Raw genomic sequence first — 72,089 nt, 5'->3', positions numbered from 1 at the left:
GCCAGACACAACTGTGTCCTGCAACATTCACCAAGCTCTTTGGTACCCACAAGAAAGCACAGCAACATCCCTCTCACGTGGGCATGTCAGCAGTGCCTCAAATCATCTCAACAGCACTGATGCTGCACTCACTGCTGCAGGTGGGACCAGGGTTTCCAGCCCCTTCAGACCATAAAACACAGCACTTCAGTAGTACAGCAGAGGTTGGGGGGTGCAAATGGGCCAGTCTAAACAGACAAGTGTCAAAAGAAGCAAGAGCTCTACCAAGGATTCACACAGCACTAGCCAGCTAAGAGAAAGCCCCAGTAAACCGGCCTACCAAAGGTCCACTTTGCCCCAAGGCCCATCTCTGCTATCAGCAATCAGCACACAAGGACTACCTAGAAACTTCAGTCCAGCAAGCTCACTTCCTACTCCTACAGGAACCAGCCCGTTGTACTAACTGGAGGAAGGAGAACCAAAGTTAGAGAAAGAAAGCCAGGTCCCTCAACTCAGACCCCACTAGATGTCTCTCTTAGCCAAGGCACAAGGGCTCCTGAAGCATCACCAGTGAAGAGGTCTAGAAAAGCCAGGAAGGGGCAGGTCCCCATAGGGCAGCCCTGGATCCCCCCTCCCAAAGGCCAAGGGGAACGAGCCAAGAGGAACAAGTGGGGAGAGAAAGAAGGAGCGGGCAGGGAAGGGAAACAAGCGTAGGCAGCACTGGAGGGAGAACAGTTACGTAGTTCACAGCAGCCGGCCTTGCCTGCAAGGTGGCTACATGAGATATTCGGGGGGAAAACTGGTTCTGAATCAGCCTGGAAAGTCCCATCCCTCAGTTTTAAGGTCCGAGTCCAAGAGTTTGCTGACAGCCAGCAGCCCACTTGATTTTCCCCCAGTTCGACCAGCAGTTCCTGAACTATTTCTCCTCCTCAGTCTTTCAGATCACAGCCTCAGAGCTGAAACACATCAGGAGAAACAGCCCTCCACTTGACTCATGTTGGGGGAGAAAAAAAACAAAAAAACAAAACAAAAAAACAACACATTGTTAGACCTCAAATGGCAGGATTCATTTCAATGCAGTGCGTTCTTAATGGGGGCAAAGGAAAGGGACTACAGTCACCGTGGGATTTAGGCACCTTTGGCAAGGAAGAATGGGCTTATGCTTGTCCTCCTCTGCATGAGATAGCCCAGCGCTTGTAGCCCGACAGCCCTAACACACCGCAAATCCAAGCATCCAAGCAGATGAGAAAGCTACTTGCACCATCCAACGCAAGTCAGAAGCAACATAAGCCCAGACTTGGCCCCAGCTTGTACTCAAAGCTGGTAGGGGTGAAATATTGCTGAACTGGGGGTTGGGGGTTATTAACAGTCACACTGAGCAATGGAAACACAGGGGGCTCAAATAACCCAGCAGCAGCTCGGAGGTGGAGCAGAGTCAGGCTTTTCCCCAGGCACACAAAATACAAGAGAGTCTGACATTTGTGTCTCATCGCACCGGTCGTCTTAGAAACTGTGAGAAAAGTAAAGAGATCAAGGATCCCAACGCAGTCATTGGGGCAACCTCTCACCCCCCAGAAGCCAACACAAACAACGGGGTCAGGGAACGGGGAGCCGAAAGAGTTTCCTGCCGCTGGGAGCCCTCGGACTACCTCTGGGGGAAAGAGGGGCTGCATCCCGTGGAAGTGAGCCTGGACAAGGCTGCCTGGAAGTCAGCAACCCGAATGGCCAGTCCCAAGCAGGAAGGGATGACTTGCTGAAGGCAAGCAACCAGGAAAGCACGCCAGGTCTTTGGGAGGAATTTCAGCGGAGGAATTTCAGCTGATGAATCAAACAGAGGAAAACATCCCACACAATTGCTTGGAAAACTATTTCACACCGCCTAGCAGGGGTGGTCCGCCTGCTCCCACGGACAAGCAAAGCTAGGGGTCTGTGCCTGTGTCCTGAACTACATGAACCATCCTGTTCCACATCCCTTCTCTCTCGATTTCTGTGTGCTGTTCAAGGCAGTTTCACTAAGGTATGGGTCAAACGTAGAGCAGTCTTGGGCTTTTTGAGCACCCTCTTGGAGTCAAAGAGGATTTGACCCAAAGCACATGAAGCATTTTTTTCTGTCTTTTCCCTAAGGGCTTTCAGTTTTCTCCAGGAGAAAAAAAAAAAAAAAAAAAAAAAACCACACACACACACACACACACACACACACACACACACAACATTAAGTCTCGCTCTCAAAGCTGAGAGACACCAGCACACAGAGACCCTGCAGGGCACCAAACTTTTTCATATCACAGAGGGCAGGCTCTACAGAAACACGCTCTTTGCGACCCCCGCTGCCATGCGCTGGTGGTGATCGATGGGCACAGCGGCTATACCCTGCTCTGTGCCCCGGCCGCGATTCGCCCGATGACAAGCAGCACAGTGCCTGCTGCCCTCCTGCCTGGCCGGCCCCAGATCTCGTGCCAGCTCTCTTWCCGCTTGGCTGATTGCTGCTCCCCTGCCTCCAGCCCTTCTGCTTGGCTGACCCCAGGCTTTGAGGCGCACCACGAGCCCTCCCTGCTCCCCGCCTCACTCTTGGCTGGCCCTGCTACCAGCAGGTCTCCTTTGTGCTCTGAAGCACCAGCGTCCACCAGTCTTGTGTTTTTGGCAAGCCCATGCCTACTCTCCTCACCCCCCAAAATCTCATCCAGCCCCAATACACACATATCGCCATATATGACCGTGTCTCTTCTTACATCCACTCTCCCAGGTCTTTGCTCACTCCTGCAGCTGAGCATGCCAAGACTTCAAAAAGACCTCACTTCCTTCTCGTCTAGCACATGCACAGCAAACCCAGTGGGGATGGAGACCTGCCAGACAGGCTCTCAAGAGCAGGCAAAGGGCAGAGAGTACATCCTCACCAGTGGAACTTGGCCATCGCAGGGGCGAGCGGCAAACCTTGTGCGCCAGGAGCAGAGCTGAAGGGGAGACACCTCTACAGACATTTTAGGGCTTGTCTTATCTAGGAGACCACAACCTTTTGCACAAAAACATGCACCTCCCTACCAGTAAAGCATCAGTTCACACCACCATACAAGTAGGCGTGCTGTAACATTAGCCTGTCCCCACTGTTTACGAGCTTGGAGAAAGCACTTAGATAAAAAAGTAAAAGCACTTAGATTAAAAAAAGTAACCTGTGCAGGCTCCAACATCCCTCACAAACTAGTAGGCTCAGGTTCTTGCCTCCTTCCTCCAGACCATTTTAGGGCTTGCAAACAAGGAAGTGGAAGTTATCTTTGGTCTTCAAATCACCACTTGTGTTGTTGCTTCACAGTCACATCTTGCCAACAGGGAGAATCGCTTCACATGCCACTGTCTGTCTGTCGATTTGTTTCCCACATGTATTCCCCAGCTTGCTGATGGGGAGATGAGCAGAAAAAAGAAAAAACACAGCACGGCAGCCAAGATCTTAAGTGGACTGTCTCCATAACATCCTTCAACAACAGTGATCTCAATCCACCAGGCAGACTTTTTGCCTCACAATTACTCAAGCTCTTATCTTATCGTGGCTGAAGGCTCACTGTATGCCTCAGCCCCACTTGGTTTCCCTGCTCAGCAGCTTGCATATAGATTTCGTTCCTGTTTTGGGGCTCCTCAGCCTGGAAGGGCAGGTTCCCCTCCTCACCCTTCCCGGGCCCAGATCGCAGATGCATTGGGTAAACCAGCTCCCGTCTCGTGAGTGCTGCAGCATCAACCCAGCAGTGCGGGGGAGACACCTCTTCTCCCCTGCCCTTTGGGAAACATCAAGTCACACTATCTACAGATACGGCAGCAGCGGCTGAGTTCCTGGAAAGCGCCTGACTGAACACATGCATACCAGCTGTCTGGCACAGTTGGCAGACATCTYGGGAGAAACCTAGGGCTGAGATAGCAAAGCACAGGCTGAGGTGTGCTGGGTGAAGGGTTTGTCCGCATTTGGAAAGACAGACTCCAATGGAAAGGTAGAAGCAGGCAAGGTCTACAGAACACAAGCCAAAAGCCCTCCAGGTCCAGGCTGGGTTTTAGCCACCACTGAACTGACATAGCTCTTTTTTTAATCTAGCATTGAGCATCTATTAGACCTGGTCAGAAGCCAAGGTATCCACACTGCCCGATTTAGAGCCTCTCAGAGCAGTCCAGAGGACTTCTTTATGGGACACCTGGGGCAGATAACTGCCCCTCTGAACCACCAGGTTAGATATCCACAGCAGATGGGGTTACAGTCCCCCCCAAATAATATAACTAGCAGCTGTGCTCAGGAGAAACCCAGAGAAGCCCCAGTACGATATGACAGTCCGAAATGTAGTTGCACTGTTTCCCTTTCAGAAGGGCTCATGTTTTAGTCAATGAGAAGCAAATAAAGGCAGGACTGGTAAATCCACCTTGGGACCAGCCATCTGGAATGAACTCTTTGCGGCACACACAGCACTACAAGGCCTCAGCAGAGATCTTCAGCRATCCTCACGGCAGCCCAGCAAAGGGTTCAGAAAGCAAGCAGAGAGGGTGACTAGCACGAAAGGATGACATTTTGTGATGCAAGCGAGTAGATGGACAGGGTCCTACAGAGGCAAGTGTAATACCCAAGGCAGCACTGCTCTTTAGAGCAACAGCGTCCTGGCCTGGAGTTCATTGGCACAGGTAAAGCCTTTCACATCTGCTGCACTTACAGTAAGAGGGATGACAGCTTCTTTATGAATGCACAGAGCTTCCAACGAAGAACAGCATGGAGGGTTGCCTTGGAGACAGCAGTAAGCAACGTGCTGCCAGATGACTAGGTCTCATACCACAGCAGGCACTTGCCAGAAGGGTGATCTCAACAGCGTGCGCTGCATTATCAAACATTCCTGAAGGAAAGACTGAATCGGTCTAAGGATCGAGTGAATCAGGCTGCATGGAAGGTGGTTCTTTATGTTACCAATTAGTCATGTTCTTTGGCTTTGCCCCGCGGCATGGCAGAGGCGTTCATCAGAACAGAGAAACAAACCTCTTCCCCCGAGAAAGCAGCAATTCCTCCCTTTGCACACAGCRGCTAGCAGGACTGGTGTGGGGCACCAGGCCGTGAGAAAAGAGAGACTCAACAGCCATCCTCTCACTCTCCGGCAGCGATGCCAATTCAGGGTTGCTCCTCATGTCCAGCTGAGCCAGAGTAAGGAACAAGGGATGAAGGCTCCACTGCTTGTTTTGGGTAAGCATTGGAACAGCCTCCCAAGCAGACTGGCAAAAAGACAACAGCTCCCCATCACCTACCGCATTACACTACCACAGACTTCTTCACTGCTACCAAGCTTTTGCCCAACCCTAAATATTCTTGCTGTTTTCTTAACAGCAGATCCTTAGACTCGCTTCTAATTTTGTCCCTTGCATGGCCACRCTTCAGACATTTACATCCCACTTCTTGTGTTGGCTCCCATTTGACCAGATTGTATCACTGATCATAATGCTGCTTCACTCACTCATTTTCTAAATAAGCAAAGAAGTCAAGCATAGCAAAAAGACTAAAAGAAGAAAAATCCAGCGTATCCACTCATCCTTCATGGAAGATGGCTTAATTTCATCATGACCCATCTATTTAGATGATCTTTTAAGAATTACTTCAGCATTAGAGTCAAGCTACTGGTTAAAAAGCATTGGCAGCACAGACAGAATAAGCAAAGAAAGTGATCCATGGGAAAAAAAATCTTCGGCTAGTTAAGAAAAACAAGCTTCTTGACAGTGTGCTGGGCACAACAAAAACCCAAATAGAAACAGCAATTGCCACAGGTTCAGCTCACCATTTAGGTTGATATTTCAGTGGTTTATCTTCCTAGTTTTCACCAGTTACACACATGCTTACRTTCTATGGAATAAAAGCCTTCCAGAACTCTAACTCCCCAAAAGGACCACAGCTCTTGGTATCTGTGCTACCAATGCTTGTTAATCTTCAAGACAAGTTTCCTGAGCACAATAAAGCATAAGGTATTTTAAAGGGTCAAAGCAACCTTTGCCATATTAGCAAAGACCCCACAATAGTGCCAACCTCTGCTATTTCCAAAGATAACCAGGCTAGTCAAAGTCTCCGGGACACAATGTGAAGTTGCACTTGTTTGCTGATACCTCAGACACTCTAGTGTTCCTTAGTGCTTCCATGATAAACACCCGGCCTCTTTACTCAAAATAATTGCTCACCACTAATCCAAATCATCAGTCCTTTCCTGTCAGTAAAGCTCTCGACTCTGCTACAGTACTTCCTTCAATCAACACAGCTTCCAAAGAGCTGGAAACACGATGACAGAGAATGGATTAGATCGGCAAATGAGCTGCAACACCAAGGGAGGCTTTCACTGGCCTGGCTGTCCAGTATTAAAGAATACTTCCTTTCAAAGGCCATTTTTTTAAAAAACAACAACAAAACCAACAACAAAAAAAACCCAGGACATGCATTGGAATGGCATAAAAAGAGTTAAGCAGTGTTCAAAGACTTCAATGAACATTAACCCACTGTACATTTTGTGCTGGCCGCTGTTCCAACCCAGGGCTGGGCTCAAGGAGAGGAACTGATCCAGTGGAGGGCTAGGAAAACATCTCTCATGGTRAGAAACCAGCCAGGACTCCCAAGGGAAGTGATGAAAACCCTGCCGCTTGAGTCACTTAAAACTGGACAAAGTACAGGAAAATCTAGTGTAGGGAACAAGCCTTCCCCCATAGGGGGAAAASAGAGAAGCTGGATGACCTCAGATCTTTTTCATCTCCAGTTTTCTTGGTTCTAAAAATTCACTAGTTTATACAGCACAGAACAGGTAAGTCAGATAATCAGCAGTTGCTACCAAACATGCCACAAAGCGATCTGACYGGATCAGCACAGCTCAAACAGCATTTGGGCCCCGGTCTGAGCAACTGACACACAGTCCCGCAGCAAGGAGAAGCCAGGACCACATGCAGCTTGAAGCCAGGAGCAGCTTTCAGYGGGAGAAGAAACATCAACCTGTTTAGGAAAACCCCCAGCCTCTGCAGCAGCCTGGACAACACAAGACAGTGAGTGTAAGACAACCACCCTGGTGGGGATTCATCCTGACTTGTTAAATCCCCAAGCTCAAGTATCTGGGACAGAAACTATTTGACAACAAAATTACACTTTGCACAGTGGAAGTGTCATGTTAAAGTGTCTTCAGGCAAGTTCTTTTAGTTACTTGCCAAGACCAAGGCCTCAGAAATAAAAAGAATWAAAAAAAATAGCCAAGGAAACATTCCCAGTAACACTGAACAGGATATTGCTTTGTTGTTGTTAAGAACCACAYGCTTCAGAAACAGAGCACGCATTAGTAGCTGAGGGAAAGAAGTAGATTCCCCTAGGAAAAGCTCATTCCTTGAAWATCAGCATCTCACATTTTCTTTTGAGGTATCTGCTGCTAATGCGTGGAAGATACTAGACTGGATAGATCATTAGCTTCATAGCAATCCCCAGCAAGCACAAGGTAACTAATGCACACTTCATCCGTCAGAGACCTGTACTTGCCACTGTATTTCCTGGCACACTAGCAGATAAACCCAAAGAGAGAATTCAACCCTCTGAGCCTATCTCACCTCTGAAAGGCAACTGTTGCCCACGCAAGGACACTTGCCCTTGCCAGAGACTTGGCAAAGCAGCTAGGAGGTCTATTACTGTTGTAATTCTAGCAGAGAGCCAGCCTGCCTGTTGAAACAAGGTATTTGCAGGATGATGAATTCTGATCTCGAGATAATTTATAGCCTTAGTAAATAAACAGACTTATGTCTGTTTAAACAGTGTTTAAACAGTCATATACAAGCGCCCTGGGCAAGCACACTGAAGAAAAGAAAAGTTGTCTGGGCTGGGAACAGATAGCAGAGGAAAGCAAGCGAAACTAAAAACATTGCCATCAGAACTGAAAACCTTCCTGTCTCAAGACAACTCCCCCCCTCCAAAAAAACCCCCCACACCCCCCAAAAACCCTCCAAACCTCCCCCTGCCCCGACAATTTCCATTCACGCTTCTCCCCGCATTTCTGCAGCAAAACTGTAGCAATCCAAACATCTTTGATGTGACATGGCATCCCGTCACCTTTCACCACATGCCTTTTAAACTGCTTGATCCAGTCCAGTGTTCCAAGTTCACACCAAATCCACCCCACCTCTGTTGGGCCAACTTCAACTTTTACTGTTCCGGAGTTAAAACTTCTGTTTTTTTAAATAGGATAACAGGAACATRCCAGAAAACTACTAAGTGGGCAATCCATGAGGTTTGAGGCTATTCACTTGGTAATTTCTTCCCCTTCCCACCTTGCAAGACAGAGGTTTTCCTCAACTTGAATTCAAAGTATTTTCCCCCAGGTGGAAAGGTCACACAGCACAACCTGGCTACTTCTGTCTAGCTCTTTAGGATCTATGCAAGGTCCATTATCATCAGGTTTCATTATCACCATCTCTTAGCCAAATTTTACATCTCAATGGCCATGTGATCACTTGCTGATTCTSCCCATCTCCTGAGGCATTGATGAGACTAAGAAACCTGCAGGCTGGTTTAAAGGCCACATTAAGACACACCTTTGGAACCGGGGTCTTGGGGATCTGCTTTATTTGTGCTCCGTTACCAGAGGTGTTTTAGTGGGGCTGCACGTTCCACAGCACAGCTACAGCCATGGTCACTGGGGCCGAGGCAGCTGCTGGCAGAGGCAGGAAGGATCAGAGATGYCCCTCACTCCATTTTATGTGTATTCTTAGGGGGAACCTGTAATCTGCTGTTCCAATAAATAACAAGAGAAATCATTAGGAGCTGGAGACACCAAACTGGGAGAAAGCAACTCAAAAGTGCAAGAAAGGCAATAGACTGCCCGCAGACACTGAAACACTCTAATCCTCTGGATGGTGGAATTATTTTGGACAATGCRAGGGGCTGGATATTCCCTAAGAGTCATGGGATGAGAGAAAAAGGAAAATCTCAGCTGCCTATCAAGGACTGCTCCCAGGAGGGAGGCTCAAATGAATCTCTTCTTCCAGGGAAGGGACAGAACATTCTCCCCGCTACCCACTTATCACCCCACTGCAGCATGCAGGGGAATATAGGAATAGCCCYGCCATGGCCAAGAGTGGAGGAGATGAACTCATTCCCTCCCGCAYGCTCTTGTTCCTATAGATCAAACCACTCGGAATATTTATCCCACGTTTCGATCGTGCCTGTGGGCCTGCTTGGCTTGCTGCCCCGAAGACATTACAAGCAAGGAAAGGGAAACTGCTATCAAAGAGCAGCAAGATTTCTGGCATCACACAGCAGCTAGGTTGTGATCATCAAAACTCCCACCCCGAGCAGAGCTGTTACAGGCTCGGAGCCGTGTGCCCTGGCATTTGCCTCTGGGCTTGCTGGCACCTAGGTCAGGCGTGAGGGAAGCTGAGCAGAAAAGCTGTTCCAAGCATGTGTTACACCATGGCTAAAGCAAAGCACAAGTTAGAGACAACAGGAGCCACCACAGCCAGGGAAGAGGGAGAAGAAAGTCTTGTCCATACAGGATCAGAATAGCCTCAGACAACTGTGTCTCTGTGGACCACCGTAGCTGTGTCTCTCGGACAAGAAACAGCTTTTATGCCAGCCTGCCGTGTTGGACAGCCTCAGGCAATCCTCTCGGGCCCTCCATTTGCCTCTTAAAATGGGACAACACTTCAGAACTGCCTTTGCAATGAGAAAACGCACAGGACATTACTGTTGTGGGCAGATGATCTCATASAGACATGAGGAAGGCTTCATCCCAGCAAGCCTGTTTTGCAGAGATAGCGCAGCTTACCAGTGCTCACCTGAGGAAACAGCACAGAACTGGGAAGAGCTCCTAGGAACCTCAAGCGTTGGTCCCTCTCTAATTACTAGATTTCACTCAAAACAAGCACAACTCATACAGTCAAGGCTGCCAAGACTGCCCGTCCCCTCCCTCGCCCAGCAAAAACAGGTCACATATAGGTGGAAGAAGAGCTGAGCACATGCCCCATCCTGGCCCAGAAGGTTGGCAACAGAGCCCAGAAGTCTGGATTTGGAGCTGAACTATCACAAAACCCTGAGGAGCTCAAGATACACCTGTGTCCTGTCTATACATGTGCTCTGCCTATGCCTGAGCCAACTGGAAGTCCTGTTGCTGCATTAACTCATTGCCAAATTAGCACTGAAGTATCCTGCTCAACTGTGTCCACTGCTGCTACAGAGTGCCAGTTCAGACCTGGTTTGCGTCCAAATGTCTCTGAACACAGGCAAAATGAACATGCATCTACCTGCAAAATACTGTACAAAGGTATTCAAACAGAAGCAGGTCAGGTTCAGAGAGAAGTCAGAATCTCCAGRGACAGCATCGCAGTCTCCCAAAGGTTAAATTCCCAATACCCTGGAGCACCCTGCTCAAGCAGGATGAATCACGGGGACCACAGTGCAGCAAGTTACCTAAAGTCATGGGAAACACAAGGAAAGGATGAAGCCAGATTTGCAAATGCTTCATCTCATGTCTGACCCAGAAAGCCATCAGAATAGCTAGGCTGTCTAATACTAGGCTAGACACTAGTCAGTGCCACATAAAATACCCAGAGACYGCTCTAACTGATTTACTGTCTCCTCTTTCTTAGCAATTTAGAGAGGGATTTAGAATATTTCCCAAACCTTTCCACCAGATCTAGTTTCTGCTCACAAGTGTAGGTGTTACTGAGAATCACTGCTGCTGCTGGGAAGAATTGTTCAGCAAACACAAACTTCTATATGGATCCCATTCAAAGTGTATTTCCTGCATGGAAACGAAACCCCTTTATATAGGCTGGATTGGAGATTCAATGGCCAAACTGTTCCCTTCAGACCTTATTTTCTTTGGACTTTGAGTATACCCCACATGAGACATCTGGCACAAGGCTTACAGGATACAGTTTGCTTTGGCACTGGATGGGTTTTGGAGCTCACAGTGTTTAAATAGGATTTTATGAATTGAACAGTCTCTTCTGTAATGCTTCAAATTAAGGTTTCCACATACGCCTTTAATAGAGATTCACTAAGACACTTATTGCATGTTAAATAAACATCACTCAGTGAAATAGAACACCCTCATTGAGGATTAACAAACACACAACTCAGTCAGGCTGCTGCAGCTGTTAAACCTCAAGTACAACTTCGGTGTCATAATCAGACRTTTTATTAAGATAATAATTGCCCTATTAATGCTAATTAAATGACTAACGTCTTTACACTCCCGTGACGCCATTCACTGATAACCCCTGAAGCAAATGCGACAGTCAATTCCCTCTCCATCTCCAGAGGAAGCCCAGGTTATCTAACAGGAGAGTCGGGAGCTGCTCATCTCACTGTCCACTACGCTAAATAAACTTCCACAGGGAAGTGAGATTTCGTTATCTGGAGAATGAAAGGGAGGAGAAAAATGAAGATGTGTTCTGTTCCTCTCTCTTCCTGAAAAATTATGGGCAAATTAGTTAACCCACAAAACCAGACAAGGGGTGGGAGACCAAAGCTTGTTTTTTAACTAGGTAAGTGGGGCAGAGGGATAAGTACTGGCCAACATCAGCAGACACATAGCTAGCAGAGTAGAAAGGGATTACTCCCCTTAACTACAAGGCCTACATAAATGCCTATCTCATGCAAGGAAAGCTTCACTGGGACCCTCTTCTTAGGGCCCGGGAAGCCCAGTCAACCTGCGAGTCAAACGTTTTGCTCAGAGGCGCTCAGTCTGTCCAGGAGCTAGAAGCGGAGCAGAGGGTTTGCAGCCTGCAGCTCCCAGCGTGACATGGCAAGCTGAGCTCTTTYCCCCAGAGCACCCCAGGCTATTCAGACTCCCAGCTCTGCACTCAGTACCTCGGACACAGCTGTTCAGCCTCCACAGTCTGAGCCCTAGTGCAGTGCAGTAGCCAGGACCAGACTCTGTCACCCGGCTGTTCAGGCTGACCTGGCTGTTCAGGCTGACCTTCCACCATGAGATGGACCAGATGTTCCAGCATGGGCTACAAAGGGGCTCAGCAGCAGCCTCAGAGCCCAAAGCCAAAGCTGTGTTGTAACGCTTGGCTGCCTCCGCAGAGAGATTCCCCTGCCCCTCATTCCCAGATTTTGGTAATGATTATTACTTTAAAAGTGTACAATAAAGAAAGCAAAAGTGAATTCCTTGCACTCCCATCATTTTAATTGGAAGAGTATCTTCCATAAATGGCAAATGCAATTGCCCTCATCTCAAAGAGGCAGGGAGGAGCATGTTATCACTCGCCATTATTGCGGCCCAGGGATTCAACCTATTAGCACAGGCAGGCTCCCATTTGTTAGACTAGAAAACAACATATTGCCAAGGCCCATAATGGACTGCAGATTTAGATACTGATTAATTGCTAAAGCATCTCTAAAATGTACTATGTTAAAAGGGAAATTACCTCATATTTCCTTTGAGACTCTTCACCATCCTCCTACTCCAAGAATTTCTTGAGCGTGGCTTGCTGCTGTCCCTGCCACCCCCTTCCTGCATGCGACTCCAGCACAACTCACAAGAGGCCTTTTCCAGAGCTCAGCTGACTCAAAAGCAATGCCAACCAAACATGGCTCAAAACCAGACTCCTTGTTAACCTGCTCAGCTCTCACTCAAGCGTCATCTGCCAGCAGTGGGTGGGGAAGAGAACCAGATACAAACCAAAAGGTTTGCAGCAACTGGCCTCTATGGTTCAGGTCACTTCATAACTAGACACTTTGTTGTTTGGACACAGAGAGGAGGAGAAGGAAAGAGAGAACTTACTTGAACTTTTTTGATCCATAAAAGGTTTTTCAATGGGAGACATTGACTGTACCAAGTTCCTGACCCCGTGCGCTGGATACAGGGAACTGGTAGAGCCCACAGGCCCATGCAGACACCCTACACCTCCATCCAGCTCACAAACACAGGGCTGCATTAGTCAGAGATGCACCCATAAGTAAACCCATAATTGTTTTTCATTTCCTTCCCATTCTTAAAAACCAGTAATAGCATAAAAAACCCTGAAGACCCTTTAAATACACAAGGGCACAAACTTCACATGAGTATGCCAGGTAGGCATATATAGATTTGAGGTGTTTAGATCAAAGCACAGTCTCAACAGGAGAGAAATACAGAATCCTGCTCCAAGCCTGAGACTCCAGGGAAGATTTTTGAGAAGACAAGGAAGGGGAGGCCAGTATCCATGACAACCACTCATCTCTTACTATCAGACAAGAGGAAAGACTCCTGAAGACACGAGGCCCGTCATCACCACTTCCATTTCACCTCTTCAGGGAGAGCTCTCCATTAGTCATGGCACACACAGAACTTCACTGGGATGTAACACAGCTTTCCAAGGCCTCAGAAAGGCTTCCTGTTAAATTCAGAGACCCACTCATAAACACACTTCCTTTCATCCCTCATCACATCCAGGGGAAGCTGCAGTTTCTTACTCATAGGTCACAATTTTCCCTATTTCAGAATTGATAAAGATGGACCATGGCAGTTACCTTTAAGCATTTTGCTTCCAAAGGAGGAGAAAACAAATGGAAAAGCAATGTGAGAATTAACAACATAGGTGCTCGGAAACAAATGTTGAAGAAACGTACTATTTCATCGTAGACTTTCGTGCATCTAAAACAGCAGAAACAATTCTGACACTTGCAACTTAATTCTCATTGTTATTCACTGTATATGTCGGGTAAGCAGCTTTCATCTCCACTGGGCAAACGCATCACTGATTTTTATGATCTGTGCACAGTGCATAAAATCAGGAATAAAATTAAAACCATTCACATCTCAGCACTAACATGGCCACAGCACAGGCAAAAAGGCACAGAACAAAGCAGCACCTTCACCCTCCCAACCCACCTCCCAGGCATCTTAAACAGCTCGCACAGAAGTGGATTCTTCTCCTTACCTTTCACTGCCTTCATGTCAGCTGCATCTCCCCAGCACTCAGGGCACCTTTTGATTATGTTGTCTTCCCAGCATGTTCATCTGGCTACTGGCAGAGAGCTGCTCCAATAGAAGTTTGGGTACTTCAGGACAGGGATTTATGGCATCTTCTTCTCTTCCCCACCTCAGCAAGGGGAAAGGGCTTCTAGATCCCATTTCTGGGCTAGCCTGGCCAACTGGCAAAGCGGGCTCCATGCTTCGGGCTCCAGCAACTGGTCCAGTTCAAAATGGAAATCAAGGCATTGAAGAGAAGGAAAAAAGGAGGGGGGCACAGGGAAGTCACTTTCACAAGTTTCTTAGATCTTTTCCCCAACTCAGGATTGTACTAGATAAACATCTCTTTTGCAAAGTGAGGGACTTTCAAATGCTACAACACATTTACGCTTGCCTCTTCTCCCAGTAGCTTTCCCTAGTTCTCCTTTACTCTCTAGATTGTGGCCAAATGGAAACACAGTCAATACACGGCATGCCCATCCCAACAGTTCCCTCCCCAAAAAAGAAATCAAATAGCATTCATGCTTTACCATTATGCTGCATCACTCACCTTCCACCTTGGTTTCCCTGCATCTTTACAGCCACAGAGCCCTTAAAGCAGAGCAGTTTGGTCTCCTGGGTCTCACACAGAAGAGTTACAGCCAGGTTCCCCAGCATTCATCTTCTACAAACCACAATCCCTACAAAGCTCTGCTCAAATCCACTACTATTGCATTCAAACTTCCACTTTCTCTCCCTTAATCCTGCAGTATCACAGGAAAAGAGGTGGAAGCTCACAGGGCAGAAAGCAGAGCCAGCCAGCTGCCTACCTCTGAGTTGCAGCATTTAAGCCCAGCCAGGTGCACACACTTAGTGTAACAGGCAGATTTGGGTGGAGCTGCAYCTGGCCCCAAACCCAGCCAGGCCAGACCCTCACCTGCCTTGCCCCCACTGCAGACATTCACACGCCAGTGTCCGCCCAATCTAGCCAGCTCGCTGCCTGAGCACCTTCCTCCAGGCCAAATAAAACTGCCSTGCAGGCCAGAGCTGCCGAACTGGGAGTCACATTAGCTGCGTTTGGCTCCTGGCTCTGTTCAAGCCATGCTGTTTCTCTGTGCTAAAGCTACAATGCCGGGATCAGCTGTCTGTTCTGTGGGGGTCTTTGGGTGGCTGTGAAGCAAGATGCACGCCCTTCCCACGCTAACCCAAAAGCTGACGCAGCCCCTGGCGAACTCATGCCTTCCCACCACACAGCTCTGTCTCAGGGCAGTGGTAGCCCATTCAGAAGGGAAGAAAAGGCCAACAAGAAAACAGCACGAGCCCCCATTCTCCTAGATTTTCATCTCCCTTGAGCACCTGCTTTTCTGGCCTGTGCTTATTGCAAGTCGCCCTGCGCAATCCACACCRTCCAGAGAGAAACTCTGTGCCATAAAGCGAGCCAGGACTGTTTCAGATGTCAGTGCCTACATCTGCTGTGTTGATTTTGAGGGAACAAATGTGCCTAGTGAAGCAGAGAGGTTAACATAACCCTGTCACTGCTCAACACTACAAAAAGCATTAAGGTTCAAGGAGTGAGTACAGAGATCCATGGTGAGCACACAGAAACCTTATTTGGAAATGTACTCATTTAAATATACAAAAGAGTAAGAATGAAAACAAAATGGACAGAATTTCAAAACTGAAATCAAATGAGCTCTGCAGAACAAGCTTTTAATTAAACCATATTAAAGGCCTCTTTTCAGATAAAGGACATGGGTTTAAAGCTTTCCTCTTCTTAAAAAGGTTTCGTTAAGGAATTCTGCTCAGAGGGGAGACAAAAGTTCTTGGGGGATTGAGTTCTGAGTTGGGGATGACAGGTACCCCACCTCTGATAAGACCAACACAAAGGAAGAGCAAAAAGACAGTAGCAAAGAAATATGGTTTCTAAGTGAGACTTGCGAAGAAGAAGGCGGGTAGTGAGTCACAATCTCACTTCATCAGATGTTGTCTGGGCTGATTCTGGTCTTGGACCTCATCTGGCTGATCCGGTTAAACCTCTTTCTTTTATCATCACTTGGAGTAACAGCAATCGGGTGAGAGCTCTGGGCAACTTTTGCATTTTGGATAGACTCAAAGGAAGACAACTGGTCTGCCTTAACCCAGGCACAGGGGTCTTGTAGGAGCAGATGCACATGTGTAGGTTGGGAAATGGGAAGGGGAGGAGGGAGAAGATATGGCAGGGACAGGAAAGTGGAAAGGCAATTAGGAATTACAGACTTTGTGGTGTATTTCTAGCCCATGACTGTAAGCTTCTCTTCATCTACTGCAGAAACACTTTATACCCAGCTTTGCCAGCTGCTTTGCAGTTCACAGGAGAGAACGCACTACATGAATACAGGGTCTTACTATCACCAAGAAACCTTTCACTTGTTGAAAATAAAAATGCAGAAAATAAAACTTTAAAAGATTACACAAACCAAAAATCAATCAGAAAAAGCTCTATTGGATTAAATAAGGGAATGAATTCCCCTGATTACCACAAGATGCTCCCCAAGTCTGACAGTATCTCCTGGAGCAGATGGGTTCAAATAATGTTTCCTCAGCCTCCAGTCTATGTAGGCAGATTCCAGCACCAGCCTCTGAAGTTAAGAAGTATCTAATGAGCATCCACAATAAGTAGCTGTCCTGGCTTCTGGTCTCTGCATTTTTCTCATGTTCCAGGCCAAGTTGCAAACATTTTGTTGGTATTATTCACATCAGAAAGTGCTTGTTAAAAAAAAAAAGACAAAAATCTGGATCCATGAAAGCAATTACTAGAAAGAAGAGACTGGAGCCCTTGAAGTTCATCTGTAGACAGAGTAAATGCAAAGCTTTTTCAAACAGCAACAGCAAACTCTGTCTGCTTTATTGGGAAGCCCCTGCAGGTTTTATTTAGGGATGTGGAGTTACACACAGACAGGCACACATGCATGTGCGTACCCTGAACAGGTTTCTCTCACTGATTTTCCTAGTGATTAGCTGTATTTGAAATACTGCATGGTTATGTAGGTTCTTGGAGTGACATCTTTGCTGACCAACAGTCAAGTCTGCTGCTGCTGCAGAAAAGAAACAGATCAAATTGTGCTAAGCTTTCCTCTGCTGTGCCTCCCATATTGCTTTGGGCTACAGTTAATTGAGGGGCACACAACAAAAGTCTTGCAGGCTCTTTTGATCTTTGCCCTTTGTGGTGCAATGACAAGCAAAGTGAAAAACCGGGCCCTGCCAGAACAGATGCAGCTTGGGGAGAGAAGGTGGAAAACGATGCTTTGGTCACACTTCTAATAAGGGTCTTTGTAGGAAACTGGTCTACACTCACCATTAGAAAAAATAATGTAAAGGAGCTATTTCTTTCTTTTAAACCAGTGCAGTTAAAGTGGTGCAAAGCCACCACTATTCAAACTAGTTTGTAAACCTGGAGGCCTCTAAAGCCACAGGGAGCCTTGAAACAGAATTTCCGCCCTCATTCCCAGAAGTAGCTCCTGTGGGCAGCAGGGGGAGTGACGGTGATCACAGCCTCTCAGTACTTGGGCTCTTTCTGGCTCAAGCACCTGTGGATCGGAACCGAGGGGCAGCCATACTCCTCCATACAAGGAAGAGAAATACTCTTTGTTTACAAATGAGTACAAAACGGGATTAAGTGACTGACCCAAGATCACAGTGATTTTGTGGCAGACCCAGGAACAAATGTCCTGAATTTTGCCATCCTTTCCTTCCCCTCTACCATAGGTGTTACGTAGTTGCTAGACAAAGTGTCTGAGGGGGGATCATTACTACAGCTTGTAAAGAACAACTTCACGAGAATTTCTCTTTCACCTCCTTCTTCCCTCTCCTTACTCCCTTGCCCAAAGGAAGCTCTGTTTTTCTTATTCTCTGTCCTCAGAAAACCCCCTTGAAGCTCAGAAGGCAACTGTTTTAATTAGACAATGATTGCTTTAAGCAGAAAAAAATGCACTGGAATGAGGGCACTCTGAGAAAAACTGCCTTAGCCTGTGGTAGCCACCTGACCTCTTATCAGAGAGATGCTGCGCATGGCCCTCACAGGGCTCCAGGAGGACAGAGATCAGATTGTTTTTTGGAAAAGCTGGGAATTAGGAAATGTTACTTGAAACCTTGCCAGCTAATCCTTCAAAGTGCCAGGGACCAGTCCCCAGAGCACTACAGTGACAGCAGGTATCTTCCCTGCTTGTTTGGAGTTCAGTTTCAGAATCCAAGATCTTGTCCTCCTCACGGCCCCCCTCTCTGCCCCCACTCTCCATCCTCATTTCTGAACGAGCTCCAAGGTTGATTTCCTGCGTGTTTGAATAGGACCAGCTTGACACAGCCTGCCTTGGGATGAAATCACCAACTTGGCTTGCCTTCTGTCTGAAAAACAAATCCTTCTGCAGGGCTTTCATCTAGAAAAAGGACAAGGATTCTGAAACACAAGCAGGCCTCTGCCAAGTTCCTGTGAACTGGTGCCTGAGTAAAGCTTATGTTTGCTGTGCATTTAGCTTACTCTTAATAAAGATAACCTAGCAAAGATTTTATGCTAAAAAATAATAAGCAAATCCCTAAGAGCTCAAAATAAGGAAGTAGAAATACAGGTAAGTGAGACAAAGAGTGCTTATCAGAACTAGCTTTTTCCAAAGAGAAATGGGAAACCATGCATGTGGAAATCTCACACGCCATGCACACAAAGGCCAGGATAAGCTCAGAGGAAGGAAAACTAGGACATTAGCCTCAAACTGAGGAGGTTCTAAAATATTTCCTTCTTTCCCCTTGACTTCTTTCATGACCAACTCTTCAAAGATATTTAGGTACCTGATGGGAATTAGCTCTTTTGGGATCTCTGGCCTTTAGCTTTCCCTTTGCTCTGCAGAAAATGGCAACAATGATGTTAATTTACGGGGACCTGAGAACTCTGTAAGCATGGTATGTGAACAGTTATCTTGCAAAGGCCATATGCTTAATGGATACAAGGCATGAATGTCTCTGCCCTTCCCCAGCCCCTCTAGTTTYCTTCCCCAGAGCTGGCTGTACAGTCTCTCAGCTCCCAGGAAAAGGGCTGGAGATGGGCAATGCTCTTCCTTCTCCCCAGCAAAGTGGAGCAGAAGAGTGCAGGCAGGGTCAGTAGGAGCTTTGAACTCAGTGAGGGGAGTTTGTTACGTTAGGGTTTCTGCACTCTAGCAGGCTTGGAAGATGAAGGACTCAGTTCCTCCAGCATAGCCTACCTTGATGGAGGCATGTGAAGGCCGTCTGGAACAGGTCCCAACACTATGATGAAATGAAATGGCTGAAGAGCGGCTGATTGATGAGGTGGGGAAAAAGAAGAGGCACAAACTGAGTGAGGGAGAGAGACAGACGTTTCCCACAAACTCCACTGATACCTTAATGATATAGCAATATCCTTTTGGATTCCTGGCTATGCTCTACACATTTSTGGCTGTCATGTGAGGGTCACAGGAGAAACTGGTCTTAAAAAACACCCAAAATTCAACAACAGCCTATCTCTCCATGGAATTACTAAGCAGAGGCAAAGTGAATTGCCTGCTTACTCTGTGGCCTGTGCTCAGCATAAAGGGGTGACAATACGCCTGCCACAGCACAACTCATTCTTAGGGAGTCTCTCAACCAAGCGCATCAGCCCAACCCTCCTTAGCTTAGGTGAGGCCGAAGCACAAAACAAGGCACTATGACAGTAGCAGGTTGTGAAGGTGTTCGCTTGGCACATGCAAACAGCTACAGGCAAGGCTGGGTTAAGTATCCAGCCTGCAGGAGCTTGCACTAATTCTTGCTAACAATTCTCCTCACTGCAGAGATGGGGTCTGAGAGCCACCATATGGTTATCATTGATACCGGAGAAGCATGTGGCCAGGACATGTGTAATTCACATTTTCCTCTGGACCACACTCAGCCTGCACTTGTTTATTGTGGGGGAGGGACTGGAAAAATCACTGACTCACCATCAGGAACAAAACATTTAAGACCTTGAATTGAAAACGACTCTTTTTAACCAAGCTTTTCTGTTGGTGCAGAGGAAAGGGAACAAGTATGGAGTGGGAAAGTTTGGGGGTTGCATGGTGTTTTCCCTCAGTGATAGAAGTGGGAATGATATACTGAAGGGACAGTACTTTCTGGCCCTGCTCTGTCCAATGCCAGGTTTCCTACTCTGGCCTTGCTGTAGTCTACGCCTGGCTGAACCCACACAGAAAAAAAAAAACAAAAAAAAGCCAAAGTATCTCTGTTTCTCAAGTCACATCTGTTTCAGGTATCACCGCACTTAGAGGTGTCTCCATCTGAGATGAAACTAAGATGGGAACCCTGTATCTGAAACTACCCACCCGTAAGCTAGGATATAACGATGGCAAAAGATCAAAACTGTGTTCTGCAACTGACACATACTGTGCTAAAATGCAGTGTGCTGGGAGAGGAAAGYTTAACATGCAATTCAGTGTGTTTCAGGTACAATACCCAGCTCTGATAAACATATGCTGGCAACTTTGCAAGTCATTGTGCTGCTTTGTGCCTCAGCTTACCTATACTAATGGGTCAAAGCTTGCAGTGCTTCTGTAGTTCTTACAGAGCTTTATGATCTGCAAGAGAAAAAAAATGCCTCTGAAAAAATGAAAGACATAAATTGGTCGTGGGCAGAARGTCCTCAAAATTGGGCAATGCTACCCTCTGCCCCATTCCACGGCTGAATTCAACAGCTGTATTTGAGTCTGCTTCAGTGATGCTGGCTGAAATGCATTAATCTACTCGCAAAGCTCCCGCCAATCTAAAGAGGCTCTGCTGGGCCTGAGATCTGAGCCAAGCTTAAGCCTGGGTTCTGTTGTATCCAGTTCCATTTGCCGCGATGTGTATTGCCAAGCTAGTCTGAGCACGGGAAAGGCTTTCAGTTCTAATTCTCAGCTCTGCTTTCTCACCTCTCTCCATGCTTGCTCTCTCATTCTGCTGCCGGAAAACACATGAACAATGGAGATTAGCCAGAGCTCAAAGGCCTTTCAAGTGTTTTCCAAAGAGCACGAAAACCTCTGCTTCTAGTCCTTGCTGACGTCACACGAAGCTAATTCTCCCCCCACCCCACACACTCTCCCGGAYATCTGAGAACAGTGAGTGCTTCATATAACTGAAGGGGGTTCCTGTCCTCAAACCTAACAAACAATAAGATGAGTGAACATCTGGAAGGAACAGATGCTTCTCATATCCCTGGACAGTGTATTTCAATGTGTACTTTATGCCACCCAGAGCTGTCTACCCATGAAAAAAAGGGAATACGAGTTGCTTGGCAGAGCGGTGCCCATCRGTCATGAGTCAGAGAGCTGTTGGTTCTTTAATACATAAACGTGCAGTTGATGTCTCATTGCAAAGAACAGTTCCAGGCTGTACAGTGTTATTCATCTGATGATCTCAAAATGCACAGCAAAGATAGGGAGGTATTGTCCCCAAATTTGGAGAGAATAAATCCAGGGATAATTAAGAGTAAGCAACTGGTTGAAGATTGTGCAGAGAAGCATATACAAAATCTGTGGGTTAGGCCCAATTGCCCCACGGCCCTACTCCTTAGAAAATATTATCTCTCAACTCACAGCAGGGTTCACGTGAAGAATGACTTGCTGGTTCAGCCTGTGAACTATGATGCATGTTCGCGTGTAAATAACAAGGACTAAACTCAAGACCATCAACTGCAAAACAGATCTCTGGGTTTGCAGCTGAAACCACTAGTGGGGCCRGAGCCTCTCTTCTCCTCTTGCAGACCAAGAACAGACACCTGTCCTTTAGCCACAACATCTGAGTGCCCTGCTCAGATATTAAATTTTCTCGGTCTAGCACCCAAGGAAGCAGGAGATACTCACTTTATTTTCCAGAGACAGAGCAGTAGCACAGACTAGCYGAGGCCGCTAAGCCAAGGTTCCACAGGAAGGACGCTTTGAGGACTGATCCCGTGCTATTCGCAGCCCAGCCCTGTGTGTCTGTTCTGTCAAGTGCCAGATAAACTTTAGTCAGACTCTTCATGGTTTAACCTTTAGAGATGGACGAGCGAGATCATACCTGCCAGGTGAGAAGGGGGGAGACCTGTGAGAAAGTCCCAACTACTGACAACAAGGAAGGGAGACGAGAACATTGTAGGAGCTGCAGTTCTGGTCTGTACTCAGCTAAGCTAAGCCCCAGAACTCCAAACTCRTCAAAGTTTATAGTTCAAATCCACAAGGTATTAATCTAGTTCAGTCATTTCCAACACAGTCACTAAGCTGCCAAGCAGCAGCATGGGGAGTTACACAAAAATAATCCTAGCCTGAGCTTCTTGTGGCATCATAAATTGCCTGTGTCGTCAGTCAGCAGAAACCTGAGATGGAATTCTTTCCTTTGCAGTTAATTATTTCCAAGCCTTCGCAGCCTTACAGAACTGGTGAAAGGTGCCGAATTGACAGCCCTGCAGAAATAGGCTTTCCATTTGTCCACAGAGGCAGGCAGAAGTGAGCTAGCAGCAAGAACTTCAGCCTGCTCTGCCAACGTGCTGCAAAGCTTCTGCTCAAGTTGGACTACTCTTCTTTGCTACCAGTCCATGCTAAGCAGCTGAGCTTGCATGCCCCTGAAACACCAGTGCCTCCAACCTATGTCGCTTATTCACAGGGCCAAACCCCATGCGAATTTTACCGCATGTGTCTGACAGCCATCTAAGGGTGAAGCAGCCTCCTCCAGACCCGTTGCTGACGTTTATCATGGCCAGGTGCAAATCTTCTTGCGCTGGCCTAGAGCCATGAGACCAGCATGTTTTTAAGAATTTCACCCTCCTACCAGACACTGTTTTTCAATATTTTGCATTAAATCTTCTGCTGTATTTGATTAGCCTGCAGCAGCTGTTTTCCACTCTCACAACAAATCATAAATCTATAGGCTTATGTGTGAGAGACTGTCTGTGCCTGAGAACGCTTGTGTCTGAGAAACCGTGTGGCTGCACAGCTGTGTATGAGTCCRTACCTGAATGTATTCTTGAGCGAGTGAGAAAGAGCAAATCGGTAAACCCTCATATATAGCCAGTCTGAATTTACGTCTGAGGCCCTATTAGTATGCAGGGTGGCTTATACAGGTTTGTGTATGCATGCATCTAAGAACTCCCACTTGGATACGCAGACAAATTAGTATAATTCTTTGCTTTAGTGTCCATGCAGAGCACAGGAGAATCAATAAATGCTTCATAATTGCACCTAAGTGAGTTCAAGCATATTCTTCTGTGAAGGAAGGTGAGTTTGTGCACAAGCGTGTACAGTGCACAAGTATGTGAATGTCTGAGCACAGGTAAGGAAATGTTTTGAAGCCCTGGTGATGCACCCATTCCCGGGCACAAAAACAGGAGTCTTTGTGCAATCAAGTTTGTGATTGTGTTGCTTGTTGTGAAGCCAAGATCCCCTGTCCCATAGCCAATTCAGATAAGGAGAGCAAATGGCTGAAAGAGAAGGGAGGGAAAACTGCTACATATATTAAAAAAAGCGTTATTCAAAGACTATAAAAGGCAAAAGTTTGGATGAAGGCGAAGAGAGAGGTTTGCCAAGTTGCTACAAAAAAAAAAAGGCAAAAAAAAAAAAAAGAAGAAGAAGAAGGAGCAAGCTGCTGCCAGGTCTTGGCACGTGTACTTTTACTTGTATAAATCAGTCACTCTAGGCCTATGGTAGTTCTTGCTGACAAGCTGTCAAGCTCCTTGGCTGGGGGAATAGGGCATGTGCTTTACATGCACTTACAGAATAGTAAACTGTTATTAAAAGTAGAAGAAAAAAACCCAGTCTGATTTACTTCTGTTTTTGCTTGCTCGGCTGTATTATCACAGAACATATCCACTCGTGCATGGAGTAGTCTGAGTGCATGGAAAACTACAGGCTAACCTCCCTGTGGAAGCACTTGACCTCTTAAGGGGATAAGCAGAAACAAAACATCTTCAAGAACAGAGAGCATTAAATGAAGAAATAGGCTCGAGACACAGAAATGCTGTGCGGATCTCAAACAGCCCAAAGCACTGAGGGATGTGGTTCACCCCTGCTTTGAACTGGACAGACACCTGTGAATGTCTGAGCCTGATTCGGGGAATGGGCAAACCGCCTCTAGGCAGGCTTAGATCAGGGTTGGGACTGGGCTCATCACTACGTAAAAGCCAGACATATTAGCTGGGCCCAGAGCAGACAAACTGCCTGAGCTCAGTCAGCAGCCAGCAGTGCTGAGCTGCCTGGGGGTGCGGAGAAGGGAGGAGACGCCTGCTGTGCGAGATGACAAGGGAAACAGGGAGGCATGGGCTTTGTGCGCTGGCCACTGAGACCACTGGTATGAACGGGCTTTAGACGGGCAAGAGATAGGAAGGATGGATGTTCAGCTTAGGAGAGGAAAGGGAATTAAAAGCAGAAAAGCCAAAAAAGGATTTACGGAGATGTCGTATGAATAGACAATTGTCTGAGGAAAACCTGACCAGACTAGTTCTCTCCATATTGACTTTGCAGTTAAGCACATCCTCATTGCTACCTTCCCACATTACAGAGCATTCATCCTACTTTATCACTCAATGAGCTGCACAAATGCACACACATATACCATACAGGCACGCACCAGTCTGGACTGTCCGCTAGTGCTATCCCTCCAAAATACCACGTTGACAGGGAGCAGTTCCTGGGACTCATCCTCGCCACCATCCAGAAGCTGTCAGCCTTCCCAAGACAGATGCCTGTTTTTCCAGACTGTCCCACATAACACACTAACTCATTTTGGGCAGTAATACAGCCTTTACAGCMTAAGTCCCCACACCAATTTTGTTAGAAAATATATTTGTTAGGCTATTCAAACTTACAGGAATAGAAAGTAAAACGCAAGAAAAATATGAAACTTTACGTTGCATCTTGTAGCAATACTTTCAAAACTAGCTTAGCTTGGAAAACAGATTTTGACCATGCTGACCCAAGATCCACAACATGCATGGAGCATCATTAGTGGAAGAGACTGACTCTTTCTGTATGTCTTGCACCCTATTCCTAAACTTACAAGATGTGGCAAGTTTGCAGGGCCTCACCCCTGCTACTGAGAACCTCTGCTAACTCTTCTGCAACCTCTTCTGAAAAAGAAGATCAGTCCCCAGGGCCAATTCATCCTCAATAGCATATTTATACCATTCTCCCTCTGAGTTTTATTGCTTATTTGTTGTAGTCAAATTTGGAGAAAAACGCTTATGAGTTGATGAAAACAGAATTATTTAAAAAATAACTTTTTGCAAACTGAACAACCCCCCCCCCAACAACCCCTGCAGCCTAAATCTCAATCCAGATTGAGATCTCATTTGAGCATGCAAGAAGACAAAATGCCAGTAATAATCCTACCACTCATTCACAGAGAGTACAAGTTCTTCAGAATATAGACGGATATGACAGAAAAAAAAAAATGAGATGTTTGTGTGGATTTGCAAAGCAAGCCTGTAGCCAAATCAAGCACCCAAGRTTTCCAAATCCCAGCTCCTGGCCCTAGCTGATGGACTCGCTGCCTTGCTAGTAAGACTTCAACGCATGGCCAGAACAAAGCACAGGGTACTTTAAAAGGGGTTGTGCTGCTGAGGTGTCAGGCAGACCGTGGGGAGAAGGTCAGACTTGTGTAAGACTTGTATGCCAAAGTAGGTCACTGATCCAACCCATCCATTTAGGGTTATATGCCTTACCGATGACTTCAGCGTCTAACTAACTGTCTTGACAACACCAGCGGGGAAGCGTTGCTGCCAGAACATTAATGGACCCAGGGCAAAACCCAGCCCCGAGCTGGAAGCCAGTATAACACTCAGGCACCCTAATCATGTTCCTAACAATGCTTAAGCAGGATCTGAAGTGCATATAAGCAAACAGAATCATTAGCAAGCATGCTGGTAACAACAGTTGTGTCTCAGTGTGGTCTTTGCAGTTAATACAGCAGTCTTCATCCAAAGAGTTCAACACTTTCGAAATGTTAGTGAGAATCATTGCCCATCTTGTACAGATGGGAACACTAAGGCACAGAAAATGCCTATATGGCAAACCTAGGGACAGAATCTTGCCCAAATGGTGAGTTATACAACAGAGAACTGTCACTGAAAGCTGCTACAAAAAATATAGGCTCTTACCATTTGAACAGTAACAGCAGACACMCGAGCACAACTGAACCAAAAATCAAGTACTGACACCTCAGTTGCTAAGTACATAGTTACCTCAAGTAGTTTACTTTGGTCTTCTTTAAAAGGTGTGGTTGTGAACAATTCCTGAGGCATGGGGGATTAAAGGAAGGGGGAGTAAGAGGTTAATTGGATGCTATTTGGAGAGAGATTCAGGCTGGCTGAGTTTTTTCAGTCAGCAGCACATAGTGGAACATGTCACTTGTAATTGAGCTAATGAAACACCTCTGGAGATAAAAAACCCAAGCTAAATTCAGACTTGGCTTAGAGAAGTTCATTCACTACAAGGTTACGCAGAGATGCAACTGCTTTGTTTAAGCACAGTGAGCTGGAAAGCTAGAAGCCGAACTGGTTTTACTTTGAAAAATCTGTTTTTTCTCACTCAAGGCTGTTGGACCCTGGGGTAATTAAGCAGATTGTTTTGTTAAGAACACTCTTACAGGATAGGAATTTAAACTCTGCCAATATGGTAATGCAATTTACTAAGTCCAGCCTCTCTCCTGCTCTAATGRTATTATTATATTTGTTTTTTAAAAATAGCAGAGAGAGGGCAAGCAGTATACTTCATCGTTCTGGCAATGGAACTACATATGGCTTAGCTGAAAGAGGGCTGCAAATACCTGGCCCGCTTGATGCATTTTATGGTGGGCTGCCATCTTCCATCTCGGTTTTCACAAGAGGAGTGAAAAGACTGTTTTCTAGTCTTCAAAACTGTGACAAACCCCGTCTGCCCCAAATCMAACCTACCAAACATGACTAGAATGCAAGTAAGGGAGTTCTGGCTTCCCAGGTCTGCCCAATGGCTGAGCCAGAGTTCTGCAGACAGCTGCATCCTCTTTGGGAAAAATGTTAATGATTTGAAATTACCTTGCCTCCCAAGTCAGAAAAAAAACCTGTAATACCAAGGTATTTCATGGAGAGAAAAAATCGGAGGCATTTTCAGGAAAAAATTTCAAAGACAGAAGTACTTTGTCAAAAGACGTCTGACTTTTCAAAATGAACTACTAAGTCAGAATGAATGTTAYTTTTTAAAATAAAAAATTGTGATGAAAATTAGTTTCCAATTTCGGGATTTTCATAGTCTTTCCTTGTGGATAATTACAATAGCCAAGTAATTCTCTTTCCAAGACACTTACAGAAAAACTTGAATCGACTTGTTTTCCCCCACTTCTGCTCCCAGGAATTTAAGAATGGAGTTAAGTTTTAATGAGAGAAGAGGATGTACTTGACGCTCCAGATTAAAAAAAAAAAAAGCCACAGCAATGAATTTTATGCAGTTGTAAAAACAATGTTAAATGCATGAGGACTTCAGGCTTAAAGCGCACTAAAATGCTTCTATGACAATCTCACAACGCAAGAAATCCCTGAAATGATCTGGCTGTGCCCTGTGTAGGAGAAAACCCTACTAGCATACAGCTCTACATAAAACACTAAGTTACTGCATGACGAGATGGAGTATAACCTACACCTATAGTTCCTGCATAGAYTGGGATGGCAAGGAAGTCCTGGAGGTTGTATTTTTTTCATATCCTGGTAAGAGTGATGTTTGTTCAGCAGGAATTGCCTTTTTCTCTTTGGTTCTTCCTGACGTGGTTTGATTCTTCCTTCTCTGGCTTTAGGAAAGAAGAGGGACAAATAGCTGCTTGGACTACTAGCAAATACCTAGAAATGGAATGCCCCAAGTTAAGGAAGGGGCCAAAATAGCCAAGGTGCTGGAGGAGAGGAAAATACACACTGGTATGTCAAGCAAGTTGCATTTTGTGCTGTTAGGTTCTTTGTCTCTCGCACCATCCGACTCGGAGTCTCTTTGTTAAAAAGCCAACAAAAAAAAAGGCTTTTTCAGAACATGGGTACTGGAAACCCACTTGGAGATGCGGAATTCAAGCTGGAGGCTTTCTGGCACCACCACTAGGAATAAAGATGAAAACAGATCTTGTGCAGTTACAGCTCTGCAGCTGATTCAGTGAATTTGCGTGCACGGCAGCTGATGGGGGAAAAGGCACCCTTGCCGCCGGAGTCCAGCTAACARTTCTGCTGCCAGTTCCTGGAAGAATGCAGTCCAGCTCCTTCCCCCAAAGGTGCGTTGCTTCCAGAGTGCTGAGACAAAAAGGGGCAAAAACAGTAGCAAAAAACCTACTTAAGACACCACAGATAGGGCAAAGGATGATCTCCATGAAACAGCCTTACTGTACTGAGGGTTCTATAGACGCRCTTTTGATCCAAGCCCTACTTTAAAGGAAATCTGTCCTGGATTATAAACCATACATATTCAAGGAGCCCAGAGCTTGCTATTTCCCATTAAGTGCTATTAATTGCTCTGGTTATCATGTTAGGCAGTTTGACCTAACCTACTGATTTCCCCCTACTCCCACTGCAGAACATCCATCACTTTTTAAAGGGTTACATAAAGCTACAGGGAAATGTTCTGGTTTGTGTTAACTTGATTGCTATAGACTTTAATAAAGCACCCATCACCATTGCCTAGCCACGCTATAGATCAAACTCCTATAATTCTTTTCATGTCTCCAGAGGGGAAGGCTAAGCAAAACATAAGATTTAACCTCCCAGTGCTTTATTTCTGGCCTGGAAAGATGTCAAAGGCCGCATGAGCTTTCACTTTTTCCTTGCTCCCTTACAATCCACAGCAACAGATGAAAGGAAGGTGGAAGGAAAGGGAAGCAAAGACAGTGAGACGGCAGCATAAAGGACACTCTTCACATCACCTAACAGCWCACCAAGGCTCATGTGCAACACTGAGTTACTGGAGCAAGAAGGACAAGGACTGGCTTTCAGTGTAATCAAGTGGCATTTGGAAACCCAACCGCTAAGGCAGGTTGCTTTGAGATCAGCTTTCTTCAACAAGGCTATTGGGGATGAAGCCGTTTGTCCAGCGTCAACTTGTAGCAGTCCTGGTAGGGAATCCAGCACAGAGACTCACCAGAGCTGACCAAACATGGAAGCATAGTGAGAGTGCTATATTCTGCAGGTTTCTTTGGCAATTTGCTCACTGAACCTGTTGTGTACAGGGTAATGAATCCACTGAATGACTCACTAGTACACACATAAGTGGGATGTGTGGCACACAGCAAACCCATTTTGTGTTGGAGCCTCCAAAACCTGTTTCTTCTTCTTCCAGYGGTAGCAACAAGCTGGAGTCTCCTCTGCCTCCTACCATTCAGGGTAGGAAAAGGCAAGGAAGGGCAAAGAAACAGCAGCTTTATTTCCTGTCCCCCAACTCTTCATGGATGTGTTATTCCCTGAATCAACCCTGGCACTGTTTTATACGTTTACCCCACCRTGGCAAATTACTTCCAGGAGGTTAGCTGATGTCCACAAAAACCCTTTAATGGTACTGAMCAGTAATTGCATCCTGCCTCTATCAGACGGATCACAGAATACTAGAGTCAGATACAGCTCCTGTACRATATAATCAGGACTTGGGCTTTGCCTTGTACAGCCAGCTGGACTAAGAGCTTCCTAGGGTTTTCTTTGTATGAATTCACACACTACCMAATGGGTATTCACTCTAAGGACAAATTCCTCTCTGAGATACCAGATGCTGACCCTGCAAGGCATGGCAGCCACGGTGCCCTGAGTTCCACTCAAAAACACTGCAATGCCTGCTAGATGGTGAATGAAAGAAATAATGTGTGTACATTGTATATACATGTGTATACATGTATAATAATAACGTATATATACATGTATATTATACATGTGTAATAATACATGAGTAAATACATGTGAATACATAATCAGTACTGTGACACCGGAATCACAACACCCAATCATACAATGTGTTAAGTAGTTTTAAAAAAGATTTTCAAAAGTAGAAGAAATTCAAATAAACCAAAAAAAAGATTGAATTGCCTGTCAGATTAAAAAAAAGGGACTGTAAGTCTTAGAAGATAAACAAAATTCTGCCTCCAACACAAATGGAATTTTTAAGACCARTTCACCTTCTCTGCTCTTCAAGTACATTTTTCATCCTGGGCTTGTGTTCGCATTTGAAAAAGAAGCTGGCCTGAGTGTATTTTTATAATTTATTTAAATAATAACAAGTCACCCCAAAGCCACTTCTTTTTGTTTGGCTCTTTCTTCCTCTGTATTAATTTCAATGCAATCAACGAGGCGGTTGCATAACTGTTATTTATAATTGCTGTCACGTCAACCCTGAAACCGATCACTGTAATGCTGAAGTTATATAAAAGGTTTTGTTATTTTTCTCGTTGAAATTGTGGGAAGATGAAGTCCAGCCCCAGAGAGATGTTTTGGTTTTCTAAGCTCTGTTGTCTGTTATGCTGTGTTTTGGTGTCTTTTCTTTCCTGGTTTATTTTAAAGTGCATGGGTCTGTTTATGCACATAAACTCTCCAAAAACAGCTCTGTGCACCCCATTAATACACAAGCTATAAAACACACTGTGCTGAGTCATGGATGCAACTGGCAGAAGTAAGAAGTAAAAGTGGATAGTAAAGAAGTAAAATGGATAAGCTCTTAAAGAGCAATTTAAACACACTTCTGGAAAGGCAGACTATGTGCTTAAGTGCTTAGGTGGACTAGGAATGTCATTTACCTTGCTCTTCTGAAGCCAGTGGACTGTGACCCTTCAGTGATATAGTACCAAACCCTGAGGGATAACTTCTCCTTCTGTGTGTCAAAATGTTTTTCACTYATGCACACAAATACGATCCTGGAATTGAGTCATCTCTGCCATCCCTTAAACACATCCTGGTTTCCTTGCTTCTCTCCCAACATTTCTGTTTATTCCCTTYTGACTCAGACAGGTACTTACCTGGGAGACTTCTCCCCTGACTGCAAGGAATTAAAATCATCCACATTTACCTTTAGTTTTTTGTCTTTCTAAATGCCAGGAGCATCCTCACAGCTATCTTGTGTCCAAGGTAGCTTGAAAGCTATTCTGCACTGCAGAAAAAAATGCKTTAAACCAACAAATAATTAAGGACTGTGTTTTCTTTTCATGTAAYGAATACTGCCCATACTTATTCAGCACTACTTCATACTTGACAGTACTCTGTAGTTGACTTTGTTTTTTCTTAGAAATGGTCTGGCAAATGTCAGAGTCCTATGTGAAGAAAGGCTAAAGAGAAAAATATGCTGAAGTACCATCGACACTTCTTTTCTCTCAAAAAAGAACCTCTTGAGGGTACGAAATACGTCTGCTTCCTTATGACGAACATCTTGTTCGCAAGCCCTTCCTCTCTATGGAAGAGAGGCTTGTTTAGAAAGGGTCACAGGAAGCCGTGCCTCTGCTTTTCACTCCAAACTCAAGAGAAGTAAGACTCTTGCTGGAGTCTTAGGTGAGTAACCTGTTTCATCCTGATGAGAATTAGCCCAGAAAAGCAACAGCAGCTGTCTCTATAAGGAAGCAGCAAGGAAAGAGTCAGTCAATCAATGTTTTGTATGCTCATTGTTCAAAATTCCTTCTGAATGAGCACATACAGATCGGGTGTGCGTGTGTGCACGTGCATGTGCAGAGGAACAAGCAGTACCTTGTGAGGAAAAACTGTTATCTTCTAAATGATGGAGGTATTACCAAATACAGGACCTAAGAATCTAGCTTTATGCAGGAATATGAAAGACTGGGAAGGCAGTGTAGCCAGATGCAGTGGATGTATTCTCAAAGATATTCCCACACAGATCCAATCAGAACTATAAGAAAACGCAGTTGTAACCAAAACAGGGGGGTGTAAGAGTCAGCGATACTAGCACAGCCATACAAATGAAGACACAGCCAGGCAAAGCACACCTCTTACACCGAGGTCATTAACTTCACATTTCTGATGGAAGAATTCAAATTTCCTCAGTCAGAGGTACTGGTTCAAGTGAGATGCACAATAGATGCCTCATAAGTTGCTCTCTAATCTCTACCAGGAGACCTTGTGACCGAGACAAAAAGCTGATTAAAAGCAGTTAACTCAAGTCTTTAGTGTGGTTTCAGACACAAGGTTTTCACTCTGGGAGTCAGTGGCCTATTTCTAAGGGATTTGTGACAGGCAACTAAGAAAAGCAGGCCTACTATCAGTAAGTGTAGACCTATTACACAAGTGTCTCCTCTGAGAAAAAAGCGTTAAAGGATCTAAAAATCAGAACAACTGAAAACCCTGGGTCTTAGAAGAGCTCTGCACTATAACTGAAGCTCTAACACGTGCACACTTACCACTGCTCTGCTTGCTCATGGCCTCACAGCAATCTGTGCTCTGAGAAAGATGATGACAGAGTCATGCTCAGTGCTCTGGAGATGCAGCATACACAAGCAGTTTSTGAAAAGCGTTTTATACACGATCCAAGCCAGGTTTCTCTTAGCAGATTCATTTTCACTGGGATATCACATGAGTAGGAATGGTGCAGTAAGCCCTGGGAGAACTCTGTTCCCTGCTCTACTATATTCTTGGTAGCTATGAGCTCAATCTCATCTCAGCCGATCTCCTCTGTGCAAAAGAAATGGTACTTCATTACTGTCAGGAATAAAATGCTCCAGTGCTATAAGGAAGCCACAGAAAAACTTTTGATCGTGTACACTCACTTTGTTAAGGACCTTTGAAAGACGTTTCATACTAAATAACATATGGATGTGTTTTGCAGAAATCCACTCTGGTCACAGGCTTGAATCTTGATATCCATTGAAGGTATGCATTTTAACAGTCTTGCCTTAGCTTTATGACAGTGTATGTTCATATACAATCACGCAGGCTTTAGATTTGTAATGGTCTGCTAAACATCACTGCATACTCCTAATTTCAGTCTGTGTCTTCAAAAAAGCTAAATTCCTGCTTTTGGGAGAGACCAATAAAAAGAGTCAAAGCCTCCACATCTCAAACTTTAATTCTCTCCAAAGCTTTCACCAGATACATTCCCTCTTCCAATTACGCTTTGATAAAATACTTCTGTCCCTAGGCAAGGTCCTCAAGAAAGTGAGAACCTGGAATCTTTAAACTCTTAACCACCTCCCTCCAAGGTTCATTGTGGCTGCTAATGCTGCACAGTGGAATGCCTTTCCACTTATTTTTCATTCCCGTGTCAGACGTTAAACACAATTTGACTGCTAGTGTATTAATCATGTCAGTCTGTTTGTTATTCATATAGGTTACTGGGCAGAGTTATAATCATTTCAGCCAAGCAATTACAAAACTTCCATTTTCCTACCTGTGCCCTAGCTATGTGTTGATCCAGCCAGCATTCCAGCTTGGGCAGACAGGTGGATCTGTAGGAGGCAAATTAATTTAATTGCAAGGGTTGCCAGAAACCAGCAGAGGTGTATTTTAAGTCCCATGACTCTAGGCTGTTTCATGACTATTTTGAAGCTCACAGCTGCGATCATGATGACTCTGTCTATTGTCCTTTTTAAACATCTTCTGCTTTGACTAATTTGATTAGGCTTGTTCTTGGCTGGCTTTTCATCAATAAAACCCCGTTCAAAAGATGGCCCCACTGCTTTTGCAGAATACAGCCTAAAAGAGAACATTAACAAAAGGAAATGTAATATACAATGGAAAATTAAACAGCAACGTGTACTTTATTCTTAATACTCTTTACTCATGTAGCCTCTTCAATCATTTATTAATACTTATTCTGCTTTAAACCACCTTCCTTCCAGAAACAGCTTCAGCAACAGGGAGTTCTCATCATATCCAACTATTTTGAGCCTAATTATAAGCAAAAGCTGTAAGAGAACATAGCTCTGCTAACAGAGCTTACACGAGGTCAAATCCAGTCTTTTGTACTGTAAGACAAACTGTGGAGTAGTTAAATAATGACACAAAGCACAGATATACTCCATAAAACATTAATATTTTAATGAAAAATCTTAGCTTCATGTTTCTATCCAAAGACACTCAAAACTAGTTTTTCTCCCCCCTTAATTTTGACCTATAACGGGACCAGTTTGGAGATTTTTTTTTGTATTTTAGAACATTTTTTTTTAAAGATTAAACAACCAGGCTAGCAAAAAGGTACCCAATACATACTTTTCTTATATCAAACAAGCTAGTATTTCAATACAATGTAACTATACAGAATATATACATTACACATATGATCACAAAGCAAACACTACAGGCTCAGAACAGATTTGAAAAAACATGATATTCACATTGATTACAATAACTCTAAAAATGATTGTAACGTTGAAACGGCACTTAGTTTACAAAAAAAGTCACAAAAATATATATAGCCACCAAGAACTATGGTTCCTGAAAAATACTAATAGCCAGATAGTATTATATAAAATGTGAAGTGTATTTAAACATCGTATACATTAAAAAACAAAACCAAAACCAAAAAACAATTCTGTTAAGTCAATAAACATGCCAAGTAATCTAGCTGTGGCCAGCATCAACAAGAGAAGCTGTACTGTGGATGAGATGACGACTGGATATACGGCTGGTGACCGGAGACTGGCACAGTTAAGGGGGTTTCACTGTTACTAAAATGCACAAAGAAGCCCAACAATAATTTAATTCACATTTTTGCTCCAGCTTTACTCTTTCCCTCTTCAGGGTTTCACCATAGGGCAGTGCCTAGAGTGAAGGCACTGCAGGAACAGGGCAAGGAAGCTGTCCAAGAACTTTGTGTAGCCAGGTCTATTAAGTCAGAATATCAAAAGCATGCATCAGCTAAACGAATGGTTAAACAAAATCACTCCTCTGGGGACTTCAGCAACCCTCAGGAAGACTGTAGGTACAGTTGCCACACAGGCTGGCAGCACCAGGAACTGATTCAGTTCTTTGTTTAGTGCAACCAGATTTGCAGGTGAGACCTGTGGGACACTGAATTACTGCGATAGCACACATTGAGTTAACAAAAACCCAGAGCAATAAGTACTGTTGCATTAAAAAAATTCACATTTCTTTTATGGTACATTTCCTCAAATACTTTGAACCAACTCTAGGTACTAGGGACCTCTGATGTGGCTGAGGCACAGTCTGGCCTTGAACCCTCTTATCTGTCATCCCAATGCTATGGAATTCATTATGTCCAAAATTGGAGATGAGAACCCTCCAAAACTGGGTTTCACCTTGTAAGCAAAACTCGAACTTAATCGATCTGAATGAAAATTAGCTATTTTCCATATTCTGATGGTGTGGAAGTTGCAATGGATCTAGGAACAACAGGTGCTCCTACATCCGCATTTTCTCCATCCCTGCAGGGTGCACAAAGCTCCCATTCTATTTGCATATAAAATGCTTCATGGTTCGTCTTAGAGAGAGACTGGCAATAGTCTCAGTGCTCTTACATCCTGGGGCTGGAGGGGAAAGCCAGCAACCAAGAAGCGACTGAAGCCCTCATATAAAAACTTTAAACCATAGCTTAAAAACAATAAAATTTCATCCCGTAAGGGACATATAGGGATCATAGTTTTATAAAATATATTTTACTGCATTGGCAGCTATTACTTTTTAAAAAAGTTTAAATTCACACCTTTTAGACTCAAGATACATGTGAACCCCGAACCATTTTCAAAAACCTAGTCTACTAATCTCTCAGTATGAGAGACTTGACCATAGTATCTGCGAGCCTGACAACTGAACTCAAACTGTAGTAAGACAGACAAACCACCAGGAACACAACCTTTGTTAATGTGGTGTAAGAAAAGTGACACGGAGTCCTCACGGGGAGCTTAAGTTGCTGACTGTGAAGGCATCCCGATGGATTTTAAGGGGAGCTGGGCTAAGTGTCTGCATCAAAATACAAAGCAAAACAAACCCTTACAGCTTGGCCAAATCCCGCACGTAGCTAAAGACATCGCTTCTTTTCCTTCCACTCTCTGTGGAGAACTAGAAGGCTTTTCAATTTTTTCCCCTTTCCCCAAACACTATCCCATGTACAGCCAGAGAAAAACCTTTCCCCTGCTTTCCCACTGTTCCCGTCCGAGATGCTGTTCTCTGCAATACGCGAGGGGTACAGACCAAGCACAGACTCCGAGAATACGGGTCCCCAGCACAGGGCAGAACCTTGCCAGTTCTGTGATAGTGAAGGCACTCTACTTGCAAAATAAATGGAGGAGGAAAGGATTTTCCACTAAGTGCAAAGAACAGTGCCACACAGGAGAAGGATTTGCAAAAGGAAAATGCACTCAAACCACTTTGTGAATGAATTGGAGACTACTCATCACTGCAGAAACTGCTGCAATGGGTCCTACATGTGGCTATTTGGAAGAAATTCTGAACAACTTRGAAGGGCCATGCAGATGATTAAGGGACTGAGCATCTGTCATATGGAGAGAAGCTGAGAGCTGGGATTGTTTAGCCTGGAAAAGGGAAGGCTCACGGGGGGATCTTATCAATGTGTATAAATACCTCATGGGGGAGTGCAAAAAAGATGGAGTCTCAATGGGCACAAACTGAAACACAAGAAATTCCATTTAAACGTAAGAAAAAATTTTTTATAGAAAGGGTGGTCAAACACTGGGACAGGGTGCCCAGAGAGGTTGTGGAGTCTCCATCTTTGGAGAGGTCCAAAACCAACCGGACAATGCCCTGAGCAACCTGCTCTAGTTGAACCTGCTCTGAGCAGGAGGATTGGATTTAGATGATCTCCAGAGRTCCCTTCCAACCTCAGCTATTCTGTGATTCTGTGACCCTGTGATCCTTGTCAAGTGGAAACAGAAATGCATACCAAAAAACCTTTTTGGGGGAAAAGAAAAATGCACTGCAGGGACCAAAATCCTCTAATAATCTGTTGAGAGAAATCTATGCTTTAGGTTTAATCCCAAGCGTAGTTTAAGGCAAGTTTCATTTAGCTTAGTTAGATAACTATCTCACTCAATTTGGAATCCAAATACTAGCAACAGAGCTTGTTTTAAGATGTTCTAATATTTTACATCTCTCCTGTGAAGAACATTAGCATTCCAAAGCACTGAACACTTCCAAAAAGTTAGGGAGGAGAAACAAAATGATACTTGAATTTAATTTGCATTCACTTCTATGGAGAAAATACACATTAACAAGAAACAAACAACATTACAAACAGGAAAATTACCAAAAAAAAACAACCCTAAAACGAAAAAAAACACAAAACCTGCGAGTAAGAACTCTATTGTTCCTGCAGCTGAACCAGATTGAAAAGTGAGAAAAATTAAGATGTTACACAGAGATTAAGGGGTTGAAAAGATAATGCGTAACACATTGCAAACAACAACGAAACTCATGACTCGCCTGGTACCAAGGTGTTAACAGTTAATGATATTCATTTCTTTTCAAGGAAGAACAGATGAGAGCTACAAGGTCCTTGTAACTAGTTTTTAATTTCTCTTTGGTATTCAGAGAGCAGTCTACCTTCTGACACAAATTTTGAAGTCTTCTAAAAACCCAATATCCAGATATGTCTATTCTGTATTTGCATATCTCATGACAAGGAAACTGTTTAGCAAAATATCTAATGGGAGAAAATTACCAGATTCTAACAAAAGAATATGTCTGTCTATATCTGACTTTTGAATGTTATATCTGTACATTCTGGGACTGTGTCTTTTGTATAAGTACTTTTTACTACAAGATTCAGAAAGGATTCTAATATACCTGGAAACATGTATAACACCTGGATCGAAAAAGAAAATCATATATTTGAGTTCAGTGTCATAGCCCTATAATTCAGGATAAAACTCAGCAAAGGCATTTGCTTGTCTCACTGACTTCTCAGTTACAGAAATCAGAAGTGGAAGAGAACTGGTCTCTAAATTCTGCCCATCAACAGACACTGAACTAATTCACAGTACAACATCCCCAAAAAAGAATTTCTCCTCCAAGCCCTTTTAAGAAGACTTAACAAATGTAGACATACGAGACTGAATTGTAGCAGAGAACTTCTTTGCAGCATGTTTCTAAAACACCCTTTGGATCTGGCAGAGAAACTTCACTCTGGTAACTTGCAAAGGACTGAAATCCCAACCATTTTCATTCTATTTAACTAAAATGTGTGTTTTTTACCTAAAACACAGTGGAGAAAAACTGTTAAATACTTAAAAGCCACTGACACCCTTTAAACTCTTTCCAAAGAGCAATAAGCTTTCTTCCTTACAGAAGTCTGCTATTAGTAGAAACGCCTCAGATCTACAGAGTATCAGAGCTGCTTCAGCTAACCAAATACAAATTGATCTTGCAATATAATACGACTTTTGTGTCGTCTCTTTCTTCAGAAGCATCCTTCCTCTATTGGTTTCATTTCCTCCGCACATTTGTGTAAAACAAATCTGGAYAGAAAACAACAATTCAAAAAACAGATTCAAAACTAAGGGAGTATATCATGCCTTTGGAATACTAAGATCAAGTAATACCTACTCTCTCAGCATGTCGTACGTAGGCGATAGCCATTTGGCATCAAACACTGAGTTAACTTGATCAGCAATAAAACCCCACAAACCTCCTCATGTAATTCCTAATTTAGTTTTCAAAGCAGTACTATAGCCCAAACAGCCTCGACAAAACAAGAATCACTGCTCTGAAAATCCCACAACCTAAATTTGCAGCTTTTTCTAAATATGGAAAAATGAAATTGCAAATCTTTCAATTTATTGCTTACTTGAGCTGTGTATGTAGCCAGAGTAATGGCCTTTAATAAACTGAGTTGGCAAGGAGTTAAAATGTTTTGAAACAGGAACAATTTATCATTGCTATATAGGCTTTTTGTAAACAACCCCTTGTTGGGTTAGAAAGTTGGCCTCTAAAGAGAATAAATTGTGTGTTTTGTCCAAAACAGACTAATAAAAATCTCAGAAACTATACATGCATATGTAAAAACAAAAAAGTGTGCAATAATACACAAAAGAGCTCATTTTTCCCCCATCTGTAAACTCCCTCTAGCTAGCTTTGAGAGATTAGTAAAAATACAGTATACATGATAGGGGGAAGTGACCAGAACTGCAAACAATCTGGCCAAGGTTTAAGAATTTCAGCTTGAGAAAACCTTAATTTTTATATGTGGTTTCCCTTTTACAGAAAGATACAGTCGTGAGATATTTGTCAGGCTTGCATGGATATGCAAAGTATATATACTTTTCTGTCATCCTCAGTTCATTATGCACCAATAGATTTTTCTCGACCATATTATTTCCATGCCTAACCTTAAATAGGCAAATCTGGACAGGCTATTTGATCAAACAGTTTCTAAAAGGACTGGAATACAAGAAGTAGGAATACCTGGCATGACATCACTTGGTTTGTCAAAACTGATTCATCTGAGATGAAAAGGGACAATGTGTTTTTAAAAAGTGTGTGACTGTTAGTTTCAAAAATGCTTACCATTTCCAAGAAAAGGGTTACAGTAAGCGCTTTGAAAATCAGCAGGCACAGAGATAGGAAGTGTCATTTTATAAGCAGAAGATTAAAGCAATCCACTCAGAACTAGTCAAAACTGTTCGATAATGGTTTCCAATGCATCCTTTTGTTTGTCATTTTAAAAAGGTTTCCTCTGATTTCTTTCCCTTAACCAGAGGGTCTGCAGAAGCGAGAGAAACTTAATGAGCTGTTCTAACTGTGGAAGAAGGAATAGTTAAAGTGATCTGAATCAGTTGGTTCTTCTTTAGAAGTGTATCACAGCTTCCATGATGTTCTGACAAGATCTTTTTGTGCATTCAGTCTTAAATATTTTCACAGAAGTGATCATTCAGTCATGAAAAATAATGTAACATCTGTTGCAGTTTTCTGTTTAAAGCGTAGCTTACAAAGTAAAAAGGGAAAATCTCCCCACTTTTGTTTAAAAAAATTAAATTAAAATGTACAGGACCAAACACAGGCACTTTCCAAAGAACAAAAATGAAAACAAACCATGAATTATTCAATAGTAATAGATGACAGCTCCGGTTTCGGAGGGTCACCTGCGGTTGCCTCAGCAGTGGCGTTAGTCTTTGGCTGCTCGGGCACATCTTCTTCCTTCTCTGCCAGCCCACCCAGAGACCCCAAGGGGAAAGTGCTTTCACAATTCTGAGTCGACGAGACCTGTGAAATGACAGGCATTTGGACAGAAGAGTTGCTTTCAAAGCCATGCTCCCCTAGCTCATACTGCCCGAGGGTCTCTTCTTGTTCCTGGTTTAAGTAGTCCGGTACTAGGAAGTCACTAGAAGAGGGGCAAAGGACAGAAGAGAAATGTCATTTCTCAAATAAACATTAGATATATCGGTTTCTTTGTATCAGTTACACCACACAAGATATGTACTGCATTGCACAGAGAACAAAGATAATCATTGCACATTGTTCTAAGATCATCATAGCAGCATACTTCACTAAGCATTATCACCTGCTTCTCATTTATATACAAGGAGAATTTATTGAAAGATATCTATTTTGCATTGTTGTGCATCTGTATTTCCCGCACAGTAACTTCTTATCTAGACTGGATCACCTTGATGAGAACGAAAGTTAATGTTTGGAACATCATGTGGCACTGAAAATCTCACTGAAAAAAAAGGGAGCATTCAACCTTTGAAAAACAGAAACAAAAAAWGAGTTCAGTACTGGCAAAGAAGCGGGTCTTTTCCACCACGGAGGTAAGACCCACCCAAGAAACAGCAGCACCACTCCTCCCAGAGAATACAGGCTGCAAACAGAAGTTTGAGAGGAAGCAAAGGTTCTGCTTAAAGTATAAGGAGGCTACCAACTATGATGGTGTTTTCCTGATGCTGACACATATCATACCACCACGAAAAGAACTGAATTTCATTTCCTCTGCTGAGTCACACAGTTTCAGCCCTTTCTGCACAACAGTTCCATAACTTACTCTTTTCAGTGATGGCTAAGCATATCGGAAGAAAAGCTACTGAACTCTTTAGTCATATTTCCAGAAATCAAGCACATGAAGAAAATTAAATTTCTTTGCAAATACTCAGCACCAGACATACCCATGTTTTAAGTTTGTCCTAGAGGCAAACATATATACATATATATATATACAAACACACATATATATACATATACATATACACACACACATACATAAACACACGCATTTGCATGCTTTAGTTCCTCCTTGTAGTCCATTTAAAAGCAGTAAGTTTTCTTCAGCAACAGTTGAGGTTCACTCTGCAGAAAAGCATTCACCTCTTCAAACCCAAATTAACAATCGGCTATGCTAACCTAATGTTTGGAAATTCAAACTAAAACAACTAAAAATCATGCACTTTAATCTGACGACAACAATAAAGTGCTTACCACAATCATGGCATCATTTCTTAGCAGAGTTTTCATCTCAGCTTTGGCACAAGTGCTAAGAACAAGAACTACGTAAACCCACAGATATGGAGCACTTGTACTTTTAAACAATATTCTCCTGGAAAAACAGTGACTGGCTTTGCTAGTTTGTTTTGTAATTCTTTCATTCTGTATCACTTCCAAGATAACCAAATAGAAAAAAATACCGAAATCACAAGTGAAGTCACAAGTCTATTCCCTATGTAAATGAACAGGGAATGTACAAGAGTCTGGATCTTAAACCATTTACAGAACCCCACARATACTACAGTACAGAATGATATGCCTTAACATCATTAACCTGCTCATAGATACTACTGAAAAGAGAAACAAGTAGCCCAGAAGCAGCTTCTGCATATCACTGGATTCTTCAGTGCCCTTGTATATAGTTTATACACTGTAAAACAGATATAACAGATAGCGGTGCAAGAATGAATCTGACTGGAATTAGCTGGCAACCTGATGAGAGGCACAGCAGGCTGCCCTGAAAGCAGGAAAAGATGATTTAAGGAAAAAAAAAAAAAAGCAAGTTTCCCTGTTAGGTTTTTGCTGTGCACCTCACCTGCTCTGGAAGTAGTTTGCTAGCTCTGACGCTTCATGGTTCAAGCTCCTCAGGTGAACGATTAAATTTCCAGAGTTGGTGAACATGGCGCCACATGTTTTGCACTCGTAAATCCGAGGCTTGCGGATAATATGCCGGGAAACCCGCATGTGGTGTTTATATTCCCCGAAGGAAGTGAAAGTGGCACTACATATCTGGCACCGGAAACAGCGTTTACCTTCGTGCTTCAGGCGATGCATCTTTAGCGAGTAAGCTCGGGTGAACTTTTTCCCACAGCGGTCACACTGAAATGGTTTAATGCCTGTTGAAGAGAGAGCAAAAATGTTCACCTTTTGYAATCAGAGGTCATTGGCAAAATCCCTCCAGATTTCTAGCAACAAAAGGACACCAGCTGTGGTCAGTCAAAATGAAGTGCTGATTTAAGAAGAAACAGTCTGTTTAATTTTAAAATGGCAGAAACAATTAGCACGGAACTATGATTACTCAGAACCAACAGCCAATAAATTTCGTAACAGTGTGATCCATCTTTAACTCTTACACTTCTTCTTCACAGTTTAAAATGAACATAAGCTTCCATGGATTAGACTAAGGTTAAGATCCTGAGCCACGGCTAAAAAACATCTGATGCAGCTGGCATCTCAAACCATCTTTGAACGCTTTTGATCTTGGAAGATTCTTGTGCCAGACTGGTTCCCAACAATGCAATTATCAGGCTACCCTTAATTGCAACGTCTTTTTCTGGCTGCCTTTGGCCTCAGAGAAGTGTTTTGGCAGGACTGTCTGTGCACAAGGATGCCCCTGTAAGGCAGCAGGAATGGTGATAAAAGGGTGAAGTAACAGCCTTTATATTGTGTGGGAACCCTTCCATACAAAAATTTTCAGCAGCTTTGCATGACAGACAACTCTCTAAGACCGTTTAAGTTCATGCCTCTCATTTTTTCTCATATTAATTTAGAAATCCTGTTACTGGTTCATTTTTTGTTTATTATACACACCAGGAAAACCCCCAAACATATGGGCTTTGCAGCATGTTGCAGTGGCTGACAGTAAGTAATCACACCCAAACAGAACTACTTCAACATAAAAGACTGAATCACTGAAAAGGTAAGATTCAATAAAAAGTCTAAACCCCAGAAAGCGTGGAAATGCAAACATGAGGCCAAGAATCTGGAACTCAATTCAAACTAGAGATGTCAAGGAGGAAGAAAGGTTTTTTCAAAGGGCTGAATGYGCATCAGTCCCTGCAGGCTGTTAATTCCGCTCGTTTTTCACTCTGCTTTCCTAATGTTCAAAGTAGGAGCTGAACCTTTAATTGGGGCTTTTATACAGTGAAAGCTGTAGTTAAGGTTACACTGAAACTCCTTGTTAAGGATGTGAAAACAAGTTAATATTCTAAAATACTCTCTTGTGGATCTAAAACTTTTCAGGCTTGCTTACTGTCCAAGGGCATCTATTTCCTYATAAAGTTTGAGGAAAATCTCTTCAGCCATTTTGCTTATGTGAAAACACTTCCAACTTTTACAACGTTTAAGAATTTCTTTCGCACACTGTTTACTCTAAAGCATGTATTCAGATCTCTCCCAGCTTTGCCCAGGGGTTGCCAGTGGACAGGTCAGCCAGAGATGCTTCACTGAAGCTGGTCTGCTATCAATTAAAACTTCTGCAACCTATTTGGGACAACTGATATGCCCAACCACTTTGCCTTGTTAAATACGAAATGCAGATTATTACTGCTGGCCTAAACAGAATATGGTCATTTTGCTCGAAGGGATTTGACAAATAACTGCTGACATTGAAAAAATTATGCCTTGAGAATTGCGGTTACTCTGCACAAAAATAGTATTGCATCTTCGTGCGGGTAAGAGTCATGCTAAAACCAGGAGATATTAAACCGTTAGGTTTTTGCTCAACTGCAGTAACCCCTTATAGTCCCTTTACATTCACTAAAATGTCAATGCTATTATCAGATAGGGCTGACAAGTCTTGAAAAATACTAATAGCAAAGATATTAACAGTTCATAGTTAGGTTAGAAATCAAAATGAATACAACGTAATTTGCTGATCAAGACTGACTCAGCAGAGGCACGGACACAAAACTTTTGCTATCTGTACTATCTATAGTAGCTAAATTGACTATCAAACCAATTAAATTGTTGTCCCCCCCAAAATTATGAAATTCAGAAGCATATGACATTCTTCAAAACAAGCATGTAAGATAAACAATATTCTTTTATGGCTGTGAGTCTCCTCTACAACACAGTATACAATTACAACATCTAAGAAGAAGAAGAATCAATCTTCTTTAATATACACCAACTCTTTAATATAATAAAAAAGCCAATTATACTTCATTCCATCTCAAATTTTATCATGAGAATGATTTATTCGGATGGCTTTCAGGCAATCAGAATTTTTTCAGTCCATACAAATGTTAATCATCCATAAGTGCAACTATCAGTCCGATTTGATGTATCAACACATGCATTCGATGAGGCACACCTCTAACCAATCTTTCTAAAATCARTTCTCAAGCACTTGACGGGTGATTAAAAAAGAATTGCATTACTATGTTTGCTGCACAGCGAGCAAACCTCTGTGGGTCTATAAATTAATAAATCTTGGGAATGGAAATGTTTCTTACCTGAGTGGATAAGCATGTGTTGTTTTAAGTTCTGAATGCGAGTGAACCGGACCCCGCAGGTTGGACACTGAAAAGGTCTATCTGGGCCATTTGGGCTGGGTCTCTCTGTGCTGCTGGTAGAAGGAGCAATGTAGAGTTGGTAGGGATACTGAACGTTCTCCAAACTACGAAGAAAAAATTCACCGATTTACAAGCACGCTAGAGAAAAAATAAGAAGCCTTGCCCATGGAAAATTGGAACATTGAACATATTGGTATGAGAAGAAAAAAAAGACAGGCCTTTACCATTACTGCTTTCTGTTTACGCTAGAAATCTCTTCCTTTATAACTACAGGTCTGACCTACATCTAGAGGTCTTATACTCACTGACTTTGTACATCTGATGAGAAACAGAGAATAATCTCTAACTTCTGTTTCTTTCGGCAAAAGGTCTGAATATCAGCTGCAAACTGAACTTCATTTTTTAGGCATGAGCATTTTTTCAAGTATATCGATGATCTACAGTCAGCAAATAGTCCCAGAGGGAGAATTTAAAGAACTAAGCAAACTGGAAAGCAAAGGAGTATTTTGCAGTTTCAGTGATATTTACAAAGGAAATTAAAACAGATGCATTTTCATTTCAATTCAGGCTCAGTGAGCAATCACTAGTATCTATAATTACATATTTCTAAGTTTAAAATATTAATCTAATTAATTGATACTTGCTCCTTGTCTGATTCAAACAACTCTGTGAGAGTAGCACAAGCACTGTATTTAAAAAACAGCACAGAGACTGTACAAGGAACAATTTACCTTTCAAAGAAGTTATTTAAAACTGACTAATTGCTCCTGCATACCCTCTAGCTGTAAACTGTTTAATGGAACTACAGTGTTATAATCCAAGTCCTCTGGCAAGGTATTTCCTTCACTAAAGGGCAGAGTCAAATAAAAACCAACCTGCTGCTACAAACATAAAAACAACAGGAGTTTGAACTTACCTGGGACTTCCCTTCCTTGAGCATTATGGTCTATATTTTTGTTGAAATAGACATTTCAGCTTGCTCACAGCCTGATGGCAGATYGGACGTCACTGGCAGCAGGGAACTGCTCTGACCATGAATATCCCCTGCAGGTGATAGCTACCGTGGCCAGAACAATGCAATTTTACTTTCCTAAATTCTAATGTATTATATATATTGTGAAAAAAAGTGCAACAATGTCTCCTGCTGCAGACAGTCAGAAATTTTCTCTAACTGAACAAATCCAGAGCTTTGCATGCCTACTTCTGTCTCTAGCCTAGACTGTTGGCTTCTAGGCTAGACTGAGTTTGTGGACTTTTAACACTCACAGGAATGAAATGTGCAGTTAAGCACAAATACATTTTCCTGTGCATCATGCAAAAATCCACAGACCAGATCTGCACAAGAAGACTAGAAGTAGGATCATCTCTTTAAAATCAATGTCTTAACTGCCTTGGTTTACTCTGGAAAAGACTGTTCAGACAACTGTAAGAATTGGATATCTGAATTCTGAGTGCAATGATGAGTCTCAGCTGCAAAAGTTCCAGCTGTAAAACTTGTCTGGTAAGAGAAAGCAGCTACCAGAAAGTATCTCCTGATGGACGCAAGGTAAGCGAGTTCCTGGCAGGAATTACAACTGCTCTGTAAAACTGATGAGGATCTCTTGCCTCCCAGAGAGCTGGAATAATATTTGTTCTGTGGAAACTTTATGTTGGGACTTTTACAGAATTTTTTCCCCATGCTGATAATATTATCCAATCAGCTTCTATTTTTTGTGGTAATGGAAAAGCTGGTACCAGGGAACACAAACCAAATGCACACGAACATCTCTGCACAGAGCCAGCACACATGTTGCACGGTTAGTGCTGAGCAGACACTACTCATGGGCCAAGCTGGACCCAAACTGAGTCCCAAAGTGCTGTCTGAGCAGGCCTGAACTGTACATATACAGCAGATTTCTGCTGTGAGAAACAGAGATCGCCCAATCTCAGTTATTACAAACCTGCTCAGAGCTGTATCATTTTTGGAGAGCTGGACAAGCAATTTCATTGGTTTTCACTTTTTTTTATACACAGTAGGGTCCTAGAGAGCCTGGGAAAAGAGAGATGCTGACAAACTTATTGATCTTTGCATGAGGAAAGATTTTTCAAGAGGCAAGTTACCAGCTCATATCCTGGGCCTGACAGAAGATACTTCACTGTCACTTACGGGTGCAAAAAGGTCAACTGATGGCTCACCAAATGCACCTGAAATGAATGAGGATATTTCTAAGCATACGTTCTGATTTGTCTAACCAATCTTCTGCCATAAGCTCTGGCGTTCCTCTTCCTCTTTGTGAGCAGATCACTAGATAAAGAACAAATCTTACTCTACTCAGATGTGGAAATGCTGGCTTTCTCTCTGGAGTTGGTGTGACCATATGCTTTATACTGGCCAGACTGATTGGGGCCCAAGAGAGACACCTTTCCCCCCATCTGGTATTTGACAAACGTCATGCAGTTTAGTTAAGGGGTGAATCCCTTCAAAAAAGGTTCCCTTGCACTTAACCGGCTGGAGAGAGAATTTACAATAAAGATTTTCACAGCTATGTGCCAACAGAAGTGCCAGGTGCCAGGCAGGGGTGGTAAAAGGATGACTGGATGGGCAGCAAGAACTATTGCTTGTAGATTTTAAAATAAAGTTTGGGTTTTCTGTTAAAAAATACTATGATGAGAAAGAATGTTTAAAGGGGATAAAATGGGAAACATGAGGCTCTCCTGCTACCAGTGACTGACAAGCCTTTTTCCATCCTTACACTGCAAGCAGGCTGAAATACCTATTGGGGACATACCTGAGGACCTTAGGACAATGAAGAAATTACATTTAAAACACAATCATATTTTCTCTCCCCTGCTTCTTTTTTTCCCCATATACTCACTTAACTTTTCATGACTTGCAATTTGTGATAAATGTGGGATTTAACATTTTAATGTGTTTAATTTCTAACAGAATTTCTGTAACAGCTTTATGAAAAGATGTTTTAAATATTTTAATCATAATATTAAAACATTCCACTTGCAATTTTTTTCTTTTCACAGATTATATGCATATCCAACTCTGTAGAACTAAATGCTGGCAAATACGAACGCCAGAATGCTCACTGAGTCTAAAAATGTGCTCTATTTGTAAATGACACATATTTAAAAAAACGGAGGTTCTCGTTATATTAGACCTTACAAATCTTTTAGATTTTAGCCTTTGCAATTCCTCTTTAAATGCAGCCACAAACTGATACAGAGACTATCTGTTAAGCCAGGCAAGGCTGAATTATATATCTGTATTACGGAAGTGTATTACAGTCCAAATGTGAAAAATTAGAGAAAGAATATAACAGACATTACTGTGTAACAGTAGTTTTAATAAACAGTTTCCTGTGCGCTTATTAAACTGAGAACGATGTGCACATGACCTGCTCTTTGAAACTAATTGATTATGGAGGAGGACCAATTAATTTTGTTAATTATTTAACAAAGAAAGTGAAGAGAGAAAACATGCTAGCTTTTAAAATATTTACAATTGTTTCCACAGTGAAAAGAGTGTCGTATTGAAAGGCTTTTGGATGGGCTACTCTTTTGCTTTGTATTCTGAATAGATATATAGTATATACATATTCAAATAGGTAGTTTCCAATATAAATTTGTATTGTTCACTCAGAACCAATTTTGGCATTTTGAGAATCTATAGTAATAAAGCAAAGTACAACTTGGCCTTAAACCAAAGATGCATTTAAAAACAACCAAAAAAGTGAGGAAAATTTTCTGCGTCTGTATGATATGTTGACTGTGTTTGAATTTGATTCAGCTGAAGCTCAATATTGGACTGTATTCAGAATCCTGTATAATCTCATTTTTATACACACATCCAAAATGTTGCAGGGAGAACAACTGGCCATATTTATCTGCTCATGCCCCCATCCTGTGCTTGAAATGGGAACTGAAAAGTCCAGCGCTCGAAGGGCCGTCGCAGCACATCAGAATGTGCTGTCGCATCCCGAGAGGCACAGAGACACAAGCGTGTGAAAGACAGCTTCTTACGACCCGAAAGCACCATTTGACATATTTAACTGATTTATGGGATAAGTACTGTCTTGTAACTTTCGCTTGAATTTATAAAATACATCACTTGATAGAAAATCTTAGTTCTGGAGTGCAAAATTTTTATAAATGCACATAGCTATTAGTTCCCTTAGTATTATATAAACAATGCACAAATTCTAGTTCATTTTGATGATGTTTCTTTTATTCTGAAACTAATTATCTTCAAACTTGTGCATAAACCAGGGCAAATATTTTCTTCTCTACATGGAAGAGACCTTTTAGTGGAAAATTTTACAGTGCATTAAAATGATAGTATACATTTTGTATTTTCTATGCAGTTTTTGCTGAAGTTCTGTAATTTTATGGGAAACTTCTCAAATTATCCACTGCTGAAAATACATATGCAACTTGACTTTAGAGTTATAGCTTTAAAAATCTGGGATTAGTTCTAATGCAACAAGTGCTTCTATTATCAGTCAAAACTCTAAGTGCTGGATACTATTTTTATATTGAGGTTTGCACAGTAGAAGGTAGCAGGTGGATAAAATCTTCTTTGTCATATACAAAATCTTTTCTAGGCAGTTATTTTCCCTTCAGATTTAATCCTACACTGGGACAGGTTTTAGACAGAAATGGCAGGAAAGATTTTATGAGCAATAAAAATGCAGCTCTTGATAGTTATCTCTATAGGGAGTTTCACTTGACACAGTTTCTGGAGTAACTCCCAAAGGTTCACACTTCTTACTCAGACCTACTTGCCTAACAAAATATAACACAAAAGCTAGCTTGACAATACTTTATAAGTTTTGCTACAAAACACCATAGCTATCTATACACCATACTTGATACGTACCACAAAAGCAAAGAAATGCAAGTAAACCAATTGTGTGTACCCTTGTATGCACTTGTAGGTACATAACTTCACTCCAACAGAATTACCATACATCTTCGACCAAGCAGAACAATCTTAGTTCCACCTTCTCTGCCAGCCTTCCCTTATCCCGCTATTAAATCACTCATCGCAGCACAGCAAAAGACTGCTAAATATTTACATAGAATGACAGAATATGTTGGTAAAAGGCTGCTAAAAGGCTGCGTGCAGAAAGTTTGGGTGAAAAGATTGAAGGCTGCGCTGCCTGCTCTGTGGTTTATGGCAACAGTGATGTCTGGAGAAGCCAAGACCAGGTACATGTTTTCATTCTGTTGCTTTTGTGGCTTTACGTCAGCTGTAGCATGCATGCAACAACCACGCCTGTTTCACAATAAAGACTTTTGTTTATTAATAAAGAGCAGTGATGAAGAAACAGCAAAAACATGAATATCTTTCATCACCAGTATAGCCTGGAAATACACAGGAAATGAAAAACAAGTAAGCAAATGCTGACTTTCATCACCTACATTTTTCTAAAGCATCTGATCCTTCAGGCACTGATTGTACTTTGATCAACACAGAGAATTATATGTACAAACAGCTAAACATTCGGAGATTAAGGCTGGGTAGGTTAGCAACAGCACACCACTTCCTGCAGAACAGTGTGAACACTTCATTGGTACATACCGATCATCATCATCTGCATGAGCGTTAGTGCCAGAGGTACTTTGGAGTGTGGGCAATCCCTCCGTAACCCCCTCATCTATTGAGCCTAGGCAAAGAAAAAAGGGCGATTTAATGCAAAATAAGTGTTCAAAACCGGCTGGGGGGTAGGTAAATACACATAAGGCTTGTTCTCCAAATCTCTGACAGACACTGCTTCCTGAACGATGAGATACTAAGCTTTTCTTCAGRAAATCTGTTAGAAAACCAGGAGCAATCATGTTCCAACGCAACTTCTCCTCTACACAGACTATTTAGTAAATGGACAACTCAATATATGGCAAATACTTGGCACACCTAGAAAATGAAAAGCATCTATGTTAAATACAGCTAGAGCTTTCAAAACACATCCAATATTAACACTGTAAAGCAGAAATGTTACTTTCACTTAAAGGACACTAGTTCATGAGTTCAACCCTGCTACTGTCTATTGCCTTCCTGTTCCACACCTTCCAAATATATTAATACTTGTTGATAATACTTCCACTTATTGATAAAAGGCTGAAACAGGAACAGTCCTATGAGAAATTAAAGACGCAACTCAAAGGAGACATTTGTTTGTAAGAGAAATGCATACACAAAACCATTCAAGAGTTTTGTTCAGTGCACAAACATCCAAGCAAACTAGCTCAAGTGGATTTTGGAAACAGAATCTAAGGTTAAATTCAGCACTAAATCAAACCTTTACAACAGCTGATGGTCTGACTGTTGTTCAGATGGGCCTCCCTCATCACCACTTGGGGGTTCAGGACTCAGCCCTTGTTCAGGCATACTAAGCAAGAATATTTTGGTCTGATGTCACCATAACAGAGAGGGAAGTTGGCAGTACAGTACTGAAACAACTCTTAGCAGAACTTGTGCTGCCTCCCCAACAACAAACCCTTTGCTTTTAAAAAGCACATCTTCTGGTTTGGTCTTCTGTGACCATTTAGACAAACCATGTTTGGTTCTTTCTGTAATCTGAGTGCAGAGAGCAGACTAGATCTCCTTGCAGTCCTGCTTTGCCGCTGATAATCTCTGTGTGTGCAATGGGAGATGAGGAAAATGAATGACTGAACTCCAGCAAATTTCAACAGGAGCAGGGCTGCTGTCATCACTCTCCAAGACAGGGGTTCCCAAACCATGACACATGTATGGTTAGTAGCATGAAAGCCACTTGGAAGTGGCGCACAAGAAAATCCATCTTGCCTCCTTTTTCCTCTGTTGAGACAGAACAGTGAGCACTGATGCAACTTTTCGGAACAGCCAAGCAGCCCTTGAATCTCTACCACTGAATCTGTGTGAGACAACAACAGATGGGGAGAATGAGATTTCTCTCTCTACACCTACATCCTGAGAACGAGCGCAGCTTGGGACAGTGTTAGGAGCTGCTCCTGCTGCTATGGTAAGTCACATTCCTGCTTTCTGAGATGGTGGTACACGAGCAATCTAAATTTGGGAAACCTTCTCTAAAATACTCTAGAAAAATGGAGTATCCTTAGGTCTAAGACGACAAATATCAGATAAAATGGAAAACCAAAGAGAAGGAACAAAGAGATGGAAAGAGGGCGGGGGAAAACATGCTTATTTTATCGAAAGAAGACACAATTAGAGAGTCCTGCCTCCAAAAAAGGCTGTCCCTATAAAGAACAGAGTGTTCTACAAAACCCAACTGAAGTAAAAGATTACTGGTCTTAGCGTGACCCCATATTACAGGGCCAGTGATGGGAGGGAACTTTTATCTCTAGCAAGTATTTGAAAATAACTCTAGCAGCACCAAAATTTATAATTTTGATATGAGCTGACTGACAAACTATGGTTGGGAAATTCAGCAAGTGTGCAATCTGTAAAATTACAAACGTTAATCCCATTTTGATTTATCCTTCTTTCTCTTGAAATACTTAACTGAAAGTCGACTAAAAAATAAAGCCAATTGCTTTTAATTTTATTTCTAAGCCTTCACCTCTCAAATGGAATCACTGTTAATGAGTTAGGAAAATCTTCTCAAACATAGTTATTGTTGTTACCACAATGACTTATTTATGAAGGCTCTGCTTCACGTCTCCCTCCATATTATAAAGTGCTTCCAAATATAATAAATTGCAAATGAGCAATTCTTGAAATTGCCCAAAGAGTGAATGAGAGCTCTCTGTAATATCAAAAAGAGAGGCAGGAACGCTTTTATAAATGCACTGTAAAACACTGAGATAAATATATGCAATTATACAAAGAAAATACGTTCAGGGAAGAGAAAGCCATACTTCAACATACCTCTCTGGCTCCATTTACTGTTCTTACATTACTGTATGAGGAAATATTTCTTTGGGAGGTAAGAAGTGCTTTCTGAGCTGCAAAGTGTGCCTTATCATATATTTGGTACACGTGAATTGTACTAAAAAACAAGAGCTTTATTTCCCTTTATGGCAAAATGTGACTAAAAACTAAGATCAAGACAGTTAATAATGCTAMGCAAAGACCACTAAATAATAACTCAAACTTATTCAAAGACACAGAATAGACTAGCACTTCGAAGATTTGGGGCTAGCATACTTTTTTCTCTCTGTAGCCTTTTTAAGGAAGAACATGCTGTATTAACATCCTCAATAAGAGGCATTTAAGTTTGAGCATTATGATTACTAAGGCCTGAGATCCACTGCTCAGCGGTGTACAAATGGTCAGGCACACAACCTTAGCACTACAAAACCTAGAACAGGAAACGGAGAACGGAAAACTTTCTAGCAAATGTCACGCGGCTTCAGAACTTCAGCAGACACCGTCCGAGGCAGGATGTGCAAAGCTGCTGTCAACAGAAATCATTGCACAGATGAGGAAATTGGCTAAAGCAAGCTTTATCGTGAGAGCAGGATTCAGTAAGGTGCCTGCCTAGTAGGGTACATTTCAAAGGATTTTTTGTTTAACAATAACGCCACAACTCTCTTAGAAAAGSAGCCTTTACAGCACTCAGTGACACCTCTCCTTCTACAATTCACTCCTAGTCTCATATTCTTATGTCCCTATTCATTCAAGCCACTTAGRACTATGCTGCTTTTCTGATACTGCTAACTCCAAGAGATGCCCTCCAAGAACTTTCGCAGAGAGTACGCCACTACTTTGTAATCCAGAGTTTAAACCAAGTTTGTTCTTTTAGCCTGCTTGGATCTGATGTTTTTAGGTGGTAAAACTCCCTCCTTTCACTAGATATGCTATTTTAGCTTTCCCTAATTGTTACTTCTACTCGCTCTATTTGTCTGTGACAGTAATGTCTGCTGATGCAATGATTTGCATCTCCGATYGCACGGCCCTGACAACGTCTTTTGTGAGTTCCTACTGTAATGAGTTAAAAGCTGAGTTAAACTACCTGTTCTTGAACCAGCATCTTTTTCCCTGGAGACTACCCAGCAAACTAACTCTTTCTTTAAGTTTTTAATCCATGCACTATTTTGAYAAACTACATCTGAAGATTTAGAGATGCTTAAACAGATATTAAACCTGCTTCTCAGAAAAGGCAAATATCATTSTCTGCAGTAAATAAAGCATTACTGATCTAAAATGTCAACACAGGAGCTATACAAACTGATGAACAAAAATGAACAGTATAGAAAGTATTCAAGGATGGGGTAAAAGGACAATATTTCCATTTCTTTTTAGTGAGTTTTACATGAGATATTTTAACAACATTGGTTATATGCTGCATTCCCAGCATGGTCAGATTGATTGAACATTCACTTTCTGCAGAGAAGGCACAGCGTTACACTGACCAGAAAAAAACCAATAACGTAGCCTACAAGGCTACATTTGTTTATTTTGTTTTATTCTATTTATTTTATTAACTGAAGTAGCATTTCACATATACATTATTCGAATGAGGCAGACCAGTGCATTCTCCATCCTTATGGTTCTCAAGTAAAACAGGCTTTATTAAAAATCCTTCAGTAAACAAACCCTCTACTGAGCACAGGTCAAGCCACTCAATTCAAAGCAAAATAGCTGACCTATGCAAAATTTTGGTAATTAAACTACAAATATTGTAAAATGTCTGTCTTCTGACTTACTAAAGCCATTCAGTGCACTCTGAGCAAGGAGAAAAAATGGATTGTTACAGTAACAATCTTTAAATATTAGCTATTAATAAACAACAGCCTGCTAGAAGAACCCAAAACTGGCTTCAAATTGTCTTTCATGGAAAAAAGGTTTCTCTCAGCATTTGGCAGYATTTGAGAAGCAACTTGAGAAGCAAATCCCACAGAAATGGAAAGATTCTCAATATTATGACTGGGTGGTTTTGTTTTTGTCTGGGACATTAAGATGACAGTGTTAGACCATTTATTTTGCAAATCTTACTACAAAGGCTTTCTGTCATGATTAYACAAGGTTTTATGTTTGAGGCAAAGTACCCTTCCATCCCTCTGTGGCTACAGCCACAAGTCTTTCAAATTTGCTGTTATGACTGAAGTCAGATCATGCTTTCGACACTACTGAAAACAAAATTACATCGCCCAGTTAAGCAACCAGAGGTAAACAGTGGTTATCAACCTCTTTTGAATAGGGAGGCCTACTAACAGGCTTACTTTTCTTAGCTGACTTTTGCAAACTTATTTGAAGAKCTCTAAGTCCCATCCCTCCAGCAGGGTTTCTATGTAACATTTCATAAAACAGGGGAAAAAAAGCAATTTCTTGAAACTAAAGCTATCTAAATATTAAAAAAAAATTAAGCAGATTTCCTCCAATAAAACCACAAGTGCAAACGTATCTATTTGTACACATATCTAACCCCAGAAATGGTCATACCTATAGAGGAAGATTGTGGGCTGATCAGGAGATCTTCCTGAACTTGCTCGCTTCCRGGGACTGTCTGTTGATCACTCAGAGAACTCTGGGATGCGCTAACAGGCTGTGATACTTCCTCATGAACTTCCTCATCACTTAACCTTTCCACTTTGACACGCACGTCTTCTTCAATCACAAGGGGTGAACTGGCTTTTGTGCTCTCACAAGTCACATAATCAGTAATTCTTCTGTTTGCCTCGGAGGGCCCAGGCATTTCCAAAGTCCTAGAATTCTCCACCTGCTTCACCTTCTCAGACTGAAGTCTTCGATCGATTCCAAAAGGAAAAGTCCAGGGGAAAGCTAAGGAGGAGTCTACAGGCTGATTTCTGGACTCTGGGTAAGAAGTTGAAGGATTCAGCACTTGGGGGGAGCTTGTTTGTGTGTTACACTTAAGAGGGCTCTCAGGAGACATAACGATGTAGCTTTTGCGCTTTCTTCGTGACTCTCGGCAAACAGGAATGGTTCTTTCCACTACGCTGCATTCAGAAGAAACTGGAGAAAGGCTGCCGTCTCGAGAAGTAAAATTGCAGTTTGCACTGCTTTCCTGTCCTGCATCTAGCACCTTCTCTTGCTGGCTGTTGGGCGTATTCCATAAAATGCTTGACTTCATGAATTCGGAGCATGTGCTAGCAACACTGAACATTTGCATATAGCTGGCTGCAGCCAACACATCAATAATATTTTCTGTATTAATAGATAGTGTTGCTGTGTAAGCATATTCCAGAAGAGGTATAAAGCCAGTCACTGTCACATGGTGCAAGTCTAATACACTCTTGCTCTCATCTTCTGCTTGGCCAACGAGTTTGGAACGGAAGAAGTCACTGCAGGCTGCCAAAACCACCTTGTGCGCCCTGAAGATTTTGTCCTGGACACGAATGGTGATGTCACAGAAATGTCCATCATTGCGAAGCATGTTTAGCTTTCCAAGCATCTCCTGGCTATGAGCAGGGGAATTATGAGTAAATGTTTTTACACCCATCTTTTCACCTTTCTGCTAGCGTTCTTTCCACATGCAAGAGATCACAGGTATCCTAAAAGAACAAAAAAGACTCTGTCACTTACATTAAAGTACATTTCATCTCCGAAAGCAAAAGGTAAGTGAATTCGTGATTATAAGGCTCTGTAGGAAGAAAATTATTCCACTACAGCAGAATACTCTGGGGTCACGTTTTCACATTTTTTTAGGATCCAGACCRTGACATCATGGATTAACTCTACAGCAACGCACTTACTTACTTGTAATTTGCGAAAATGCAAAACAAATTATTTGCAATCCATCATTAATACAATCTTCTACATTTCTGCTATTGTGAACTCAAAGCAAATTCCCAGCACAGTTTTGGGAAAAACAAATGTCTGTAACACTAAAAAGAAAGTATTTTGAAACTATCATCTGTGTAAGAAACCTGTTTTTTTTTATTTTCTGGGCTCAGGAATCTATTGCTCATGGTTTTTAAACACTAGGGACTTTGTTGAATGATTCTTTTAAGTTAAGAAGACATTTGCTTGGGTCTGCTTCCAAATGTGCAGGAGCAAGCAAACCTCTCAGAGAAGGTATTTAATACTAAAAGAGCTTCAGAGAAATTATAGCACAAATTTTCAGAGGAGGGAGTTCAAGCTAGTAAACATAAAATAACAGTTCACAATAGCTCCGTTTTGCTGCTGTAATGCAGGTACCAATCGCCTAAAGCTGCTTTTCATAAAAAATTTTGGACTAGGATGAGGGGTTATTGAAAATTCCTTCAAAAACACAATGGATTATAAACCTCAAAGTAAAGTTCTGATTTAAGTCAAATAGACACAAATTGATTTTATGTATGATAAATAGTAGCAGGAGTGTAACTTCTTTCTTCACATAAAAAATACAAACTATTTCCTTGGGGACCAATTCTCTTCTATGTGGTAGGCGCAAACGTGTGGGTTTTGTGCAAGGTCCTGAAGGACTAGGAGGGACAGGATGCCCCACACCGTCTGGCAGCTTTAAGGCTGCAGCAGTACCTGAAAACTGAATGCCTTCGATTTGACGGAGGAGGAGGCTGATCCATCATTCAATCCCTCTGCAATACAGTGGGGAAAGACACTCTGCCAAGCTAGGTGCTATGCCTAGAAATCCCCTGCAATGGAACCCCAAYGCTTCTGCTGCCACCAAACCCCCTCTACTAGCAGAGGAGGGCACAGCATCTCCAAACAAGGAAACGTAGCTTATAAGACTGCTCAAATTATTTCTGAATTATTTCTTTGTTAAGAAAAAAAAAAGCTACAATTTTATACCTTTTTAAGAATCCCAGGCTTCGATGTAAAGACTTCTGTGCTCTATATGCTTCACACAATTTACAAAATACAGAAATACCATCACCTTGTGATTAAGCACCAACAAGAGAATTGGATCTGACTACTGCCTGCAGTCAGCCAGCTTCTTCACATTACCCTTCTCCCTTCCTTGCCATGGATGCAAAAACGTACCACTCCTGCAAATTGCTCATGTGGAGCTTTGCAGACACAAGCAGCACTGCAAATCTGGAACAACTTACAACAAATCCCACAAGTCTTAGTACATATTTAAATGACAGCTGTCAGAGCCTACCCTGTTCTACAGATGTTTATACTGGGCATTTTCTTGTTCCTATGATTTCACTTTTCATACTGCAATCTCTTTCAGACACAGGAAAAATATATCTATTGTACAGAATGGAGTAACTTAACATCTAACAATATACAAAAAGTCTGAGTCAAACTATGATGGCCATTTGGATTTAAAATAAAATTTCACACCACTATAGAGGAAGAAGTTAAGCACAGGCAAAACCCTCATCTTCAGTGAAAGAAAACATATTGACCTCAAGAGGCATCTGAAGATCCAGACTGTTTGTTCTCCAGCATGAATCAAACGAAAAGCATATTTAATTGATCTCAGACCAAAACACTGCAGTAAAATCTCATAGCAGCACATTCTAAAATGGCCTCGGGATACCCTTCCTTCTGAACTGCCATTAACTACAGCAATTCCTTGGTACCTCAGAAGTCTAGAACTACTCTTCTTCAGTAAATGGATGCAAAAATATTAATACATATGCAAGGACTGCCAATAGCCTTAATATAGAATATATRCACGGTATTTAGAAACAGTACTGATACACAAGTATAAACAAGAAGAAAAATCTAAGCAAGCAATATTCCCAATTCTTTGGAAAGCCCAGAAGACTAACCACTGTTTTCCTTCTATATTCATTTGAATGAGTAATTCTCATCCCTCCAGTCTCAAAGTATGAGAGCTCTGTTCTGCTCACCTCCTTCAAACTCTGTTCTGAACCGTTCCTTGTCCCGTTTCCCTCTTCCCACCCGCCTCTCCCCTCTTCTGGCTTCCTTTCCCCTTTCATCTTTTACTTCCTTGACCTTGATCTGGTTACAGAATTTAAAATAAAATAACGGAAGCCAGTGATGTGCAATACATTGATTTAAATTTGTTACAGAAGCGGAGTGCCTGTCACAAATGTGGGATGTTGCTCCATTAAGTCACTTGTATAAAATGACTTTCCCCCTCATTCCCCTGACACACCACCATTCAAACAAGTGGCTCCTAAACAGCCTTCGGTGTAGACAAAGGATGCATGCATATGCATGGCATTTTCAGAAAAGTTGGCGGAGCAAGGGGAAATAATATCAATTACTTACATTTAGTAAGGTAGTAAGAACTTCAAATATTTTTTAAAAGGTAATTTAAGCAATAAGAAGATATTTTCCATATGAAAAGGTGGCCATTCTAAAGCAACTCAGGTTTTTAAGTGGTTCCATTCCTGTTTTAAATCTTTTGTTGATGTAGGGCACTTCTATAGTTGCAGTAAGTCATAGTAAGGAAAGAGAGTAGAGGGTTGAGACACTACAGCTTATCCTCTTAGAATCATCATCATTTCAAAATGACATTTTCCCATGTCTTATTACCAGTTATTAGATAGACTGTGACAGCTATTGTTATACCGTAAGGCATGGGGTACTACATTCAGAAGTGATTAAAGAACCAGAAATTACAACTAAATGTCCATGGTACCCTGGGAGTGTTTGCATGGCACAGGGGAAGAGGAAAGGATCAAGATGCGCACAGGAACAGTGATAAGCGGGTTGGAGCTGGAAATGTTACTGGCTATCTTCTAGCCACGAACTATCAACGGCAGATCCCCTGAGCCTGGACTCGGGTTGGCATCAAAGAGATGGTGGCTTGCTTCCCCTTCCCAGCTGTTGACACCGTCTCTCCTTCTCTCCATGTACAATCCCCCCACACACACTTATACCCTTGCCCTGGCCCACACTACATTACAGTATTTCAAAGTTCAAGTAAAACACAGTGAAATTTAAACAGTTATTTTCAGAAGTTTTAAAAAGTGTTCAGTAGAACACTTAAATGTGCATCAGAGTTGTGCTTCAAACTTTGCCTCAGACATTTGTCTTACGGTTTGGGAGAATGGTTTTTCCAGTGTGCATTCCCACACTGGAAATGTGTGGGAATTCACCACCCTGCCAAAGTGCTGATCCCAGAACAAGGCGAAAATTTAAACAAGAGCACTTCAGAACCTCAGTGCGGAGAATTTTCTGACTATTAGCTGAAAGCAGTCTGAAAGTAAGTGTTACAGTACCAAAGACTTCTTAAAATTATGTGGAAAACTAGTTCAGTTTTTTTTTTTTAATCCTAAAAGCATTAATATAGACCTGACCTTTAAGTAGTTTCAAATAACTTAGCTCATGCTTACTGTTTCAAGGCTATTAAAAACAAGTTTTAGCAACAGTTATTGGTTCATATATACTAGAGTTAATCTTGTTTTGCAACAATGATTAAACACTTATGTCAAGTTTCTGTGCTTAGAAATGATAAACACATGAAAATGTATACTATGCTTTGTAAAGAGAAAAGAAACTACACCAGAATTGGAAATTTTTGCTTATGTAACCCATCTACTTTCATATACCCCAAACTTAGCATCTTATTCACCTCCTGCCTTACATTATGGCTCAAATCATTGTTTTTGAAACACGGTACTTATAAGGATCTTGGATTTTCTTTAGAAGAGTCAGTGGACCAAACTCATACAGCTGTTAGGGTTCAATTCCTGACTTAGCCACATCATTTTACAACAGAATTGAATCATTTTTTTAGCATCACAAAAGTATCACCCTATCTTTAAATTCTATGTCCCGACCCACAGACACCTACAAAGTATCACAAAAACACTAACTTTTCTGAATACTTAAAAAAAACCCAGATTTTAGATATGTAAATGCTATGCTGGCTTTAGTGCCCCAAAAGCATAGGAAATTCCCACCCTCATGCTCATTAATCCCACAAGTGCATTCATTCAACTGTGAGGCCATGYTGTAGAAGGTATCACTACAGTTATCATTTGGGGAATTTATTTTTAACCTAGACCCCTTCTTGGACACAATTTACAGCACCATCCATAAACAGTTGTAGCAGCACAGCGGCAGAGAAATCTTTTGTGGAGATAAATGCATGAACTGGAAAGTCCTCAAACCGCTAAATTAGAATCGATGTGCAACTACACTCTACACAGGAATATTAGTCCGATAACATAGTTTTGACAACACACCTCATCTCTAACTATTCCTTCAACAGATAGCAACTAGCTACTCTGGGAGAAAGAGAGAGCGAGAAGAGAGAAGAACATTATCTCTCTGTCAGCATCCCATCACTGTGCTCATCAGYTGGCCTAATAAAAGGTACTCTCTCTCCCACCCCACCCCCTAAATCTTGCCTTGCTTCATTTGACAAAACTGTTGGCTGGAACTGACAAACTGTTCTCATTTAAAATTAATCAACAGCATTTGCTAGACTTTGTTTAAAACAGCATTTTAAGTCAGTTCAGTAAACCTAGTTTGAACTCATCCCATCACGGCCAAGCCTGCTGGTACTTAGCGAAAGAAAAGGCAAACACAACAAGGTTTCTTTGCTCAGTATTACGTCAAAGTGCAGTATTCACTTTGGTGTACTGGAATCTCTGGAATGCAAACCTGTAACCTTTAGCTGCAGTGGGTGAAAGGACCAGGGAAATGAACCATCAAGATAAGTATGCAGTGTTTTAGAAGTTCAGTTTCCTCTAGAATAGCATACTCATAAGGGTACAAAGGATCTAGTGTTAAGTTAGTTACTTTATAAACACCAATTATGTTAAAACCTGAAATAAATGCTGAGCTGCAGTCTATAAACTAAGGCTGAGGTGATATTAYGTCCTGCAACACCACAGCATTCAATAATGGGGCTGACGTGATCCTTGGACACTTCTTAGTTCTGGAACCAGACTTTCATTCTCCAAACTACTCCCACTTAACTACCCTGAGACACCAAAATCTGTATCCTGTGCCTCCCAGCTCACAGGAGGGCAAGTTTCAGGCTTTTTCTGTTCTAAGGAGTTTGCTTTGCGTGGGGCTTTTGTTCTCRGCCGGGGCTCTCAAACTGCAGGTTTGACAGCCCTTGCAGAAGAGCTCTGCACGCAGATCCCATTTTCATAGGAAAGAATCACTGATGATGAGATAAGAAACTCGGGAGAACTCTCCCCAGGAGCTTTAATGGCACAGCAATTTCAAGTAGCAAGCTGAAGACGAGAAATACTGCAATCCTTCTATGTACTGTTAACAGTAATATTCCCTTTCACAGTGGAAAGCAGATAAGAGTGCGTTTTGCTTTTCATACATTCTCCAGAAGTACTGCATTTGATAAGATAATGCCATTTGTTTTGTAAAAACCTGTTCTTAGTACACCAGTTTTGACAAGTTCATGTACCAGAGCTTTTGAAGCCATTGAGTCCATCTACTATTACTTCTGTTTSTAAAAAGCATTTGTTAGCTTCTTTACATTTATGTTTGGTTTGTACCTACATTCCCCACTTCAGCATTTTTGTAAGAATACATCTTGAGGACACTCCGGTGGCAAATTGCTTCCCGAGCAGCTACCTCTTCATCTCTCAAATTCCTGACAAAGAGGCCATCCAAAAGAAGATCTTCCTAAATTTCAGTCACACACCGTGCACCACCAGAAGCCAGTACAGAGAGGTGGCTGGAAGTATTCCAGAACCAGAATGAAGCTTCCTAGAGGTAGACTAAAACACTATTAGGCAACAGGTATGGTTCAAATGCGTAAGTGCACAAAAAAAATGCTACATTCATCCAGGTCTGTGTAAATAGCCCAGAGAATTTTTGAGTGAAAGAGAAACTCAAAGCTCCCAGGCCCCTAGCTGTTTAGCACTTATGAAAGCCATGTTGCAGCAGTGAGCCCCCACACTGATCTTAAATCAATTTGTAAAGATCTAAGCAAATCCCTCATGAGCGCTACAACAGTTGCGGTTTACTAAGCCTAAGTACCAAGGCTGCTTCTCTTCACAAAAAAATACTGAAAAGATTTTCACATCTGGAAATCCTGCACCATGTCAGCACCAATGGTAACTCTACTTGCTTGGTACCAGCCAAGGTAAACCGCTGCAGTACCAGATACAGAGAGGCAGGTGCAAAAGGACGCACTATTTCTGTATCGTYGGGGCTTTGACAGACAAGGAATATTCATAAATTAACAGTAATCTGTAAAGGACATGGAAGAAAAAGCATTTGATAGTTCCTCTTCCAAAACCAACTCCTCAGGAGTAAGAATGGTCTGGAAGGCCCATAAAATATTTATTTCATATTCCTAAATTTCACTAAAATTAAATACTATAATAATACAGGGGCAAAGCCACAACTGTAACATGCCATGAGAAGAGAGCAAAAAGATGTGTGCGGGCATGGCAAAGTCCTAGATGGCAGTTACAGCGCTCTGACTCACACTGATATTGCTATCGAAAGCATTAACCTTTAACGTGGATAGGAAAAGAATCGCTCTGATGATGGAAAAGTGAGCTCTGCACAATGCAAATCTAGTAGATGCATTTTAATTCCCAGAGCTGGTGAAAGCATTGAGACAATTAGCAGGGTGCCAAAAACAGCAATTTATTCTACAAAACAGTTTTATTGTAAATTGAGATGGTAGCTCAGCTGCAACAGAAAAATTCTGGAAGGATAAAATTAGAAAACATGTACAATGTTTTACATATACATTTTAAAGGAAGGTCGAGAGTGCAATTTTTGCAGTAACAACAAAAGACTTCTCTCCCTTCACCTGTGACAGCGRAGTCTAGACTATCTAGTCAAGTTTGCATGACCGGAACCTTAAAACTGTTTCAGTGTTTGCTGCTACCCTCTGTGCAAGGTGATATCTCCCAGCTCCTGCTGGGTCTTGAATTTAGAAGGAGCCAATATTCCATCTCTTCAAGATGTCATAGCTCCCAGCCATTTATCAACCCTGCAATTTATCATTTAAAACCCAGTACTGTCTTGGGCAACTGTGCCTTTATTGATGATGTTGTTTTTAATCCATGTTTTAATCTACCTAACTTTTGAGGTATATTCCCATAAAAGATGAGCAAAACTCACTTATTCAGGATTTTAGTTTTAGTTTTAACTGTTCATATTACTAGGGTCAAGCATGTAAGCTCTGATCAGAAACTAACACTGCTGCTACAAACGCTCCCCTCAAGCCCTCCACATCCTGGAGCACGTCGTTTACTCAGTGATGAGGACACTGATATACAGTGAATATGAGGCAAATGGGAGTGCTCACACTTCTGTAAAAATTTGCCTAGAAAAGTTTTATTTATCCTAACAGTTATTTATGAAATTTATTAAATCTAAAAAAATTTAGCAATAATAAAAATATTTTTAGGATAAAACCCTACATATCTTATTTATCATTTATCCTAAAAATACTTATAAAAACAAAACACAAAAATCAAAAACCATCTCAGCCCTCTCTTCAGTTTTTATCAAGATGAGCCTAGGGCCTGTTCATCACAACCGTCTGTCATCCTCATTCATCAGCTTGAAGTGGTTTCCAAAGTTTTGACTGAACAGAGCAYGCTTCTGGGCAGCATTCTTCCAAAACTCCAGTAGCCCCGTCCCTTAACTGCTACGGATCTCCGGGCACGAAGACTGAGAAACGTGTCCGCTTAGCAAGGGTGTTGTGATTCAGAGCTGAACAAAACTGAAGGGGCCTGTGAGAGAAGCCAAATATCTTGTTAGAGACCTTGGTAACACACTACCAAATCTCYTCTGCAAGGCAGGAAGGGGACAAGCTTTTTTTTAAGTTTACTCCTGTACATATTTCTGTTACCTGATTTCAACCTCGTTCACCAAAAGATGGGCAATATCTTAGCAACGTTTTTCTCTTCCTTCCTCAGTTCTGCAGAACTAACTTACACCATGAATATTAAACACAAACAGTACCATACCTGCTGCTAAAGCAATACAGGTCAAGAATAAACCAGAAATATTTGCTCATTTCTAAACACCTAGGTTGTACTAGTTCTAAAGTATGAAGCCCTCTATATAAAACATACAGATTCTGGAGTTAGAGAGGACCAAAGTCTTCCTCATGCTACAAAATTGCCTCAGCATATAAAGACAGGATGTTTGCTTGATACACGAAAAAAGCAACGTTGTCTGTAATGAAAAACAGAGAAAAATGTCTACTACTTTAATCCAGAGTAATTTAGAATATTAAAAATAACATAAAACATATCACAGAGTTGTTCTTCTTGTGACATGAGGTCATAGCAAAGAAGAGGCAGTAAAYCATTATTTTTCAGGAATGGCTGTTTTTACACATAATTGTTTAGTGCAGTGTGGCTCAGTTTTCCCCTCTCACCTCCTCACGGTAAGTTTGTTTTCATGAAGTCAGATGTAAAAATTCAGTAGCCATGCCCCAGGAACACGACACGAGATATTGTACAGGCTTACAGGAACAAATACTGGAATCTGAACAGGAGCCTACATTAGAACCCACCAGAGAAGATGGACACGTGCACCCAAATCAAGCTACATCTGCTGGTAACGGTGCCTCCACAAATCTCTGAAAACCTGCCAGTGATGGAACAAGATACAGGACTTACCAGCTTGGGCTGACATCTTCCACTGTATCCTTTGCAGACTGTATTTGTTTGAAAGCCCCARAGATGTGCTGGGACTCGGAAAGGAGCTCTTCCAACCCCTGCATCTGGCAGAATTAAGAAGTCATCTGCCTGAACATAATAGATTACAGATGCCAAGGCCACATCCATAAAGCCTACTAGGAGCCACAAACCAGCAACAGACTCTCGTGCAGCTCTGTCTTGTCACTTCCTCATGAAAATGACACTTCTGGATTTATTCTTGTCCCTTATCATCCCTTATACATGGCCTACAGGAAATAGCCTACAAGATTTTCTTCTGACCGATCTCAAGCTGGCAAGAGAATTTAATCTTATTGTAAACCTTGATTTTTGTTTCTATTGCAGGAACTGCATGCCACTTAAGTCTCAGGTAGAGAGACAAATGAGAGTTTTGGTATTTGCAGCTGACAAATTAAGTCTATCATGAGGCAATGCTACAGCACATAATCAATTCACAAATAAATCAGAAAATGGCTACTGTGGAAGCATCACAGAGCCGGAATTTAATGCACTCATAGTGACATAGTGAAATTTAAGTTACTAATGGTTTTGGTCCTATTGGCTCCTGGGCAATGAAAATTAGTTTGCACAGCACTGCAAATGGCCAAGGCCAACAGCAGACTCTTCTGACTGATGGGAGAAACTGAGAGTTGACAACRGTTGGCAACTGAAAAAACTTGTGAACCCCTGACAGATAACAGAGCTCTGTATGTGATCACTGAGTGTGCTAGATTAATACAGCCGGAAGATTAAAGCATAGCTACAACTCCTAGTCTAGATAAAACCTGAAGATTAAAGATCAAATTATAGGTGTGTGAAACATGTTACCACTCCTTTCAGTCAATCAATCAAAGAATGTTTCCATGAGAAATTGCTGTGATTATAAACATGCAAATGGGTATTTTAATTCTCAAGGAAAAGGTTTACTAGGAAAAGAGGCAAGACTGTTCAAAGATTGTCTCATTTTGTGGTACACACCTGCCAGAAAGCTTGGCAACATTAACACTGTTAATTTCATCCCTCAAATATTTAGTGCTGAAGCTCTGATTATTTACAAATACAGAGATGTTTTCATCTCTCAAAGATCAGCAGTGATATACGATGAGGTGTTTGTACATAACTGCAGGAATCTGGCCAAATGAAAACAATCTGAAGAAAAGGAAGAATGAAAATTTAAAAAAACAAATAGAAAATGGGACACCACCTGTGTTTATTGAAGGTAAAGTATGTTAGTCTAACTTGATAATGTTTTTTTTCAGAAAAAAGGAAAAGCCGTGTATGATGAGAACTTCATCAAAACGTCTGAACAATGCGACATACAAAGTTATTAGTGAAAATAAGGAGATGAATAGAGAACGGCAAGTTCATTTTCTTAGTGGACTCGGTGCCTTTCTACATAACTAAAGTTTGCTGGTCCCAACAAATTCCATGCGTGACACACCAGCTGAATGCTTAGAAAACTTTATCCGGTGAGAGTTTAAAAAGAGTAGCTTTGCACCATTCTGGTGCAGCATGTGAAAAAAGCTTCAGGAAAGTAATCAAGTAAAATATTCTGGCTATATTTTCATACCCTGGCACTCTTTTTTTTTTTTAAGGTCTTGTTTTCTCTAGCTATGACACTTTTCCAACTTTTGGTCTGATTATTTGAAATCAGCTGTTTCAGAGAACAGAATGTTACCATTCACTGCTTCAAAGACCCCAGAGTTAACTTGTTGCCTTTTTGAAACTGCAGTGTAAAGTATAAAGTTTATGTGCCTAATATAGCTTTCACGTGGTTGAAAAAGCAAACTAGATAAATGCCATTTTCCCCTGCCTCTAGCACTTTGAACTTTTCATTGTAGAAATCTCACAGTACTATTCCATATAACCCATAAAAGTATATTTTCAGACAGTACTTAAAACTGAGGTTCATTTAACAATATGAGCGGTAACTGSTAAAAGGTCTCATTATATAGTGAATTATATTTATTTTCACAATAAAAAATAATGTGCAAATTTCACCGCATAGAACATATTGTAATATTTCAAATCACTCATGGCCCTGCAATTCCTCTTTTCCACCAGTACTCTGAAAAAGCACATGACCAAACTATTAGATTGCCAGTTTGCCCGGAAAGTGCATGTTAGATATGTTTGCATCATCAGCAGATGAGTAAGTAGGTGTTTCTGTTTTTTTAGTAGTTAAGAGCAACAAATGAATTCATATTCCTCTTAGTACCCTTATATAGGCAAGCCCCACAGAACATAAATAACAGTATACTGAATGGACTAGCATGTTACATCCCTGAGGCACATATGCAAACTTAACCACTATTTCCAGTTGATAATGTTTATGCRTGATTTTAATGTGATCTAAATACTTTCTCTGTGCTAATTTTGATTATTTTTTCCCCAAATTTCTCAATGTAGACAAACTATTACACGACCTTTTCCCACTCCGGGTAATAACCAGTGAGGCTAACATTTATTGCCCATGGTTTTCAATAGCAGTACAAATTAACAACGCAAAACTCGAGAGCTACTTGTCACCTCACTGAAAGGAAGATGCTCACAAGAAGGCCCAAAAGTGCCAGAGCCAACACAAAAAATTGGGTGAGGTGGGACTTAACAAGACCCAACCGCTCAGAGAAAGCAAAGGAAGGGGAAATACCTCTGTTGTTCTCCTCTTCTGACAGCAAGGGTCATTTGGTCAGTTCAGTTTCCTGTGGAATCACAGACCAAACTGGCAYGCGTTTATATTCTATACGAGCATCAGCTAATGATAATAACCACCACAGAGATGACTGGCCGAGAGCTTGCCACCGGTACTACAGCTGTTACACTTCAGGTATCCTCACAACTCCCTCCCTTCCCACATACCTTATACTTTTGTAGTAAATATTTCAAACGCTTTTGAGTATGTTGGTCAGGAAGTACCAGTTTAAATAATTCTTCCATCCTGCAAGAATAGTATGTGCAAATGCAATAGCTGGAAAAATACAAGTTAAACATTAAATCCATCTAAGTACTATGAATTGCCGAAAAATATCCATAAAGCACTTTTATTTGTCACATGGAAGCAACCTCCTATTTTAAACTAATTCCAGAAAGCTATTTTTTCTGGTTTTACCATGGCTACCAATAGCATTTCAGTCATCACTTTCAGAAGCTCTTCAAGCATATCAATAAATTCAAACTCATGACAAAGATACATAAAAAAAAAAGACTACTCAAGCCAATCTCCCTCCCAAACTGCTAACAAAAACAAAAATCCCCAAGTCCTTTTTTTGGAAGTACCATGTGAAAGAAACCTAAAGAAAAATGGCATGTTTTGTGTATCTGCATGCCAAAATATTCTAGTATAATTCAAGATTTCTTTAGTAGCACTACTGCACAAGACCCATGAAGAAAACAAAAACCTCTGTGCTTCCTCACACATGCGCACGTCTTTTGCAGAATACTGCCAAGCATTACTACACGTCTTCGAAGAAAGGAAAAGGCACATGCTTCGTGTTTTCAGACAGAAGAGGCTCAATTTCAGAGACCATTTTAACTGATGGCACAGTGAAAACAGTGCTTGGAAAATAAGTTGTTTCTTCATTTCCTCCACGACAAGAACGGGGCCTAATTGGGTGTCTTATGCCCTAAGAGCTGCCAGTAGCAACAGAACTTCAGTAGCTGAAGAATACCTCTTCTTGCYGCCCCCTTGCTATCACCCCCTCATCACCCCCAAGCAGTGCCTCCTACCTTATTGTACGTGAGGCTTTAACTTGTGTCACTTGAAAATGACAAACCTGTCTCCTCATTTTACAGAAACAAATGATTGTAACTGCGTATCACAATCATTAGGTTTGTGACAGCCAAATTTGGCTAAGTGCTAGGTTTTACTAGTTCAACACAAAGCTTACCTGCCAACTGATTTGTTGTTTGAAGTTTTATTACAATAAATGACACCTTTCCTTCTCTTATTCCACATTAGCAAGCATTACCGCTCAATTAATAAAATGCATGTTAACTAAAATAAATGATTTTTTCCGAAGCACAATGCAAATTTTAAATCTCCCTTAAGCATGCAAGCCACATTAATGCCAGAAGTACAAGAAGCCTGCACTGGCAAGCAACACCGTAGAAAACCTGCATAAAGAGTAAAGAGGAGAGATCAAGGCAAAATTGCTCATCACGTACAATCTCAAGAGGCAAAAAGGAATCGCTAATCCAGACAGCATGGACCATGGCCAGCTAGTCAGGGTGTCACAGACATATAAACAAACAGCCACCTTTGAAACGGAAGTGGCTATAAAGAATCCTGAACAAGTTTAAGCAAGGCAGGAATGTGGTTGTGTCATCACCCTTTTACCCTTTATTTTCCTAATGACTCAATTATGTAGGTAAAATTAAATACCCAAAAAGGAGTTCTTCCTGGCCCTGAAAACTGAAGATCCTTTTATTTACCCACAAATCAGGTATCAGACAAACAGTAACAATGCAAGCTTTCTAACTTTCTTCCCATGTATGACTAAACCCTGGACTAGAAGAACCCTATCCATGGTTCAGACTGGGAATAAGATGACTTTTTTTTTTTTCTTTTTAAACTTCTGGCCTCTTTACTAACATTTCCCAGAAACATCTCAGAGTAGGTCTTTCTTAACATGGATATTTATCCACTAAAAAGCAGACAAAGCCACTGAAGGAAAAGAAACTGCAGAAGCTCCTAACACTACATAAATCTCTTAACAGTTAACCACCTGTCCCTAACAGAGGACCAACTCGCACCTTAACCTACCAGCAATTTCTAGGGCCCTTGAGTCTCTATAGGACATGACATCTTAATGCTGCCAAAAACCAAACAAAAGATTTAATTCTAGCCAGTACCCACCATAATTGCTGTTTTTCCATAAAACACTCTCTGTAATATCCAGACACAATATGCCATATAAAATACCATCCATAGCCAAATTTATAAACTAAAATATTGAGTATCTGTATTTCCAGTAAAATAGCTTTTGCAATTAATATGTTCATTTGCACTTTTGAATGTAAAACATTACACACTCTAAATGCTTACATTATTATCACAGATGAGCTACAAAGTGTCCATTTACAAGAACACATCTCTTCATGCTCTGAAAAAACTGCCTTTATTCAGCCTTCTCGGGCAAAGCAAGGAAATGAACATTCTGGTCAAATCAACTCAAAAGCATATAGCAGAGCTCAAAGGAAAAAAAGGAGATATAGAACAGCCTCTGTAGACAGATGTACTAAATAGACTGGGACAATTCAGCTTGGAAGAAGAGCGAAAACTGAGAACCCAAAGATCCATAAAATTGCAAATGAGGTGGTGACTGGAAAAAGATTCTTTATTCTTTCTCATACTACAAGAAGCAGGAGGCACTCAATGAAATTACCAGRCACCACGTTTAAAGCAAACAAAACTAGGGAATATTTTTGCACAAGTTGTGGAATTCATCACACAGGATATTGTACAAGCTAAAGGTACACACAGTTCAAAAAAAGGGCTAGACAAATCCACAGATGACAAGTCCATGGGCACTATTAAACAAGACTGCACATATCCTCTGGCTCAGGACATCTCTAAATCATTTGCTGTTGGTAGAGGAATAATTACTACATTGTCTATATATGCTCTTTTACTTTTCCCCTAAAGATTTACTTCAGGTTACTGTCACAGACCACATACTGAGCTCAACACACATTTTTGCAGGCCTTATTACCCCATCATTCATGTATTCTGATAAACCTGTTCATTTGAAAATACTATTTCCCCAGCTCTGCTCTAACTCTGAATAAATTAAAAATAATTCATAATTTAAGTTGCTTCCTTAAACTGATTAAATGGGTTTGAAAGAAAATGTCAAACCTTTAGAATCCCTCTCTTCCCACCCATACCTGTAAATGTCATTTTATCAGGTTTGCCGTTTGTTCCCCGCCACCAGTTCATTTATGCACCTTCTACAAAGTAGTACTAAACATTTGTCTTCATCCAGTGAAACCATTAGAAGAATCAATTTGAAATCCTAGGCAAGTTAAGAGTAATGGACTCCTGTGTTTACTTAGTAATAAGTACACAACTATTTAATTATATCTATTTGCTAAAAACTGCTTCTTTCAAGGCAAGAAGCAAGCAGCAAGGCAGTGAGGCATTTCAACTTCTGCTCAGAAAGTATATTTAAACAAATCAATGTTTTCATTATTTTTTCTGCTTATAACTGCTGAAATACTGATCAACTAGACAMTTCTGAACTGAAATGCCATCACAGGTAAAGGCACCTCTCCCACCCAGTTTTGTCCCTGCAATCTAACACAATACTTTTTCAAAGAAACAAGTAATTAAGTTGCAGCCCCTTTTCAGCCACACACAATTCCAAGATCGATGTCATATTTAAAGTGACAGACTGTGAATGCACTCTGCAACCATAGCATTTAATTTAGAAGTCAGCACTTGACACATTGAAGTATTCAGAAATCCTGAAGTCTGGCTGTCTGCACAGTTGCATAATTTGAACAGGGATAACCTACTTATAACTGGGCAAGACAGAAGTATGTCAACAGACATTCTCCTGTACGTTAAGAGACATTCCCTTCCTCGTCACATACCAGCAAAAGCATCACTGCCTTGTCACAGTGCAGCTTTCTTGTTCAAGCTAGTGGTTTACATTGCCCCTCTTAGCAGTGGAAGAAGCTGTTAGCAAGCAACTTTTTTACGTGGCTGTATATTTGGCTGCTGTGCAAATACCACCTACTTTTTCAAAGAAAACATTTTGCCTTTTCTGACAGCCCAGGAAGAGAAGAAGGGGTGCGGTGTAAATGCTTTTAACAAACACATCCTCACTCCTTGGCAGAACAAACGAGGGATGGGGGGGGGGGGAAAAAAAAAAAAAAAAAAAAAATCAAAACACACTGACAACGACAGACTGTACAAACAATTCCTCACACACCTGGCAGGTTCCGAAGAGAACTCGGAAATTATAATGCTAAAAAAAAAAATTGAAGTTATGCAAATCACCAGATAGGAATAASTCAAACATTCTCAAAAGATCACTGAAAAATAGTGTAGTTTGTCAAACGTAACCGATAATGTTAGTGAACTGCTAGATATGAACTAACCAATACAGGTGCAAAGWGCCCAAGACCTTCTCTTTATCAGTGACA

The 72,089-nt window shown here is 41.8% G+C and overlaps 1 protein-coding gene across 6 annotated transcripts; it reads right to left on the bottom strand.

Annotated features, from left to right (window-relative positions):
* Positions 1-33,272: 33,272 nt before the first annotated feature.
* Positions 33,273-55,952, bottom strand: ZBTB44 (zinc finger and BTB domain containing 44). 6 transcript variants are annotated; one of them, XR_003254512.1, is made up of 6 exons: positions 54,883-55,952; positions 50,080-50,164; positions 44,448-44,611; positions 41,807-42,107; positions 39,301-40,114; positions 33,273-33,513 (listed from the first exon to the last, which is right to left on the bottom strand). XR_003254512.1 is itself a non-coding variant. In XM_026071778.1 (6 exons), exons 1-5 carry the CDS (start codon positions 55,898-55,900, stop codon positions 39,832-39,834), a joined length of 1,851 nt encoding a protein of 616 aa, XP_025927563.1. In that variant the 5' UTR covers positions 55,901-55,952; the 3' UTR covers positions 33,273-33,513; positions 39,826-39,831. The 6 variants fall into 6 exon arrangements, 5 of the variants coding, with proteins under 5 accessions (XP_025927563.1, XP_025927561.1, XP_025927564.1 ...); XM_026071778.1 differs by having other exon boundaries at positions 39,826-40,114; XM_026071776.1 differs by lacking the exon at positions 33,273-33,513 and having other exon boundaries at positions 38,215-40,114.
* Positions 55,953-72,089: the final 16,137 nt, after the last annotated feature.

The sequence above is a fragment of the Apteryx rowi genome, unplaced genomic scaffold (genome assembly GCF_003343035.1).
Source record: "Apteryx rowi isolate R43461 unplaced genomic scaffold, aptRow1 scaffold_33, whole genome shotgun sequence".
Classification (NCBI taxonomy): Eukaryota; Metazoa; Chordata; class Aves; order Apterygiformes; family Apterygidae; genus Apteryx; species Apteryx rowi.
This window is presented reverse-complemented; position numbering and strand designations above follow the sequence as displayed.